This window comes from Pinus tabuliformis, chromosome 3_1 (assembly GCF_031772625.1).
Source record: "Pinus tabuliformis cultivar Carrire ecotype Pingquan chromosome 3_1, CPIR1, whole genome shotgun sequence".
NCBI lineage: Eukaryota > Viridiplantae > Streptophyta > Pinopsida > Pinales > Pinaceae > Pinus > Pinus tabuliformis.
In genome coordinates, this window is record NC_142301.1 from 949,436,335 (window position 1) to 949,508,423 (window position 72,089).

At 37.2% G+C, this 72,089-nt stretch overlaps 1 protein-coding gene across 1 annotated transcript; it reads left to right on the forward strand.

Annotated features, from left to right (window-relative positions):
* The first annotated feature begins 1,405 nt into the window (after positions 1–1,405).
* Positions 1,406–30,042, forward strand: LOC149190928 (organelle RRM domain-containing protein 2, mitochondrial-like). The gene is made up of 4 exons (XM_089412304.1): positions 1,406–1,728; positions 29,174–29,242; positions 29,345–29,451; positions 29,535–30,042. Exons 1-4 carry the CDS (start codon positions 1,581–1,583, stop codon positions 29,658–29,660), a joined length of 450 nt encoding a protein of 149 aa, XP_089268430.1. The 5' UTR covers positions 1,406–1,580; the 3' UTR covers positions 29,661–30,042.
* Positions 30,043–72,089: the final 42,047 nt, after the last annotated feature.

Sequence of the window (72,089 nt, forward strand, 5' to 3'; positions counted from 1 at the left end):
AATAGGGTGAATCACCTCATTGTATCCCAAACCCATTGTGTAATGACCATTGGAACTATTTCATCGGTTGACTAAATAGGGGTTTGTGTAATAATTGGCAAAAATATTGACCCTAAAATTCGAATGCCACAATTCTTGCGTTATGCCCTTAATATATTGATATTCTAATACACCAATACATAGTTATTGCCAAGCAATAAATCTCAGTTCATGACATTCACAAGTTAAAAAATCGAAGAGTTATTGTTCATTAATGTCTTTTCATCCGTCTTCGCCATTGAACTATAGTTATTGACACAATAATGATTTATGATAATATTAGATCTTCTTAGTACAATCCGTACATCATAAAATGAAGGATACCAAAGTTTTAAAAGTAAAATTTAAGTTGGGTTCATTGCTATTTTGTTTTTGCTTTATAATCCTTTGAGTTTTACTTGATCTATATGACCTCTATTTTTTTATATAAAATTGTGATAAACCTATTCTTAGAATCATATTTCAAAGTGAAATATAAACTTTGTTTAGTGAAAATATTATTATCGATGTGTGGCCTTTAAGTTTTAATTAACAATTGAGTTTTAAAGTAACTTCAAAGATAGTTTTTTTCTACGTAAACTGGCAAAAATTCCTTTTCACGTCTTCCAAAATTATCTTTCTTGGCCATGTTACATGTATACTGTTTTTACTTGCTAAGCATTACACTCCCTTAATTTACAATGTCTTTCATTTGAAATAAACTTCCATCTCTATTACATATGACATTGCCCAAAAAAATTATCTTCATGCGATCATAATTTTTCTTTTCATATGATAATTTTTTTGTTTTTGTTTTTGTTTTTTGTTTTCTTCTAATCCAAATTTTCCTACATTATATTTTCCATATTTCTTTTTCCTAAAATTCAAATTCAAGATTTTTATCTCTGGCCAAAAAAAACTATAACAGAACAATTTTTTTGGTTGAGATATGTGATGTTACTCAAAATACCTTAGGTTAACAACATTTTCACATAGTACAAAGTATCTCCTTTCTAATAAACACACACAAAATTGTTTTCAAGTTTGCATAAACTTATTCTCCTTTTGACTTGTTTTGGTTGGGATATATGATGTTACTCAAAATACCTTAGGTTCACAACATTTTCACATAGTACAAGTTTGCATAAACTTATTCTCCTTTCGACTTCTCACACATAAAATGGTTTTCTAAAGTTTACATAAACTTTTATAACTACGTAGTGTTTGTGTGCAACTTCACAAGCAATTGCTAGTTAATGTTGCAAGTAAGTGTGGTTTAATAAGTGTTTTAATTTCTCAAATACAAGTCAACTATAGGATTTAGGGTTTAATGAATTATGAATTCTTGTTTAGGATTCCAAGCTGTCAGATAAAACGCCACGACATTTTATATGGACTCTAAGGTTTAGGGTTTACCATAGAGACCATAAACCTCCACCTTAAACCATAGAAGTATCGCTCGGTCTTTCAACTGACCAAGCTCAGAAGCTGATTCACATCGAGCATTTCTGTGGTCGGAATCTGGTTCGAATCCCATTCGAACCGTAATCCCCACAGCGGAAATGGCACTGTTTTCAGGAATTCGACGTGTGCTCGGAGGGACGTCGACTGGTGGCCTCCTAGTCTCGAAGGGTTCGTTGTTTGTTGCGAGGTCTTCGCCCATTGGCCTGGGTGCAGTGAGGGATTTCACTACCAAGCTCTTCATCAGCGGTACTTCTCTGCTTCGACCCGGTTAATTGGCATTAATCATATTAAGCTCCAAATTTTACTGGCATATTTTTCGTTGGCATTTACAGATTTATGCATGTACGAAGTAGGGTTTTATTTATTGCCGTCAACATCTTCTGGCATTCATGCTCAAGATTTGTTTCTGGCGCCTTTTTTGGCACTCTCAATTTTTTTCATTCTTACAGTGCTTCACATCATGGACAATTTATTTATTTTCAAGGAATTCATATCTTATTTTTTGGGGTTTTTGAGAAAGAGAGAGTATAGCAGTATTGTTTCTGGATCCTCTGTTTCTGTTTTTGGTGTTAGGACCTCTATTATGGGCATCAAATATCCCCTTTGCCTCGTGAGACTCATCTACGGTTTTCTAATGCACACCATAGCTTTCATTTACGAGTATTTTCTTGCCCGAAAATTGTTTGTTAGCTACACTTTTGCAACTTTAACTTATAATGAATAATATACCCTTCTGTGCATCAAAAGAATATAGATCTATCAGAGATGAAGCAGGTCTTGCTGGATATGTTTGATCAGCTCGCATTCACAGGGTTGGACTCAACAGCTGCTTATTCCCCTAGTCATCGGTGACTCACCATATATGGATGTGTACAATTTTTGTTGAAATTGCCAGGGTACATTTGCCTTCCATCAACCGACAATTCAACATTCATGATTTATAATTCTCATTCAACATTGAACAAACATACAGTGATTACAAACACAATGAATATTCATTCTCATTAATAGCTCTGTAGCGCCCTTGTCAGAATTCGTCACTTCTCCACATGTGTCTATGCCCTTTGCCGGCGTTGTCCTCTCCAGATATTTTGACAGTGCATTTGGATGATTTGGAAGATGATTTCAAGAAGAAGACATCTAAAAAGAAAATTTCAACATTGAAAACTGTTCAAGACGTTGAGAAAATGCCCTTACAGTGAAAAATTTGAACACGAAAGGAAGCTCTCCACTTTAGTACTTAAAGTGTCTATTGCTATCCATGAATTTGCTGCAAGAAAAATGCGCTAAAGTCCTCGTCGAATGATATAAATGAAGTGTGTGTTTTTGTGCCATGAGTTCATTAGAGTGTTTGCAAGGCGATAGGTTACGGTTTTGGAGGAGGGTTATCCCGTTTTTGGGTTTTTCAGTGCAAATTTCGCCTAGGAAAACACGAATGAGGGCTTGGCTACCATTGTTGTGGACATTCTCGTCTTTTGGGTAGGAAGAAACCTGAAGAACCAAGTGTTTTGGGGTTCTTCGAGGTGCTTATTAACCTAGTACTGGGTTCAGAGGCCAACACCCAGTGCATGCACCCAATGTGTGTCTTCGTCAAATCCAATAACAAAGCTTTTTATATATGGATATACAACTCATATACAGACATGTCCGTATTCTATTGTTTGGTTGCAGATGCAGAGAATACAAGCAACAAAATGCTGACTGAAATTGTATCATATGGTGCATTTAACTGTATTAAGCATTCTTTCTATGTCGGTCTTCTACCGTTTTTGGCCTTGTTGTATCTTTTTACATATTTTTACATGGATATTGCAACTTCGTTTATTCTCCATACCCTCCCATCTCCTATCATTTTCCTTTATTATCCATTGAAACTTGCCCCTCAGTACCATTTTAATTTATCTGAATTTTCTTAATCCCAACAACTTAGCTTTTCACATATGAATTCACAATCCATATATGGAATATCCCATAGTATTCCATTGTTTGGTTGCATATGCAGAAATTAGAAGCGATGAAATGCTGATTGGACTTGTATCATATGGAATATTGAACTGCATAAAAAAACTCAAATACTTACAATACACTCTTTTTCTAAGCCCTCCACATAGAAGCCACCCCCCCACCCCCAACACACACACACATATATACATATAGATATAATCCATGTTTATGCATATCACATTAAAAAATTATAAAATATGCTGGGAAGCAGGGGTACCCGAACCCAAAGGGTGGGGTTCTCGTACATGAAAAGGGTCAAGACTCAAACCCATCCTTTAAGGGATCCCTGTTGCTGTGAGAACACCACTTAACTCAAACTTCTCAAGATCAAGTGAGATCAATAATTATTAGGGACAAATACCATTAGAGCATCACAGTGGGCCATATCTAGTGCTAAGGGGAGAAGAATACTTCACACAAAACTCACCTTCAAATGTCTAACTAAATTAGGACCTGTAAACAAGTTACCTCACTTATGTTAAGGACAAATAGGTCAACCACTCTGTTAAGTGTTTCTAGCCCCCAAGGGGAGTGACATGTCCCAGGTTAGCCCATCAATCATAGGTGTGTGTGAGAATAATGGTCACGAAGTGGGAAAGACTTCAAGGCACGTGCCATTAGCCATGAGATTGGCTAATTGGGGTCCAACACAAGGTTACTTTGGAACAAGAGCGAAAACGAGGAGTGGAAGCGGGTGCGGGAGTGACATTTTCAGAAGTTCCCGGTTTGGGAATGATTTAGGGAGCGATTTTTTATATAATATATATATATATATATATATATATATATATATATATTTATTTATTTATATTTTGATGCATATATGGCAACAAAAGCATGTAGAATGATGAGTTAGATATAAAAACATAAAAACATAGATTGAACCATATAATATTAGTCATCTAGAAGTTATAACCTTCATCAACCATGTCCACAACTTAGTAACATACAACATATTGAGTCTCATGATTCATCAATATTTCAAAATTCAATATATAACATTTATCATCATTGATCACCAAAGTTGTAATTGTAAGCTAAGTGTAACCATTACAACAAAGAATATCTAACATGAAATGAAATGAAACAACTTTCAACTTTCGCGAAGCATCATATTCATAATTCATTACCAATGAGTTATGATTGCCAACTTCAAACTTTAAACTTAAATTGTCATATATTGTTTACAAAAAATATCATAATAAATATGAAAGAGTCAACAGTTATAAAAACTACTAGAAACTAGAAAAGACAAGTAAATCTATTATCTATAGCTTCCTCTTGCCGCCACGAGAAATGTCTAATTTCTGAGTAGGTGACCGTGGTATTGGTGGTCTTCCAGGAGTCTCCTCACATAATCGCACGACCAGAACCAGAAGGCACATGCCCTCCATGTGAGGATGTAGATGGAGGTGGCGGCAACAAAGGAAAAGATGTTGAAACTTGAGCATTGACACTGCTACTGGATGGTAGAGGTGGCGGCAACAAAGGAAAAGATGTTGGAACTTGAGCATTGACACTGCTACTGGATGGTGGGGGTGGCATGGTTTTTGTTGCTTCATCATCATCTCTCAAAAGTTCTGCTTCCAATTCTTCAAGATGTATAGTGCCATCCTCCAAATTATGGTCCTCTGGGTGGTTGTCCCAAATTTTATATGTTGGATCCTCATAAGCCCGATCACAATAATGACTCAACAACCTCAAGTTGTAGTGCACATAAACCAAGCTTTCTGCTCGATTTTCATTGAGTCTGTTTCTTCTCACATTATGTATGAAGTTGTAGGTGCTCCAACACCTCTCTGCAGAAGAAGTATTTACAACCCGTGAGAGAACTTTTTTTGTCAATTTTGGCAAAACTCCCATGCCACCATATGCTTCCTACCATGTGAGAGCATCAAATCTGTCTCTATCTTTGATTGTATACAAAGAACCAAACAAACCAGTGCAACTAAAGTATCTGTCTAATTCAAGACGCAGATTAGCACACTCCTCCTTGTCAGGTACCAACTTGTCTAATGCTTCCATATATCCTTTAGATACCTTTGGATCTGTATGGGGTTTGATCCTAACCCCACTCCCAGGTGTAGGTTGGCCCAACCAATATGGAGAGTAGTATTTTGGCATAAGGATATATGCCAAGACATGTAGTGGAACATTAAGTTTATTCCACCGTGTACACACACAATTGTGAATCAGTGTATACAAGTTGGGATCATCTTCCTGAACAATATCTTTTATTTGCCCCAACATGGTATCCATCTACTCATACACCTCCCAAATCATTGGTTTATCTATATCTGCAAAGCAAATCATGCTATAATTGGGCTTGGTGAATTGCAATACTTGCCTCACACGTGCCCAAACCAGACCATCAAGAGCAATCTCCTCCACTTGTTCAAAACCTTGCTTGTCGGCTGCATTTGTAGCCCTGTCCTTTAATACCTGCCAGTGTGGACTTGATACCATGCTAGCCAATGAATCTCTTACCTTCAAAAGGTGCCTGAAGGTGAGGTAGTAGCTAGCAAATCTAGTCTTCGCAATCTTCAATAGTTCCAATCTTGAGTGACTATGGAAAAGCGCATGGGTATTGCTATGATTTGTAATAAATTTTATCATTTGTTTGCCTCTCTTGTACAAATCACCAATCCATTTGTATTGTTGGTTTTTGTTCTTAATAATATCATGTATCAAATGGTTCATTGTGTGAACCAAACACCCAGAACAAAATATGTTGGGGTATTTATCCTTAATAATTGCTCTTGCTGCCTTACAATTAGCAGCATTAGCAATGATGACTTGGATGACATTGTATGGCCCAATACGTTCAATTGTTTCAAGTAATGGTTCTGTAATGTTGATGTTAGTTTTGAACTTCTCTGAGTAACATATGCTGAAAGGAAGATGGCACCACTAACAGACATAATAAGAACACTTATCAATGGCTTGCCTTTTACGTTTGTCCATCCATCAGATACAATGGACACCCCATGCTCAATCCAAGAATTTGTCATTCTACTCGAAGAATGTGATATTTTTTCTTTTTTCATGATCAAGTCCAACGGTTCTAACCTTGTCATACCCATGGCTCTTGTATCCGTTGGGGGCATCATTTATGGCAAAAACCATTTCATGCCAATAAGGTGAGCGAAGAACATTGAATGGTATCCCACATGCATAGAGAAACCAGTAAATTTTTGAGTCCACATCATTTCTACACTCTTCGTCAAGGAAATCTGATATGGTTCTATGCCTTAAAGGCGATGTTTGTTCATGTGCCTCCACATCCATTGCCATGGGAGGTTGCTGAAGGAGTTCTTTGTGCATGTGATTGTGAGCTATGTTCAAAGAAACCCTTTGATTTTTTATTTTTGTATTGGGCTTCCTCCTCTTCCTTATGTATTTGGCTCTATCTGTTGCTGACACACTTACACAAGCTTTGATTGCTATTGGGTTATCTCCATCCCATGGCCTTTTCCGACAGAGGTGCCTTCTGGCACGTGTGTATGAACTTATGTAAGTTTTGTTGCAATGGTTGCATGTAAATTTAGGGGTTCCACCCCTTTGTCTGCTTCAGGCCTAGAAACATATTTCCAGAATGGGGTTTGGTCTTGTTTCGTTTTTGGGGTCTCATCATGTCCACTCTCTTCCTCCTCACCAAGGTACTCCTCTCTAGGGTTTTCATCAAATCCACTATAACCCACTTCTTCATCCTCTTCTTCATCATGATCAACCCTCCTTCTACTCTCCAACACCATAATAACCAAAAAAGGAACCAACAAGAAGAAAATGCCAAGCCATATAGCCATGATGTTTGAAGTTTTGAGTCTGCAAAAAAATGGAGGAATGGGAATGGGAAATAGAGAATTTTTTATTTTATTTAGCAATGAACATAAAAAAACAAAAATGCTAGATTAGAGTGTAGATCCTACCTCTTTGGCCTTCAATCCCAAGCTCCAATCTCCCTTGCAAGCTCCTCAAGCTCCTCCAAGCTCCTCTCTCTTGCTCTCTCCAAGCTCCTCTCTCTTGCTCTTTCCAAGCTCCAAACTCTCTCTTGCTCTCTCCAACTTAGACAAATGGGTGAATAATGGGAGGGGAGAGGGTATTAAGCTTTTCCCCCTCCCCTTCCCTCCCTTTCCTCTCCCTCTCCGTCTGCCAACCATTGCCTCCCTCTCTTGGCTTTTCGGTGCTGACGGGAGCACTTTTTTAAGAGGGGGACCGGTCGGGAGTGATTGTTCCCCGACCACTCCCCTTCTTAAAAAATCGTTCTCAGAGCGGTCAAGGAGCGATCGCTCCCCTAATCGCTCCCTCAAAACCAGGGAGCATTTTTTTTTTTAAAGGGAGCATGCTTCCGAAATCGCTCTCCCTTTGGGAGAGATTTCGGGAGCATGCTCATGAGTAGCTCCCTACTAGCTCCCGAGCAGAGTGTGAATTGGGAGCAGATTCATGGGGGTGGGTGTTCCCTCGCAACCCTAGTCTAACATCTTGAGTGTATTGATATAAGGAGGGAGCAATCATAGTGGCATGAGTTATCCCTTTCCTTGGCCTACTTTTTCCACCCCTCTCGTGTGCCTTTTACTTCAATGATTTTTTTTGTTTGGTGCATAGCTTGGGAGCCCAAGCTTACATATATATTTTTATGATACCCCTTTAAGATGTAGCAACTTCTCGCTCATCAGGTTTGGGACTTTTAAGAGTTCCTGTCTTTGAGATGAAGCATTAAATGCTTGGGGAATTGGGTGATGGCTAATGGGGGGTAGAGTTCTTTTCCATGTGTTAACTATTGTCCCAACCATTTGTTGCATTTTACCTTTTCTTTCATTGTGGTTTTATATGCTTTTAACATTATTTCAGCTGCATCAACCTCCATGGCCAAGTTTCTCGGCCGTGACTCAAGGGTGTGGATGAAGAGTGCGAATCCCAATGATCAATGACTATGAACCCAAATAATGGAAATGGATAATCAAGAGAGATGGAAAGTGGTAGGAATGGATTACCTTGGGCATGCTATATCAATCAATGCTTCCTTAGTAGTGCTGTTCCTACACCCTAAGGCTTTAGAGGATGTCCCACTGGACTAGAGTCAAAGACTAACATCCTAGGTGAAGTGTAGGAATAAGAATACAATCAACAATAGTCAATCATACACCCTCCTTAGTAGTGCTGTTCCTACACCCTAAGGCTTTAGAGGATGTCCCACTGGACTAGAGTCAAAGACTAACATCCTAGGTGAAGTGTAGGAATAAGAATACAATCAACAATAGTCAATCATCTAGTTTGCCCCATGATTCATATTAACATGCCCATAACAAAGAATGGTTAGAGCAATATTCAAAAACAAGGGTCGGAAAAATGAAAAAATTATTAAAGTCTGGGAAACATCAGTCAAAAGTGGCAAAACATCAATGAAATTAAAAAACTACAAAAATGTTCATTTTTTTCCAATTTTTTTTTGCATGTAAAGTCCCCAACATCAAATAAATGCATTGCCACATATATATGAAAATAAAACTAACATATAAGATGTATAAGAAGTCTAGTGCTACATCACATATCAACAATGAATCATCTCCTGAATACCAAGTCTTGAATTAGCCCTAAATAGTCAAAATATCATCAAAAAATATAATAAATGTATCTCATCATCATGAGTCATCTACTATCAGAGTATGTACATAAACTAGTATGTAGAAAATCCATAAAATTTTGATCTGCTGCTAAGAAGAATCTAGAAAAACACTTTCTTTTCTTACAAACACATAATTTGTCTACTCGATTTGTTGCAGAATTAGGAACAGAAATAAAAGCACAATCACACAATTGAACAACACAATTTTTACAGGGAACCCAACTGGGAAAACCCTCTGCTTGATTATTGAGAATTTATTGAAGAAAATTGAGCATTATATCTCTTACAATACAACTGTTTCAATTTGAAAACAACCTTGTTTTCCCTGCTTAATCTAAGCTTGAAATCTATGCAAGAATTCTGATCTTTGCTTGCTTACCCAAGGAATCGTCCTTCTCCAATTCCAACAAGCCTTTCTTAGGATTGTTAACCTTCTCTCACAAGCTCCACGCAAAACCTTGTGCTTCCTATTGTTTGGTCTCACCAACTCGTGCTCACCAAAACAATGATTAAACTTGTGCCTTTGTTCCTTCTTTTAAAGGAAATTCAAATGGTTAAAATTAGTGAATTTCTAATTAAGGAATTGAACTGGAGCTTTTCTAGTTAACAAAAGTCAACAGAACTAGTTAACTAGATCCTCCTAAAATTTAGGAGGCTAACTCCACTTAAGGTTTCAGTTCCTAATTTAACTCGCACTAGAAAATCAAGAACTTGACTTTCAATTTCAACACATCAGTTAACTGCCTCATGCACTCCTAATTTTTAGGGAAACTCCTAAATTTTAGGAACTCGACCATGCACAAAAAGGCACAAATCAAGGAATTAATTTTCTCACTAATTTCAACATAGTGAGTCTCTCTGCCCCTTTTACAGGAAAAGGTAATGGCTTTTCCTCTAGAGGAAGAAGACCCTAGGGCTGGAATTGGATTCTAGTGCCCTCTAGAAGAAGAAATAGGAAGTAGCCTTTGATGTCCTCTACTAGTGACCATGATAGGTGTTGTCACCTCTTACGGTTCCAGCTCTTGCTCCTTCTCCTTTGCCTCTCTCCCCAATGGCTGCTACCTCCTCCTTTATCTTGTCAAGGATCGATTCCATGATAGACTTCTCGGTTTCAACCCTCCATGCAATAGTGGTGTCAATATTATGATTTAGTGAGATGGCATCCACATCAGGGGTTTTCTGAAGTTGCCTCACTCACAATTGGAGTTTGTAGTAGGATGAAGACCATTTCATTTAGGTGCTGGGAATCCAACTTGTATGAGGGTCATAAATTATAAATTAATAATTATAAAATTTAAATATTAAAAATAATAAATTATAATTTATAATGAATTTGAAAATTTAATTTGAAATTTTATAACATGTTGCACTTATTGGTGTGTATGTTTTCAAATACACTCCAGTTGCGCTCACATCTGGACGAATTACATGTTTGGCTAAGCACTCGAATAGCAAACTTTTTGGCAATTCCCAACAATGATGCAGGAGCATCCTGCTCAGAAAAACCATTGCATTTTAGTAGGCATAGGGTCTTGTGTTTCAAGGGACTTGATTCCCTAAAGAGTGATTAATTATTTATTTTCCTATGTTTTTATGAGGGTTGTATAATAGTGAGGATATTGTAATGAAATCTTCTTGTTAAGAGAGATTTCAAGAATAGTGTGTGAGTTAGAGGAACTAGGAGTTAGTTTCATGATTTTAGGGATTAGATTAGGATATTTAGGATTCAGGTGAAATTATTCAGGATTTGAACCAAAATTGGTTAACAGAATCCTTTTGTGTATAATTTGTAAGCCTCGAAGGCTTAAAAGAGAGTTAGTGAGAGAGTTAGCAGACAAGAGGGTTGGATTGTGAGCCTACGGGCATTGAAATGAGAAAGGGCCATTGATACAGACCATGTAAAGGCAGATCAGGCCAAAGCTAGATTGTAAACAAGTTTTTATTTGTATCTGTACATTTGTTTAATGAATGAGGAAATTGAATTCATTGTGACTGTGTGTGTCATTCCTTTTATGTGCTGAGTGATCCGTAATTGGGAATTTATGGTTTCTGTGTGATAAACCATGATGAATGAATTCAAGTTGAATTTCTGAAAGTCTTTCTGAGTGACAAAAGACTTACCATTTGGGTAGAATCCATGTGATTCCAGTTTGGATTTAATAGATGTATGTACAGGTCAAGTAAAGAACGAATTATGAAATCTGGAAGAAGGAAAATAACACAGAGAGTATTATGTAATCCAGTTCGAAGTGGTGTTAAAGAAACAGAGGTATAGCTGCAAGGCAGAGTAAAGAAATCAGAGAAGTCTCGACACACTGTTTCTAAGCGGAGAAAGGAGTTGGCAGAGTTGAACTTGGTAACAAGTCGATCTGGAGGTGAGAAGGAAATTTAGTGGAAGCGCCAAGTTTGGTGGAAAAGTGAAACAAGCCAAAGTGAAATGCGTAACTGCGGAGGTTAGGAGTCTACGGGTGTCTTGATTGGGGTTGAAGTGCCGTACTAAATCCTAGCCGTCGATCGCATTTTCAACCGCTTACGTCACAGTCAACTGCGGGGGTTAAGTTGTTTGGTAACCCGTGTGTTAGTTGAAGGGCCGCAGACCGTTGGATCACTGTTGATGTTGACCGTTGGATTAATATCACATCACATCATTCATGAGTGAATGAACCTTGGCCTGAAGAAATTGCGATATGCGATGTGCGATGATCGGGTGGATCAACGACCGTCGGATTGAATGGTAAGATCAACGACGTAGAGTGAAGCGCCTGTGCAAAAAGGGAAAGTCAATGTGGGACCGGTCGCTGTTCAATTGCTGTTCAATTGCTGAGCGGACCCAAGAAATGTATGGACGTGAGTTTATTTTATTTGGAGTCTGGTTTTGTGCATTTAGGTGGGACCGACGTTCGTTGGCGGATTATATGTTAAAGCGCTGTTTGGTGATTGGTCGGGTTTGTGTTTAAACCCACAATGTAAAGGCTTCCGATTTGTATAGGTGGGCCATAACCCACAGGCTCATGTAAGGTTATTATGAAAGTCAGGGAAATTGCCTTTAGGTGGTTTTTCCTGCATCAAAGTGGTATCAGAGTAGGGAAAGGTTTCTTGCGAGTAGAAAGAAGACTTTGCGTGCAAAAGGAACAGGTAAATGTTTTTGAAGAACTCAGAGCAAGAACGAAATAGTGAAAGAAAACTCAGCGAAGGAGTAATTGTTACTGACAGTTAGAGTTTTACCAAGATAAAGCTGGGAGATTGAAAGAAAGAATCAGATTCTAAATCTGATTGACAGTAGCTGAATGTTGAAAATTTGCGCAGTGAAATATGGAGATCTGCTGAAACAGATTTGCAGGAGTGGTGAGATCCTGAAGACAGGTGATGGTATGCAAGTTTGTCTAATGATTAGTAGAAATCGAATGAGTGAGAATTTAGAGCAGGATTACAGTAGTTAAACTGTAAGAGGGACTTTTGCAAGTTCTTGAAGTAGCAGAGTTTGAAGATACAGCTGAAGGCTGAATAAAAGAACAGTCCATTCAAAGTGCAGGTGAATGGGGGAACAAGATCATGCAAAGATCTTGAAGGTGAGATGATATGTTTTTATTTTAATTTGATTTGAAGATTGGAGAGTTTGTGGTCTTTATATTGATGCACAGATAGTAGTATAAGAAGGTGAGAAGCTTAGTGAGGCATATGTAGCAAGAAGGAGACTTGTTACTGCAGGGGTTTTGTTGCAGTTCACAAAGGCAATTCCACAGAGGATGTGGGTAAAATTGCTAGGGAATGAAGGAAGCTGGTAAGAGTTTCTAAGTGAAAGAAGAGGTGGTCAGAACCTAGTATTTCATTGTGAGAGGACAGTTGTGTTCTTAAAGTGTAGATGAGTTGAGGCCTAGAAGGAGTAGAGGAAAATGCTCAAGGAGGTTCCAGACAGAGAACCAAGTACTTGCCAAAAGACCAAGTATAGAGGAGAGCTTGGTGAGGTAAGGGGCAGCAGGGAAGACTTGCTGTTGCAGAGGCTTGCGCAACTCATAGTGAAGTGAGTAAGGAACTCATAGAGATGGAAAGGATGATGACTAGTGACAGTCATAGCAGAGGTTCTGAAAGAGATCATAGCAGAGGACAAAAGAAGAAAGATGTCAAGGCAAATGGCATGAGAATGAGTGACGAAAAATATGATAAAGAAATGGCTGAGATGGCAGTTCAACTTGAAGTATTAATGGAAATGTTACAGAGAAATGAGAAGGACCAGAAATATGGTTATGTCATGAGGAAGAAAGTGAAGTGGCAGAGGCTACAAGAGAAGAGGAATCAGCAAGAAAATATGCAGTTAATAAAGGAGCTGAGGGAACTTGAACAGATTATAGATGTCAAATTGGAGACAGAGAAGCTCGAAAGAGTTGAGCTACAACAAAAGGAAAATGCTGGAGAAGGTGTTGAAGTTTTGGTATGTGAACCAGAACGTGGACCATTACTTTTTGAAAGTAATGAAGGGACAGAGGAGTTGAATCATATGAATGATTCAAAGCAGCCAGAAGACTTGATGACTTGATGGCAGTTCAACTTGAAGTATTAATGGAAATGTTACAGAGAAATGAGAAGGACCAAAATTGTGGTTATGTCATGAGGAAGAAAGTGAAGTGGCAGAGGCTACAAGAGAAGAGGAATCAACAAGAAAATATGCAGTTAATAAAGGAGCTGAGGGAACTTGAACAGATTATAGATGTCAAATTGGAGACAGAGAAGCTCGAAAGAGTTGAGCTACAGCAAAAGGAAAATGCTGGAGAAGGTGTTGAAGTTTTGGTATGTGAACCAGAACATGGACCATTACTTTTTGAAAGTAATGAAGAGACAGAGGAGTTGAATCATATGAATGATTCAAAGCAGCCAGAAGACTTGATGACTGAAGCATCAAATGAGACCATAAGGTCTTGTGTTTTTAAAACTGATAATTTGTGTATGGTTGCAGGTTTGGAAGAAGATAGGCAGTCTTTTAAAGCTGTCAAAAATATGGAAGAATACCTTCCAGAAGATGAAAGTTTTGAAGCAGAGTATGACAATGAGACTGGAGAAGAAACAATTCACTACAATGAACAAGTGCAGAGAGGCATCATTAAAACAGATGGTGTGGAAAAGAGACTTGTTGATAGTCTCAAGGATTCTTTGAGTTTGAATCAGCATACTAATGTGCTGACAGAGGAGTTAAAGGAAAGATCAGAGCAACGTACTGAAAGGTTGCCAGAGGAAGAAGAGGTACAAAGGCCTTATATTTTTTATTTTGATAATTGTCTTATGATTGCAGATTTTGTTGCAGAAACTGGAACATATTTGGCACAGGTGGACAGCCAAATGAAAGAAGAAGAGAAAGAACATCTACTGAAAGATGTTAAGGAAGATTTAGCAGAGGAAGAAGGACCATCTGATGATTGGTCAATAGCAAATGAAGAAATGGGAGATTGTGTAAAATTTCCAAATTTTACTCCAAGTAAAATCATTGAGTTATATAGAGAGTTAGACCTTCAAAGAAGAAAGTTGGAAAAGCAGAGGATAAACGTTCAGGATAAATTACTGAAGAAGGAAGACAAAGAAATTGTCATGAATGACAATCAGGAAGAGGAAGTTATCAGTTGCAATGAACAGAAGCAGAAAATGGTCTTGGAGGACAATGTGGCAGCAACTGAAAAGGTGCGAAATTCTATAAAAGACAACAGTGAACAAGAGAGTAAGGATGTAAGGGTGGTAGTAAAAATGAAAATTCAGCAGTTAAGAGTTGAAGGCAATTAGCAGACAGAGGATATACTAGACAAAGAAATTGAGTTGGTAAGAAGGTTAATGATGAAAGTGTCTCAGAAGAAGACAACAACAAGAAAGGAAAGAAGCAACAACAAGAGGAAGACAACAACAGACTATGAAAGCATGGCAAGTGGAGCATTGCAGCATAAGGTATGGAGACCTGGAGAACAACTGACAAGCAAAGACAGATTACAAAATAAAGTTTGGGATCCAGGAGGAATCAATTATCCAGACTTATGACCAGGAGGTCATAAATTTTCTTACCTAGGGAGTCTGATGCAGGAGCATCCTGCTCAGAAAAACCATTGCATTTTAGTAAGCATAGGGTCTTGTGTTTCAAGGGACCTGATTCCCTAAAGAGTGATTAATTATTTATTTTCCTATGTTTTTATGAGGGTTGTATAATAGTGAGGATATTGTAATGAAATCTTCTCGTTAAGAGATATTTCAAGAATAGTGTGTGAGTTAGAGGAACTAGGAGTTAGTTTCATGATTTTAGGGATTAGATTAGGATATTTAGGATTCAGGTGAAATTATTCAGGATTTGAACCAAAATTGGTTAACAGAATCCTTTTGTGTATAATTTGTAAGCCTCGAAGGCTTAAAAGAGAGTTAGCAGACAGGAGGGTTGGATTGTGAGCCTATGGGTATTGAAATGAGAAAGGGCCATTGATACAGATCATGTAAAGGCAGATCGGGCCAAAGCTAGGTTGTAAACATGTTTTTATTTGTATCTGTACATTTATTTAATGAATGAGGAAATTGAATTCATTGTGACTGTGTGTGTCATTCCTTTTATGTGCTGAGTGATCCGTAATTGGGAATTTATGGTTTCTGTGTGATAAACCATGATGAATGAATTCAAGTTGAATTTTTGAAAGTCTTTTTGAGTGACAAAAGACTTACCGTCTGGGTAGAATCTGTGTGATTCCAATTTGGATTTAATAGATGTATGTACAGGTCAAGTAAAGAACAAATTACGAAATCTGGAAGAAGGAAAATAACACAGAGAGTATTATGTAATCCAGTTTGAAGTGGTGTTAAAGAAACAGAGGTATAGTTGCAAGGTAGAGTAAAGAAATCAGAGAAGTCTTGGCACACTGTTTCTAAGCGGAGAAAGGAGTTGGCAGAGTTGAACTTGGTAACAAGTCGATCTGGAGGTGAGAAGGAAATTTAGTGGAAGCGCCAAGTTTGGTGGAAAAGTGAAACAAGCCAAAGTGAAATGCGTAACTGCGGAGGTTAGGAGTTTATGGGTGTCTTGATCGGGGTTGAAGTGCCGTACTAAATCCTAGCCGTCGATCGCATTTTCAACTGCTTACGTCACAGTCAATTGCGGGGGTTAAGTTGTTTGGTAACCAGTGTGTTAGTTGAAGGGCCGCAGACCATTGGATCACTGCTGATGCTGACCGTTGGATTAATATCACATCGCATCATTCATGAGTGAATGAACCCTGGCTTGGAGAAATTGCGATATGTGATGTGCGATGATCGGGTGGATCAACAACCGTCAGATTGAATGGTAAAATCAATGGCATAGAGTGAAGCGCTTGTGAAAAAAGGGAAAGTCAACGTGGGATTGGTCGCTGTTCAATTGTTGTTCAATTGCTGAGCGGACCCGAGAAGTGTATGGACACGAGTTTATTTTATTTGGAGTCCGGTTTTGTGCATTCAGGTGGGACTGATGTTCGTTGGCGGATTATATGTTAAAGCATTGTTTGGTGATTGGTCGGGTTTGTGTTTAAACCCACAATGTAAAGGCTTCCGATTTGTATAGGTGGGCCATAACCCACAGACTCATGTAAGGTTATTATGAAAGTCAGGGAAATTGCCTTTAGGCGGTTTTTCCTGCGTCAAACAATAACCATGATTTTTTTTCCGTTAACTTGGGAAAAATCGTGACTTTTACAATAAAATCAAGGGTTTTTCAAATAAAAAATAATGCTGATAAAATCCGTTGATAAAGTCAGTGTTCTGAAAAACTCGTGAGTTGTAATGTCCTCTTCTAATTAAATTACCCAAGATAGCCTATCTAACCTCGTAGGCTATAGTCATTTGTAAAGGGGGAAACCCATTATTTGATGTTATTGGGGTAGCATTAAATAATTTGGGGTAAACGGAGGAAAACTTGTAATAGTAGTCAAATTTGGGGCAAATGGAGGGAAACTTGTGGGCCATTAAAAAATTAAAGTAGGAGGGAAAAACCCCAAAGGAAATCTATAAAAAGAGGGAGGAGATTCATTTTGATCATCATGTGATTTGTGAGCTGAGGCTCGTGAGGGTTTTAATAACCCTTTTTTCTGGTTGGTTTTGGTGGTGAAAGATTCCACCCTAGCCAATCCATCTCTCTCTTTACTCTGTTTAGCATAATTTCTGAGGCAACATTCATCTATTTTGTGGCAAGAAGGGTTTTTGAGACAGTATTTGAGGCAGCGACCTACCTTCAAGGCATTTTCTGTGGCAGTGTGGGCTTAGGAGGCATAATTATGTGGCAGTGTGATTTCCTGAGGCACTGTTCTGGGCAACGAGGGTCTCTGTGGCCACTCCAAGCTAGGAAATCTCCTGTTCTGGGCAGCGAGGGCTTGAGTGAACCATCCTGTGACTAAGGATTGCTCCTGATATCTTATATGTGGCAGTGGACTCCTCTCTAAAGCAATATCTGGGCAACGGAGGACTATACTAGGATAGTGTTGACCTGTACAAGGCCTAAGTCTGTGGCAGCGAAGAGTTCTAAGGCATTTCTGGGCAGCAAATCACCCCTGTGCCATTATCTAAGGCAATCTGTGGCAGCGCATCAATTCTAGGGCATGATCTGGGCAGCGGCTTACCCCTGTGACATTCTCTAAGGCAATCTGTGGCAGCGCATTAAGTCTAGGGCATGATTCGGGCAGCGGATCACCCCTGTGACATTAACTAAGGCCATCTGTGGCAACATATTAACTCTGAGGCACTAACTGGGCAGCAAAATATCCCTGAAACCCTACCTGAGGCAGCGGCCCATCTTGGAGGTGTTTCCTTGTGGCAGCGCATTAGTTCTGAGGCACTATTTGGGCAGTGAAATACCCCTGAGGCCCTGTTGATGACCGTGGACCCTACATGAGCAATTCTTTGGCAGTTGATTATCTCTGTGATAGCGGGATCATTCCTGAATCCTAACGCAGGTCCGTGGCAGCAGGGTGTCCCTGAGGTTTGTTTGCAGCATCAAAACATCTCTGTGGCAAATGAAGCTTGAGTGATTTGACTATGGCAGTAGAGTCTGGCTGATTGCTGAGGCTGGCTGTAAGGTCAGACCAATAGTTTCGGACAATAGGGTTTGCTGATGCCATAAAAATTGTTGTGAATCTAAACTTTAGTGTGATATTGGAAGGATTGTGGGTTTATAACCCATTATGTACTGTTGGATTGGCTTCATGTGTATGAGTTGTTGGTGAAAACAACTACTAGTTTATTCTGGCTGAGCATTCAATATTATCTCTGCTTGCAAAATTGAAAAAAAATACTGGGACACTAGTTTAGAATACAATTTTGTCATGTGGTTTTTTCAACCCCAAGGGTAATTTTCCCCAAAGGGATATGACATGAGTCACTGATTTTATTGGGACTTCTGCAACATTAGGTTAGAGTACCTTCCTATAGATGACCCACCTTCCTTCAAGAAGAAATTCTAGATGGGAGAGAGATCTGACTGGAGCGCTAGGTGAACCCTGGCTTGGTGATATGTGCTAACTATCATTGGGTTGCTAGCTAGCTGGCTGGCTGGCTGATGAGGATAATTCTTTTTCCTCGGTGTTACCCACTTTTGGTTAGTAACAGTACCCAAGGTAAATCCTAGATTCCTCAGGGCACAAAGTCAATCAACAACAAGGCTCGAAGCCATTATAATAATGTAGTCATAATGAGTTCAACATGTCACTTGTGGGCTATGTCACAGGGTTCGGCGAACCTGAAGCTTCAGGTTCGAAATTTGGCGAACCTGAAAAAAAATTTGAAGTTCGTTCAGGTTCGCCGAACCTGAAATTCGAACCTCAAGTCGAACCCGAACCTCATCAAACTTTATCGAACCTAATCGAACCTCAACGAACCTCAACGCGAACTTAAACGAATTTTTTGAGGTTCGACGGTTTTCTGGCTCCTGCCTTAAGCTCCGCAGGTCCTTTAATACAACGAATTTTTTTCTACCTGTAATAGGCATTCCTATCCTACATACTTCCATTATGCAGAGTTGATGGTTGCAATTATCTTTGATGTTGTTAGCTTATTGGTAGTGAGCTTTGGAAAATAAATGGTTGAATTGCCTTTGGACTATTTAGGATTTGGACTTAACATGATAATATATTATTTCATAAAAGCCAAGGTGAACTCTTAGCTCAAAAGCAATTCCACATGTTGGGAAGTTAGATTGTATTGGGTAGAGAGGAGTCCACGACTCCATTAGCACTCTGGCCTCAAATCATTTACGAAGATATCCTGTTGTATGTTTCATTTTTATTGCATGATATATAACGGTTTAATGTGAATGACTATTCTTTTACTTTTTGGTGAGGGCTTCATATTGTTAATGAATGGAATGTTTTCACATTATTGTTATTCATATATGCAATTTATGCATGCATATTGTTACATCTAGGGAGCATAACACTCTTGTTATTGTTTGGTGTAGTGTGGCGCTGCTTTTTTTTGTTTAATCGTAGGATTCATATCTGAGGTGCATGTTGATTGTTGTGGACAAGGCAATCTATCGATAGGGTTGTTATAGGATTGTATAAAATGAGGGTTGTAATAGGATGTATAAAAACACATCAAAGTTTTGGTTGATTGAGAGTGGAGAGGTTTTGGATAAACATCGGTGGATATACTTGGCAAGTAAAGATCTAGTGGCACTTAACAGCCGCTGCAATTATGCAAATAATAATAATGGTGATTTTAGGTTAGGCTAGTTTTCTAAATAGCTCGGCTTCAATAGTTCAATCTATGTTCCTCACATAGTGAACTTGGAGGAGCTTTGAAAGTCGTTGAAACATCCAATAAAAGCTCAACTTCTGCTTTCATTGCTGCTCTTTTGTATGACTTAAGGTGACAAAGCCTAGCATCTGTGGACAGTGGACAATAATTTTGTGTGTAGTTTTGATTTTTTGAGTTATTATTGTGCTTTTTCTGAGCCCTTTTTAGTCATTCTCACAGCTTTAGTCATAGCTTTATTGCATTTTCCCTTGACATGTAGCAGTCTGTACAGTTGTTCTCACTTCTTGAGTAATAAAAATATTGTGTATTACTTGTTTTGATGTGCACCATTTTTGTGGGCTGTAGCTGAATATTTTTGTACTGCAATAGATATATTATTGAGCTTTTATCTGTTTTCTGCTTCTCTTTGTCAGCTTTGGAATTGGTTTTTTTTTTTTTTAATTGTTGAATTTTTTAACAGTCACTCTCAACTTATTGAATCACCGATGCACTATGTATTTGCTATACACTGACAAATCCTTACACAACAAATCATGCTTGCACTGTTACTATCATATTACTAGTATTTGACATTCATTTAAATTTTGAACACTGAAAATTATGTCATTTCTTTTTGCAAACTACTATTGTGTATGTTTACATTTAACTATTCATGTATGTTTACTAATAAGAATTTGTATTCATGTGTTTATGGATCGATTTTGAATTTTCTATTATTTTGTCATATATATATATATATTGAAAAATATGCATAGTCGAACCTAATGCCGAACCTCATTCGAACCTGATCGGAAAATTCGAATTCGAATCGAACTTAATCGTTGTCGAACTCGAATTCGAACTCGAACCATGTGAGAATTGAACTTGGGTGGGGAGAATAACAATCATCCCTCCCAACTAGCTGAGATGAACCTAATTGACAAATAAAATATTTTATAGTTTCATCAAATATTAAATTAAAACAATTTCTGAATACCTTAAATAAAGCTGTCAAGTACATTTCAAGAAAATTGTGAAATGTGGAGAGTTTAGTGATATTTACTTTTACTCATTCCACATAAATCTGATTTGAAATTCAAGATTACTTTTTTTTTAATGTGAAAAAACCATTATATTCAACATTTCAGAGCTGAAATTAGAATATTCATTATCTTGTTTTAATTCTTACCAACACTTTCCAAGTGTAAAAGGACTCTCTGCTGTACTCAGGAAAAAGAAAAATACCCAAATCAGTTTTTTTCCAAAACTAATCCTACGGCTACATATTACAGTCTTCCTGAGCCATTATAGGCTTGTTTCTGTGCTTCAAAGCACCCCAGAAAAGATTACATTTACTAGGAAAAAAAGAGTAAAACTAGGAAATGGTTCTAGATCTGGTCTATGCATCCTGAAGGATTGCAATCCACCTCTTTCATTCCAAAATGCGAGTCTTCCTGAGCCATTATAGGCCACTTTCTGTGCTTCAAAGCACCCCAGAAAATATTACATTTACTAGGAAAAAAAGAGTAAAACTAGGAAATAGTTCTAGATCTGGTCTTATGCATCCTGAAGGATCACAATCTACCTCTTTCATTCCAAAATATGAAAAGCAACACACCTCTTTAACTTGTGTGCTTTCAACCTGTACAGAAGTGCTGATTCAAACTGGTATGCCGAGCTGTTACACAGATGCTGTACTGGATTTGAATATGATCATGGGACACTGGATTCTTAGAGAGCTTGATGCGTCTCTGATTATCACGGTAAACAATTTCGACTTCAACATCTGGCCTGTCAACTTTGCTAACAGTTTGTGTAGATAGCCTCACAACTAGCAGCACTCTCTGCCATATATTCTGCTTCTGCTGAATTTAATGCCACTGAACACTCCTTCCTGCTGAATCAGCATATGACTCTTAAATCACAATTGAAATAACACCTTGAGGTGGTCCTATCACTTGCATCACTTGCCCAATCAGAACCAGTAAAACCATGCAACACCATCTCTATTATGGCAGACTGTGGTGAATTATTCTTGTCAAGTATTTGAGTGCATGTTTTACAGCCCTTCAATGAATTTGTTGGGGCTGAATATTGCACTGGCTCAATGCATTCACTGGCAGTTTATTTTTGCACCATGCGATGAGTTTTTATTTGAACTAGCTATCAGGACCAAGTCATCTACATATCCTGGTCACAATACTATCTCCTGGACATCATTTTAATTTGGATGGGTACCATGGCATTCCTGTGCATAATTTCTATTTAATGAAAGAGAATCCTCTCGTTACAAACCTGACAGTATACATTTCAACACTGCCATCGGCTACATGTTTCACCTTATAGAACCACTTGGAATCAGTCGTTGCCTTCCCTATTGGTCACGATACTATCTCCTGGACATCATTTTAATTTGAATTTTACCATGACATTGCTTTGCATAAATTCTATTTGATTTAGCTCATATTGGCCTCAATTCTAGACTTAACGTGACTTAACTTACCCTTTAAAAATTAGATATGCTTAAAAAATTAAAATATTTGTAATGTTGTGAGTGTCACTTTTTTATCGTCTTTTCTGAACATTGAAAAGAGACCCTTAAAAATGGTATTTTAAATTTACCCATTGAAAGTTGAATATAGTCAAATCAAAATTCTAATTTGAATGGCTTTTTTCTTTCCATGTTGTCATTCTCCAACCTCTAGCCAGTAGGTGAGAATGATATAGCTGTTATGTTGCCACTCCCCCAAAGCCTTCTGGTGTACTCTTTTTCCTGAACACCACACCATCCCGCCTAACCTCAATCCCCAGTGCCTATTCTCCCACACAACCCCCCCTATGACATTTCTAGACAATCTATTATCTGCATCACCCCCATCCTTATACCACCTCTTTTCTGAGAGGGGCATTAGGAGGGTAGCCATAGCTATGAGTACTAATAGAGAAGCTGACGAGGAATTAGGAGGGTAGCCATAGCTATGAGTACGAATAGAGCAGCTGACGAGGAAAGGCTTCAAGCTGAATTCCTTAAACATAGCATCTCGTCTCTTGAGTCCAATATTGCAGATTTATTTAACCATGTGGTGTGTTTAGGGTCCCTCTGTGGAAAAAGTCCCTATAAAATCCATGATAACATCCGGACCTCACGATTTAAAAAAAATGAAAAACTCCGAGTTTAATCGTAAAACTCGCGATAAAATCGGTTGTTTATCCAAAAACTTGTGAGGTGTTGGGCCACATTTAAATTAGAAAAAGGCCAATTTTTCCATTCATTTTGCACTCTAACCTTTGCGATTCATGCCTGTGGAGAAAGGAGGTGTTTGTCACTGCCAAGAAGAGGAGATTTATTTAATTGTGGGTGAGACAACTTTAAAAAACTCCTGATGTGGAAGCCATCTCATTGGACCATAATGAGTCTTGACACCACTGCTGCATGGAGGGTTGAGATTAAGAGGCCTATCATGGACTTGGTCCTTGATTGGTTAGAGGTGGATCCAGAGGCACTGGAGCTGGAGGAGGTATTAGTTGCAGGGGAGGGAGAGGTAGAGGAGGAGGAGGAGGTGACACCATTTAGGATGGGTAGCAGTAGAGGATAGAGGCGACCTCCTATTTTTGGTTCTAGAGAACGATTCCATTTGTAGCCCTATGGGTAGGGCCTTCTTCATCTAAAGGAAAAGGCAAAGCCATTCCCTATTCCCCTAAAAGGGTAGAGGAATTCAGTGACTGATTAGTTTATTACATGTAGATGACTCATGATATACATTTATTATATTTTTTGTTGATATTTTGACTCTTAAGACTGAGTCAGGGCTCAGGATTCAGGACTTGATTCACTATTGATATGTGATGTAGCATAGGACTTCTTATATATTAGATTTCTTTTCATACTTATGTGGTAATGCATTTCTCTGATGTTGTGGATACTTTAGATGTTAAAAAGATTTAAAAAATATGAATATTTTGGTACTTTTTAAATTTTGCCGAGTTTTTGCCAATTTTTTCAAAAACCTCTAGACTTTAACAACGTTTTCAATTTCCAGAGCCTTGCCGATTTATTACCGAGGTCAAATTTTCGCACTTTGGTTCAGGCTTTCCCTCCTTCTGGACAAGACACATTATTCACTCCATACACAAATCATGGAGTAGTTTTGATCCAAAGAAGTACCAAACTATCATGGTGGGTCATACATTCTCCAAGATTTAGCCATAGTCTTACACCAGTGGCTCTTTGAGGAATTGGAGATTCGTCATCTTAGGGCTCAAGGACAAGCAGGTTTTCGACCAAACTACTAGATGATTGAACAAATCTTCACTCTTTGAGCTGTTATTGAGGAGGCTCATCATTGCTCTTGGAAGGTCTATAGTTGCTTTGTAGACTTCTAGAAAGCATTTGACACTATTTTGAGGGAGGCCTTGTTCCAAAGGCTCCACGACATTAGCATATTTGACACCCTTGTGGCAGCCATTATGAGATTGTCTGAGTCAATTTGGGGATGGCTCAAGATGGCAAATGGCCTTTCCGATTTCATCCAGAGTACCATTAGAGTCATACAAGGTTTGCCCCCTCTTGTCGAACCTTTTTAGGATTTATATTGATGAGCTAGAGTCTTTCCTACATGAGCATACCTAGTAGGGGGGTGGTTGTCTTCTACACCAGGCGCCAATTTCGCTCATTTTCGCCGATGACTTGGTCTTGTTGGCTTCTTCTCCCAGGGGATTACCGAGATAGATCGATGCACTATCTAGCTTTTGTGATCTTTGATAGTTGACGATCAGCTTGGGTAAAACCAAGTTTCTAGCCTTTAATGCATCAAAGAACTCTCTTATAGACTTACATTTCTACTATTGGGGCATTGAGATTGAGATCACCACTCTTACACCTACTTGAGGGTACAGACACAAGTCACATGACCTCTTTTTGGTATGCAACAGACACTCTAGCCTCAACTCAGTAAAGGATATTGTTCCCTACCCCTCATTGAGAGACAATGATTTTAGAGCCAGTTTCAAGACATCTTGTCCAAACTTTACCTCCTGGAGGCAATTATTAGACCCACAATTCTTTATGGCTCCAAAGTCTGGGGATTGAGCTTGTTGTAGACAAATTGGGCCATTCTGCAGAGAGTGCAGACCCTGCTTCGCAAATGCACCATCCATTGTAAGCGAAAAGTTCCACAACCCATTATTTAGGCAGAGTTTGGTGTCCACCCATTGTGCCTCGAGATCATCATCCGTTTAATTTCTTTTCTTCATAGAGTCTAGTCTTTTAGAGACTTGGAGATTGGGAGAGAGAGGTGCCCTTATCTTGCTGTTTGCTCATCGAAGGCTCTTGCCTTAAATCCCCCCTCGTCAAGACAAGCTCGAGGTTGGTTCTCAAAGGCTTCTCGACTTCTCCAGTCATTAACTATCTAGCCAGAGCGCCTTTCCCTATTCAGTTTCTCCCTTGATGCGTCGAGCCATCTCTTGCCAACTCAACAGGTACTGAACTAGGCCATTAGAGAGGATATCTATAGATTGTACATTTGAGTCACTTGGACTTGGACCTCACCTCCAACGAGCTTGGGCTCGAAGATGTCCTTCTACCTAGAGCACTTTTGGAGCTGCAGGTTGGCATCATAGTCCGCCCCCGTTGCACACGTTGATATTAGATGCATTTGCTTAGGATCACATTGGGACAATTCTGTGTTGGTTCTCATAGACTCCGAATAGAGGTGAACCACCATATACCACACTAGGATAGAATCTACCAATTGTGTTACCTATAAGAGCCAGAGACAAAGACAAACCTCATTTATAGGTTCCTCCTATACTATGAGATCAGAGGATGATATCACTAGCTATATCGAGATTCGGGAGGATACCTCTCTACCTTCTTCAGGTACTAGGACCAACGATGCTTAGCACTCTTCATCAGGGAGATTTTTAGCCACAAATCTTAGCACCTACACACCCATGCCCTGCCTTGGGATGGTGAGGACAATCACCTCACACTTTCATGTGGATTCACCAAGCCAAGGCCACAAGCGACATGCAAAGGTTCATAATGCTCCAAAAAATAGATGGGCGAGATCTCGAGTCCCTTCTCAGCCTCCCCTCCAGGAAGATTGATAGATACCATTGAGACTAGTTCGATGACGCTGAACCATACATCAGTTCGTAGGTTCTCGAAGCACCAGAAGGACCAACCCTAGAATCTAAATACTCCCTGAGCAAGGCACTCTTGACACGTTCAAGTGTAACTACCTCCCAATCCCATAGGAGCGGCCATAGACCTATTCAAAATTTCTTCCTTTTGATCTTGGATGCTAGGAATATTCCTCGCTCATACATCCCAGGATCATACGATCTGATCCACTGCCAGCCCTAGGAGACTTTGACGTCGAACTTGTATCTAGTTCACCTCCCTCGCCATCAATCATTAGAATCAGGAGCCCCTGACATCTCTAGCTACATTGCCAAACCTTGCCATCTCACTCTCTCATTCCTTTTTATCAGGCCATTACTTTTTTGTATTTTGCCGCAGCTATTGAGTATTTTGTATTATACAACAGTCTCTTATATACGTGTCGTGGCAGCACTACCACTGGTTTCTTTCTCTCTATATGTTATTTTTAGCATTTTTTTAGGAGATGCACTTGCACTCCCACATTGTAGTCATACTGATTGTACTCTTCTTCAGTCCCATTGACCTACTTTTGTGGTCATCAGTTGGACATTAATAAATTTACATATTAAAAATGAACATGTCACAAGGGAGATTTAAACCTGGACGGATAACAATTTCTCCCTCTTTATCATTAGTGCTAGACTCTATCAATATCTCAAATGGCAACCAAGACATTGCTGTGCAAAATTTCTATTTGATTCAGCTCATATTTGGCTTCAATTCTCCTGGCCGTTTCTTGCTCTTGTAAAAACAAGGAAATTTTGATGTGCTACAAGAAACACTTATTGATTGTGGGTGATTCCAATTTCTGTCTTATATGGATTGTTGCACTATGATTCTTTTGTGCCAACAGTGGCTGTTGCAGTTGAATTTGTTTGTGGTACTGGTGATGGTGGATTGTTGTCTTGGGGTTCCTTTATATTCATCTGTAATTAACTTCCAACCACAATCAATGGTGAGGGATTTTTCCTGTTGTCTCTCTCTTATAAATGGCTCAGGGATTTATATTTTAGAAGAAAATTAAATAAGGCAGCAAAATGATTCCTACAATAGCAGCAACGTCTTCACTTGGTATCTGGGTTAGTCTCTCCAGAATTTTGAATTATTAAAAACTCATAGACTTGTGAGTTATTGGAGATGCAACAAGTTTTGGCCATATTGACCTATAACTCAGCAGGTTTTGCTGGAAGTATTTACTTGGCCTTCCAAGCCAAGGAGTTGGGATGGCTTGTTAAATACTCTACTCACAGAAATTGGTGAGTTCTGTCACACTTAATATCTTTTCATTTTCCACTTTTTTGCTCTTATCTCCCAGCTTGTTTAACTTGTGTTTTGGTGGTCAACACTTTGAGAAACAGAACTCAAATAAAGTTCGTATATTTTTTCCTGGAAATGTCTTGGATGATGAATAGTTTTTATTCAGAGTTTTCTTTTTTCTCTTTTTTTTACTGTTTTTCCTTTTTAATTTTTTTCTTCCTTTCTGTGTAATACTTTTCATGGGAAACCCACTGGGCAATTCCTCTCATTCCGAGGATGGTACCCAGGGTAAATAGGGTTCTTCAGGGCTCAAGGTTAGGTCAACATTTAACAGTTGGCTCACAAAGGAGCAAGGATTTCGCAAAGTGGCATTTGAACCAGGATGGGGGAGGATAACAACTCTCCTCTCATCCACTCGAGCTAAACCCAGTTGATGGAGTTGTGTATTTCGTCTTGCTATTAGTATTTTTAGCTATTATTTTGTTTTGGTACTTTCCTAGGGTTTTAATGGTGGATAGCAATTCTAAAATAAGATGCGGATGACAATTTAGTATCCAGGGTTTATCCCATTACAAGAAGTGGAAGCTGGATAAAGCGTTGTGTGTAATCACCCTTATCTTTCGACTATATGTTGTATAATTTGTATGAAAACTTTATGATTCAAAACAGTTGAAATGTTAGAAGGTTTTCAGATTATCTGTATACTCTTGAGCCCTTCAAGCCAATATAATTGGGTCACAAAGACACTGAAAGAGGTGTTTAGCTAAACTTCAAACTAAAACATGATAAGTTCAAGTTCACTCATTCTCTATGTCTATTATTTTCCAATATTGGATTACATGCTGTGGTGCAGATGAGAAGGGTGCATCCCTGCTTGTTTGTTTAAGCGAACTTTCAAATAATGGGAAGGGTCTGCTGAATGTTCAGAATTGAGCAAATAAAAATTCAATGCTTAACTATATGCTGCTAACTTTCTACTTGGAATTTGCTGATTGATTCCTGTCGTTTGTCTTTCCTGTTCCTGGCTAAGTGCAAGGTGCTCTCATTTTTCTCTCCCTCCATCTCCCTCTCTCTGGTCAAGGTCTTTAGTAAATGATTTAGAGCTTTAATACTTAAATCCATACTGTTAACCTCAATGCTCTCTTCGTTGATGCTCAGCTCTCTTCTGATTTTCAGCCCGTAATATCTATATATGTTCAGATCCATTGTCCATGTTTACATGCTGCTTTCTTATAGTTTATGCATCACTGAAATAAAATAGCTTTCATGAAGTTTTGAAGCTATATTTTGATATTCTATTGAGATACTAAGTGAGTTTACTGTAATATTCAATTCTTATGTATTTCTCCAATAGAAAGCTTCAACTCCCTCAGTTCACAATTTTGTTGGATGTCTATTCTTTCTGGATCCTATAAACAGTTATTTGTTTCATTGATCCATTTCTGCACCCATGTGAACTACTTGGCTACCCAACAGTGCCCTACCCTGTTAGCTTTCAATTTACTTCATTCCAAAGCCAATTTTTTCCTTTGTGTGGCAGGAAGCATGTGGAGAACTATTGCAGCTGCTCCTCAAGGATGAAGAGACCTTTAGTTTTAAGGACTGGAGTTTTTGCTTATTTATAATGTTTAGTGAAAGATATTTTTGGCTTTAAAATTGACGTGTCAGCGACCCTTAGCTCTAAAGTTTTGTTTTTGTTTTTGTTTTTTATTTTTATTTTTGGGGGTCGGGGTGGTGGAGAGGGGGGTGGTTGTGAAATTAACACATTTTTACTTTGTAGTATTTACTCAAATTTTCTCTTTCATTGCATCAACAATTTTGAGCTTGTTTAATTGATAGCTCAAATACTATTTCTCTCGCAACTTGTCTTCGCACAGCATATGTTAAAATAAGAGAATGTTTTGACTATTTCGTATGAATAACAGGTCTCTCTAGACAAACCACTAATGAAGGTTTGAGAGCTAAATTTTCAGAGTTTGGGCAACTCCTCGAAGGTAAAGTACATGCATCCCTTTTTGTTGTAAGTCCCTCTGTTTTTACAGTCTGCTTCAGAAATATCTTTTATCCAGTCCCTTGATTACTTTATATATTTGCAGCTAGAGTTGTCACTGATAAGTTGTCTGGAAGATCAAGAGGCTTTGGCTTTGTGAGATATGCCACAGAAGAAGAAGCTGCTAAAGCTAAAGAAGGAATGGACGGTAAAGTAAGTATCTATGAATTTATTTAATGCTCAGAGATAATTTTTTATCAATACTAATAATTAGTTAACTTTGAATATTTGTACAGTTTCTGGATGGATGGGTTATTTTTGCGGACTATGCAAAACCTAGAGAGCCAAAGCCACCTCCCCCACCTGAAGAACCAAACCCTCATGGTCTAAACATACAAAAAACAATTGGTTGGTGTGGGTGATGTAGCATAACTATATGATTTCGATCGGGATATTCATATGCATGTGACGAGGATTGTGTTGTTTACATACTCACGGTTGGAATTTTGCTTCTGCTCAAGAAGAATGAGTCTAACTGAGCAGCTTTTTATGTGGTATGTACTATGGACACTATAAATGTGCAGTTGTTACACATAATTCTGGTTATGTATAACGCATGCTTTAAGAAAAACAATGCCCAACAATGTTTTTGGGAAAATGGTGGTTATGATGGTATTTATAGGAATATGGATGTACTTTACTTTTATCACTCTAAATGACAATTGCAAGATAATGGCATTTGCCTAGTTGTAACTTGTAAAGAGGTTCCCGAGAATAATATAATAGTTCTTAGGTTCTAGGTGATGAGTGCTTCCGAGGATAAATATGATAGTTCGTATGGTCTAGGTGAGTGTACATACACACAAAATCTAATAGTCTAGTGAAAAGTAGGTCATGGATTTTAATTTTTTCCTCATATAGTTGCATTGGAAGGTGAAATGAGATACCAATAACCAAGAACAACTAACACGTGATATTTGCGCACGTCTCATCTTTAAAGAACAAGGAATATGCCGAGTTTCAACATTATTTATGCTATTTTGGTGTTGTATGTAGCTTCCTTTGATAATAGTCAGTATTCTGCGGTATGCTTATTTTGGAAGTCTAGTTTTTATAGCAACAAAAACATTTTTTTCTTTCAGGAGTTACAGAGTTACAGTTTGAGCAGTCCCTTGGCCGTACTTTTGGGCTGGATTATTACATGATAGACCCAGATTTCAAGAGATTTTTCTGTGCTCAGAATTCTTTTAAATAGACCATTTCCTTTTTTATTTGACCTGATCTGACTATTAGTACTAAAAAACTGGTCAAAAGTATGTTGAACGTCATTTGCAGGCACCACAATATGGCAGATCGTTCTAAAATTATGGCTATGTCTACCTCTCTGACTGATACTGGTACGAGTTAGTGCCATTCAGATTAGGAAATTTGGAAAAGGATTTCAATAACAACAATAGAGCCTTAACATGCAATCATCAGATGTGATTCTTGCAAGGACAACATATTGCTTTGTCTGAAATTTGAAAGTGAAGTCAAGTAAGAGTGTTTGCAAGGGTTTATCCTTGAGCTGATATATTTGTCATCTTCTTTTGGGGTTTTGACTAAAGATTTTATGCGGTCAGTGCTCAGCTAAGTCCTCTGACACTGGACAGGTTTTACACACACATATATATTAAAAAATAACAAATTAGTGAGAATGGGAGAAGGCCCAGGATTTGGAAGGCGTTGATGATGATGGCCAATGGGGCTTGAGAAATAATTTCAATGATTTGGAAGGCTTTGATGATGATGGTCGATGGGGCTTGACAAATAATTTCAATGGCTTGGAAGGCTCTGGTGATGACCTTTCACTTGGCGGGTAAATGGTTGGCATGTAACATAGGGAAAGGAAACAAAGTTGGGATTGGAGAAGTCTCTTGGATGGGTAGTTTAGATAACAACAAATTATCAGTTTCATTTTCTAAAGAAGGTGGTGGATGGGGCTTGACAAATTTTTACCTTTCACCTTTTTGGTCAAGCGTTGGTAGCTAACAGCCTTTGGAAGATGATAAATCATCAAGGCTTGACAAAGTCTGAAGAGAATTGTGGATGGAGCTTGACAAAGTCTGAAGAGGATTGTGGATGGAGCTTGACAAATATTTATCTGTAGTATTCACCTTTTTGGTAATAGCTCCACAACCATTGAGAATTAGATAACAATGGAAGCAAAAGGAAATAGTGGAACTGAAATGATTTGGAAGTCTTCGGTGATAAGAAAGGAAGTAAAAAGTCACAGTGGAATTTAGTGATTTGGAAGGCTTTGGTGATGACCTTTCCCTTGGCGGGTAAATGGTTGGCATGGAACACAGGGAAAGGCAGCAAAGTGAGGATTGGAGAAGACCCTTGGATGGTAAGCTTAGCTACAAATTATCGGTTTCATTAAAAAAAAAGGATATCTATTAGATAGCATATGTCATTGATCAAAATTCTAGACTCTGATTCTATATGGAATCAAGATTGGAGATTTGTTTTATAGATGGGACACATGTTTGAGCCATGGGACATGTTGAGGACTCGTGTCGAACATGCATTTGGCATGTATCTGGTGGATAGGATACATGTTGGAAATACTGAGGAAGGGGGCCGTGGGGGGTGGGGTGAATCAGTTTTTCGTTACTTTTAACAATTTTTAGCTTCGAAACATTAGATGCACATAAATCAAATACACATCTTTTATAAGAAATACTTGTACCATTTTCTTTATAAATGTTTTGTAGATTTCTTGTACAAAGTAATCACCAACTTACAACTTTTGTAGGCACCAACCTACTGGAGACTCCATCCCCTAAGCTGAGCACCAACTCAACAAATTTGTAGGCACCAACCTACAGGAAACTCTAATCTCCTCAGCCAAGCACCAACTCAGGAAAACAATCTGTAGGCACCAGCCTACGTCTTTAAAATTAATCCTCTGTTCCTTGTTTAGCTCTCCTTCCTTGGTCCTGCTTCCTTATGCCTTTGCCCTGCACCTAGTTTGTTCCTTGAGCACTTTGACCAACCTCCTTGATGCTGCCCTGTTCTCTGGTCTGCTCCAATGCACCTTAATTTTTGTGATCCGCTACTCTTTCCTCAGATGCTCTATCCTCCTGGCTGAGAGTGAGGGCCACCTTGCTACCTCTGATTCATCTGACAATTAAACTGCTTTGAAGACCTTTTATGCCTATCTTGCTGGTACTTTTAGGGGCTCTCGTAGGCCACTAAAACATGACCAGCCTTGAACACTTGCAACTTGTCACTTCAGGCCCTGCAGCCTTACCCTATCACTCTTGGCTGCTCCTGCAACTTGTAAACATAAGGGCTAGATCTTGGCCTGCCACCTGAAACTGCCTACACAAACTCTGCCTTTGCCCTGCGGATGCTTCAACACAGTCCTCTATCTATTCTGCTCTTGATCTGCTATAATATGGTCTATTGTTGTGACTTGGCTTTGCTCCTGTACTTGTGTGGCCTGTTCTTCAATAGATATGTTCCACAAAAGGTAAAAACAGCACCAAAACATCCACAGAAATTCGGCCCTGCTGCCTAGACAAACCAGGGCTTGGCCTTCAAAACTGTCACAATTATGTGAAAATCAGTGATCTAGGACTTGACCTACTTAATAGGTCAGATGTCTGCTTTGACAAAGGTAACCAGTCAGCCTTTTACGGAGGCTCAGCCTTCTTCAAAATGAGTGTAAAAACTGCCCAGAATTTGGTCGCTCAAGCTAAAGAAACTTGCCTTGTCAGTGTGATATTCCCCACAAGGAATAAAATTAATTGAGAATTCTATTTTTATCACAAAGAGTTGCAACAAAAAGTTACTTTTGCTGTGATATGTGATGTTTGATTGAATCTTAATTTGAATGGTGCCATGTTTGATTAAATTTTATTGAGATGTATAAGAAAACATATTACAATTTATATTACAATTTAAGAAATAAATAGTTCATTGGTTCTTGTTTTAAGTAACATCATTTTTAGATTAGATTTTAATTGAATTGTGCCGTTAAAAAATGTTACAATTTCAATAATGAATAATATGACATTTCTAGTTCTAATAATAAAGAATAGGATTTTATATCGATAGCTGTAATTGCTCATTTTGATATGCAATGATGTGCATTGTTGCTTTCACTAAACATGGTAATGGGAGGATTGATTTAATTCTGAATAATGGGAAAGAGAGGTTAATTACTTATTCAGTTGTTTATTTGCTAATGTTGGACAATAATTGATACGAGTTGTTTATTTGCTAATGTTGGACAATAATTGATATTTGTTTTCCAAGTTTGTATTATCAATGAAAAAATTTAGAAACACATTCACTCTTTTGTGCGTTTTGATATTATATTTGTTACCCTTATAAACTGAGGGCTAGGGCTTAATATTCCTCTCACATAAACTTAGGGCTAGGGTTTGATATTCCTCTCATATAGACTTGGGGCTAGGACTTTATATTCCTTTACTTTGACGAAGGTCAAATTTTGTGTTGTTTGAAGGGAACCTCTTGAAATTCTTGATTGGGATTTTGTAATTTGAAAGATTGCCCTTTTTGTCCCGTTTCCCTTATATTTATGTCTATCTTGTTGATGAGTGTGATGTTGGTGGAGTCGAGCAACTTTTCCTTTTTAGTGAATAAAACTACAAATTTATATTATTACACAACAAACGAATCTTTAATTTTAAAAGTGGGTAACCGTCAATATGGTATGAGGATCTTGCAAGAAAGTATGAGAACCACAACAAACAAGGTTTATGAATTCTAATATTTCACTTCTCTATTATTTGAAGCAAAGTTTTTGTGAACAAACATTTTGAAGATTTTTTTTGTTAGAGTACGATTGTGATCCACATTCACCATATAACCAACTTCTTTATTCTACCTAAATTCTCTATATTTGTCATAACAAAAGTATATAAACAAATTAGGGCTGGCCACTTGTTTAGTTGAAAGGGGACTGGATGTTTTGCCTATGTGCTCTTCTTCATGACTTTGGGCTTTGCCTTTATTGTTATCATTACTAGTCCTTGGGATGGTTCTTGCTTCTTTAATCTTGGTCACTTTACACTTCACATTCTCTATGGTAGTTCTTGTTCACTCACTCAAGTTGATATGTTTTCTTGCAACATTCTCAACTTAGCCGTCTTACCCAAGGTTTTGTCCACACACTAAATTCAATGTAATCATTGAAGTTTTGATCACTTGACCTCATCCATTTTAAGATGGACTCTTCTACTTGTCAATCATTATCTATCTTGGTCATATTCTCCCTTTGATATTGGCTTCCTTTTAACTTCTTTGGTGTTTTAACTTTGCGAAAGCATGTGAATATTTTTGCATATTCAAAGATGATTTTATCTTTGTATGCACTCATTTTGGTACTCTTTTCTATTCATATTTGGATCCTCTTCTCAAGTGCATGGTTTGAGAATCTTTACATGATGTTGAGAAATGAACTTTGTCCAATTCCCGTCCACTCCTGGGTTTGCCAAGATATCAATTGCCCAATTACCAACCCATTTAACTTGATAGAAATTAAGGTCTTTAAACACTCTCAAGGATCTTTCAATCTTCGAAGTGCTTGGTTTTAACCTCAAGTGAATTTCTTATTTTAAACATGGGAAGCCATACTGAATATTTTGAAAAGATTGATAATAATTTATAAGTTTCCTTCCACTTCCAAAAGTGTTATCCCTTTTTAATGAGTTAGCTTTAATCTACCATTAACTCTTGAGCATTAGTTGAATTTTAGTGCCCACCTCAATGATGATAACAATTATTGGCACCACTTTGCCTTGGGGATTTCTTGATTATACCTTTTGAGGTTATGTGAAAGTTTAACATTAAACATGGGGAATTTGGAGTGTTAATTTTTCATAGGGCTATATTGTTCTTTGCTTGGATAATTGCATTTCTTCATTAACACATTATGTTCACCCCATATCATCATTACATTATTAAGATCTACATCATAATTCATTAGCATATGCAACTATGTAGAAAGAACAACATCATCATCATCATCAATGCAACGGAACATAAAGAAACAATAGAAGAAAATCATGCATTCATAGAGACATAAGGATTGGTCAGAGACCAGGGCAAAACCCACTACGGGTAAAACCCTTGGAAACTCTTCTTCTTCTTAGATCGTCATCAAATGATTCATCAAAAGAGAGTACAATGATCCATATCTTCATCAATGCAACAAAACAACTGCAACATCCATGACATGACTTTAAACATACTTATACTCAAAGATCCCGGAACTGAGGACTATAATGCACTATCACTAACTGTAGTTAACTGCTGGATACTGTTGTCACTGTGTTGAACATTGCTGCATACATATAACTCATCCTTTGGTCCCAGACGCATGCAAAGATGCTATGTGCGAGCGTCTAAGGCAAATTTGAATGCTCTCTAGAGAACGGGATGAGTGTGTTTGGGACAGATCTGGACGCTCCCAGGAGAACTACATGTGGGCGTTCGGGGTCCAAATGCACTGTAGAAACCTTAGCCTCTTGGACGCTCCCTTAGACAACTTGTGCGAGCGTTCGAGACGGATCAGGACGCTCTCTGAAGAAGTGGATTCGGGCATCTAAGCTAGATTTGGACTGCGGAAGCCCTAGCCTCCTGGATGCTCCCTTAGACACTATATGTGGGTGTCCGAGACAAACTAGATGCTCTTAGGACCATACTGTGCCAGCATCCAAGGACAAAAATCCTTAGTTACGAGCGTGCGTATAAGGCCCAAAAACCCTAGACACGTGTGAGCTTCGAACATGTAGTTTTGTATCCTTTGCGCGAACTTTCCTCTGTCAGACCTGTGCGAACCAAACAATAGGAGAGAGAAGAGAGAGCTTGATTATTGTATCCAAATGAGCTCGAGGTCTCTTCTATATAAAGGCTTTCATGGGGGTCCACTTGATGTTGAGGCCGACCTGTCCAATTGTACGTGTGCTTTGGGTTGACTTAACCCAATATACATGAGTAAATAAATAAATTCAAAAACCAACTTCTGCGTGTCCAAATAAGGTGATCTTTAGGTCTATTTTGGTCTTCTAGAAAAGAGGAATCTATTGCCATTATTATCTTCATCATATGAGCTGTCCAAAGTGGAATTTGACCGTAGTTGCATAATTTTAACACTCCCTCTCAACTAGGGAGAATTCCACCTGCCAATATCTGTCCATCGATCAATATGCCATTATGGTATTTTCAAGTGTCATCACGTATCATCATTGATCATCTTTGTCATGTAGTCATCATGCCATGATCATCTTAAATATCTCATCATCAATGTACATCTCGATCTATCCCTTGCTTATTCATGCTTATATCTTGATTGTTTATGCTCGTACGCTAAACATTCTTGAATCTAGAAGAAGAAGAATTTGTTACCGAAGGGGAGCTTAAGCTACCACCCTCTATCCATCAGGGTATTATTTAGAATCTTTGCCAGCGGTTTACTACCCAGAATATCATCATTGGGGAGCACATCTTGACCCAGAATCTCATGGGGAAGCTATACATCTACAACCCCATATCGAGCAATAAGATATCCAAACACATAGGGGAGCACATCTTGACCCTGGGATCACATCAGGGAGTTCAATCTCAACCTAGAACTGCATAGGGTTATCTCAACCCATCCCATTGCCCACTGATCTTCCCATTGATGACCTTGAATTGTCATGTGGTAGAACACTTGCATCATAATCAACTTGGGTTGTGCACCCTAAGTACGCTCTCAACTCGTTGGCCAAACAAGGAGTGGTATTCCTGAAAAGCTCTGCTTGTGGGTATGATGCCAACTGGGGTATACTCTGCAAAGACCAGCCAATGGAGCAACATTCTCTAACCCTATGAAGATAGGGGAGCAACATCTGAAACCCTATGGGTAACAGATAGGGGTCATACCCTATTGTCCAGAGTTCCCTCAACCCTAGGAGCCCTCTATCTCAATTCCTTACCCTAAGAGCTCAGACAGGGTGGAAGAGTTGGCTTAATTTCCTCGATCAATGCTGCTCTCATCATATTAAAATATGGTATTTGCTTGTCTCAATAGCAGTTGTTTCTTGTTCATACAACACATCAAATCAAATATCATGTTAGATAATAAATAATCATATAAATCATAAAATGATACCACAATCATCCTCCCTCTCAAGGAGGTGTCAGTCACAAGCCTAAGCTTGTCTCGAACAACTTCACTGTCTCAATATATGGAAGTATCTCAGTCCCAACTATATATATGGGATTCTCTGTCATCGCAATGTATCCATGTCATATTCAGATCCTGATTAGATGGATCTCTAAGGAACTTCTACATCCTGCCTCGTAGCTAGCCATGCTAGCAACTTCATACTCAATCTCAGTTGAGTGTAAAACTATGGACCTGTCAATAATATCATGGCATATCTCACATTAAGGCAACACTCATATGTGCTCATCAACAATAATCTCTATTAACAACAATACATCCATGCAGTCACATATCATAGGAGAAATATCTTAGCCTCAAAAATAGAACATTTCATGCAAACATTTCAAAGTATGTTCGGTGGCAACTCTATGTGAATGAAGCGGCTCAATCATAAATTTGTTTAGGTTCTATGCACATCAAGTATATATACAGATGAATGTTCAAAGCAGAACATCAATGCTTCAACCAACTACCAGATGCCATGTCAATTTCAACTTCTTGAACTTCAAATCAGAGTATCCAAGGATTTGTTTTTTCATTATTCAAAAGCATTTTTGAACAACCTTGCTATATAGAATTTCATTTCCAAATTCCAGAAATCGATTCATCAAGCCATGATACATCATTTCAGGCTTCAAAAGCCATCTCCCTCTTACTTAGATCATCAAAGGCTCATCACCTGTCAAGATTACAACATTAGTATGTAAAACCAAAACCATAATCAAAATCAAGGCCATACCTTGGAACTCATCATCCTGACTTCATGAGAGAATTGTCAATTATGGACATATATGGATCGGGGACCTTCCTTCATGCAATGCTCTTTGCAAGCATAATGCTTTACTAAGCCAACATAATCAAACTTACATAAGTTAATGTTGTATCAAGAAAGTTAACTCATTAGAGTTTAGAAGTTAGATCGAAACTATTATCAAATTCTTCAATACCACTGTATGAATTCTTTCAACCAGGTGACAGGTAGAGCTCATATCAAGACTTGACATCATTTAATTATTGTGCCAACACGTTGTCATTTATCATGCAATACCAATCCAGTGTCATCAACCTGTCTCTACTAGTGTCATACAACAATAGATTTGTTATATCATAAACATATATCTATCTTGGTCATCAACATCTTGACATCAATCTTTCATCAAAGGTTAGACTTGAAAGATTAGGGTAGCAGACATATGTGACATCATATTTTCAAAGATTATGAACACAAGTCACTTCATCAAGTTAGGGCATTCATATTTACCATATGGCATCAAGACATGACCACAGGTAGTAAGAGATCTAGAATATCAATCTCATAGTTATACCTCTAAGATCAAGGTTACCATGCTTATCATTATCAATAGGATCAAGTTAGGTAATAAAACTTTACCAAAACAACAAGAGTGTCATTCTCTCTTTCCATTAGCTTTTTCATCATGCTTATCACAAGCACTATCATGTATAAGAATTAATGAGCTATCCTTCTATGTGAAATCCATTATGTCTTATGCACGACAAGTATCAAGAGTATCATCTACTAGAGTCAAGGTGCTAGCTTTCTTTATATGATCAAGATATCCAACAAATAGATGTTATCCGAACATCAAGTATATCAATGTATCAACTTCAGATAGCCTCATAAAATTCAAGATGATCAAAAAATGTTCAACACCACATGCATTAGTTCATCATAGGAAGCATAGATCCAAGTCACTTTCATATGCATGTATGAGCCATTAAAGAAAGAGACATTCTCATCATTCCTTAGGGCTTACCTAGCCATCAATCTTATTGCTGAAATACAACATACCATGCATACCTTGTGGTATTCAAATACCTTTGCATTTTCTCATTAGACATAGGCAACTTGTAGCACTTTGTCATCTTTTCATATAGTGCTTCTTAACCTTTTCCAACTCTAGCCATCCTTACTGCATTTCAAATGATCCTCAAGAAGGATTCACTCATCACATCTCATCGAGGAGGTTAGAAACGTCCATACATTCAAATACATATGTAAGAAGTGCAAACAATAAACATAATAATCAGATCCATAAGTCTAAACAAAAGTAAGAGGCATCGTAAGTCTAGAAATACTTATCTTCAATGAGGGGTGATCCTCTCCCTCTTGAACCAACCATCACCATCCATAGTCCACATGCCAATGTTACTTGTAATCAACCAACCAGGCCTACTAGGGATCATTCCATCTAAGGCATCATCAAACCATGCGATGTCTCATGTCTTTTCCATAAATTAAGGTTTTCTTTCCAACCCTAACCTCATAGAATCCATCAAACCCTAGTAATAAAGTTGCTTAGGGTTTTCTTCAAACCCTAGATAAGTCTCCACCATCCTCTTCTTGCTTCCATCAATGGTGTCATCATCAAGGTGATCTCCATGGCTTTTCTTCAGACCAATTCTGATACCATGTTAATTTTTCAGAGGGCTATATTGTTCTTTGCTTAGATAATTGCATTTCTTCACTAACACATTAAGTTCACCCCATATCATCATTACATTATTCAGATCTACATCATAATTCATCAACATATGCAACTATGTAGAAAGAACAACATCATCATCATCAATGTAGTGGAACATAAAGAAACAATAGAAGAAAAACATGCACACGTAGAGACATCAAGATTGGTTGGAGATCAAGGAAAAACCTATTACGGGGAGAACTTTTGAAAACTCTTCTTCTTATTAGATCGTCATCAAATGATTCAACAAAAGAGAGTACAATGGGCCATATCTTCATCAATGCAACAAAACAACTAGAACATCTATAACATGAACTTAAACATAGTTATACTCAAAGATCTTGATTCCGAGGACTCTAATGAACTGTCACTGACTATAAATAACTGCTGGATACTGCTGCCATTGTGTTGAACACTACTGAACACTGCTGCATACAAATAACTCATCCTTTGGTCCCGGACACATGCATAGATACTGTGTGCGAACGTCTAAGGTAGATTTAAATGCTCTCTAGGGAATTGGATGAGTGCGTTTGGGATAGAGCTGGACGCTCCAAGGAGAACTACATGCGGGCGTTAGGGGTCCAACTGCATTGCAGAAACCTTAGCCTCCTGGTCGCTCCCTTAGACACCTTATCCGAGCGTTTGAGATTGATCAGGATGCTCTTTGGAAAATTGGATGCGAGCGTCTAAGCCAAATATGGACAGCAGAAGCCCAGCTTCTTGGACACTCCCTTAAACACTGTGTGTGGGCGTTCGAGACTTCCCGGACGCTCTGAGGACCATACTGTGCTAGCATCCAAGGACAAAAATCCTTAGTTACGAGCATGCATTCGAGGCTCAGAAACTTTAGACACGTGCAATCTTTGACCCTGTAGTTTCAGCCCCTTTGCGCGAGCTTTCCTCCGTTAGACCTGTGTGAACCAAACAATAGAAGAGAGAAGAGAGAAGAGAGAGCTTGATTATTGTATCCAAATGATATTGAGGTCTCTTATATATATAGGCTTTCATGAGGGTCCACTTGATGTTGAGGATGACTTGTCCAATTGTACATGTGCTTTGGGCCGACCTAATCCAATATGCATGAGTAAATAAATAAATTAAAACCAAATTTTGCGTGTCTAAATAAGGTGATCTTTAGGTCGATTTTTGTCCTCTCGAAAAAATGAATCTATTGCAACTATTATCTTCATCATATGAGCTGTCCAAAGTGGAATTTGACTGCAGTTGCATAATTTTAACATGGAGATTGTTTATAATTTGAGATTTTGGTCAAGAAGTTTTGAGGCAAAGTAAAAGGTTTGATTTTGATGGTGACAATGTTTTGAGCTCTAATAATATTTATCTCCTTCATAATAATCTTATCCTCTTTCTTCCATGGTTTTGTAAGTGTTCTCTCTTATGTTCACCTCAAGACCTTTGAGGTTTTTCATGCCTCCTTTTTATACATTTTAGATGTTAATCCCCCCAAAAGTTCCTAAAGGTAAATGATAAAGCTATTTTGGAATCTCCCTTGGGCCATCCTTTAACTAGAGCACCACTTTGCAAAGACTTCCTCCATTCTTCCTTAACTTTGCATGATCTTGTATTGTTCTTGCCAATTGCAAGAGGGATAAATGATCAATAGACTCCTCTTAGTGATGACAAGCATGTCATAATGGCCCTTAAAAGCCTCATATCTCCATTTTCTTTCAAGTTAGCTCCATTTTTCTGTTTACATTACTACAATAATATTCTCTCCTTTGGGCATGTAACCCACCTCCATACCTTGCCTTTGTAACTTATATTCTCTTGGTTCAAAAGGTAGCTAACAATAACCTTATTTGATAGTAAACTCCCCAACCCTAGAATAGCCCCTCTTCTCCAATTGCTTCGACAACTTGGCTTTGTTTCCTTTGAGATCCCAACATGCCATGTGATTGGCAATGTTGATATTGGAAAATTATTGAGTTTGTATATTAATGTTGATTTTCCTTGATAACTACTTGTGATATTAGTTGGCATTTTATTATTTTGTTTCACTTCATCAAGCAATTATAAAAAACATGAAGATCACGAAACACAAAGAACACAAGGTATAGACTTCACGCCAGGGAAAAACCCCACAACTTGGGGAAACCCAAACATCTTCTTTTTATAGAATCAAATCCAAATGACACCTTTAAGACCCAAAGACCAAAGTCAAAGCTCCTCCAAGCACCAAGGCAACCCTCCAAATGATCTCCTTAATGACAAAACAAGGTCTTCCAGAGTCAACGAGAGTCAACTCCAAACAAGATTTTGGCCCTCATTTTAGATTTGCAACTTTGGCCTGTAATTCTCGGCCTTGGAACAACTGCAGAAACCCTAGGATCTTTGCACATGTGGATAGAAATAGGTAGAAATCAGATCTCCTTCCTTTGCTTGATCTTCCTTCTTGTCTTCTAGTATTTCACTCTTCTTGACTTCCTTTTCTTGCTTGAGATTGAATCGCAGAAGTATTTCCAAATGAATCAAAATTTCTTCCTTTATATAGCCTTCTCATGAGGTTGAATAACCCTTCTCTTAGGTCGACTTTTCATAGGTAGGGTCGACTTGGTCTTGGAGGTCTGTTTTGACTTTCTAGACTCAAAAATAAATTATTTTACATGTTACAACTTGCCCAAATGGATCTTATACAATTAATATTGACTCTCTTGGCTCATGACAATTATTCTTATGACATGAAAAACCCTAAAATAATAAAGAACATGCTTAACCTAGTTGACCAATCAAAAGAAGCATGAAACCCATGCTTGAAAATACTATTTTTTCTTTCTTCTTTTGCTTGTTACATAAGATATACATAATGGCATGAGTACAAAGACAATTATGAAGACCAAACCTAGTTACTTTTCCAACAATTCATGCTCCGAACAACTCTTGATGATCTGAATATATGCCATGAACTAGTATTGAGATACAAATTTCAATCTGATTCTTCAAAATTCCCCTTTAATGCTTCTTAAAAAGTTCATTTATCAGTGGTTCACATTGCCCCATGAATCCTCTCAAAACAAAAGTTAAATGATCCTCCTTCACAAAAATCAAAAGGAAGAAATTTTGGACCATCAAAGCTCCTTTCTTGACACTATTCCAAATAAATGATCCTTAAACATAGATTTATGTTTATTTCTAACTTCGCACAAAACCTCTTCCTACAATAGATTCCTAATCTTTTTTTCTTCTTTCAAAGGAACCCCTATGTAGTTGGATGGGAGTGAACTTATTTTTTTTGAATTCAACATACTCTTTGCTAAATGTCTATCCAAGTGTTAAATATAAGAATCTTCAACTTATTGCCATTAATGAGCCCTTTTAGGCCAATAGGAAGAGGTTCATAGCCACTTTAAATGTCTTAGCTTCTAATTGATGTTTCCCTTACTAGCATTGTAGGTTCATAGTCATTTTAAACGTCTTAGCTTCTCATTGATGTTTCCCTTACTAGCATTGTATTGTCTACAAATTGTAGATGAGAGATGGAATCCATGTTCGAGGAAACAATGATGCCTCTTAAAGCATGAACTCCCTTAGCTCCATTCAAATATCTACCTAAGTCTTTTTCCTTGAGAAAACAAAGTAAGATGAAATTGGATCTTCTTGGTTGCTAATATTTACTACATGATTAGTCAACAAGTTTTTCACTCTAAAATCTACCTTGATATAATTATTTGATGCGTTGAAAATACCCATCTCAAACTTGTTAAAGTCATGGTTAAAATCTAGGATAGGACATGGACTATTTTATTCAATTATTCTTATGGTATTTAGTGAGCTAAATGACTACCACATTTTGTTGTTGAATCTCTTGAACTTAAATTATTGACTAAGTAGCTTTTTATCTATGAGTGGTATGGATTGTTATTGCAACTAACCACTAAAAGGTAAATCACACACTTTTAGAAAATAAACCTAACATAATAAAAGCAAGTAAATTGGGTTTTTGACTAACCACATAATTGTGGCATGTTGGGAGAGGAATCACACACCACTCAACAAGAAATCTACTTTACAATGCATTATCCCAACCAATACATTGATTCATCGACCCATCACAAGGCCATGGCATGTTTGAAGATAAATCCATGAGTAGTTGTAACCACATAATGAATGCAAAACACATAACAATGAACTCTTTAGCTTTGAACAAATAATTGCTTGGCCAGTTGGAGAGTCCATCAATCCATAAATAAATGCAGCTGTAGAATATAATAACAATCACTGAAAAATACATAGCGAAATGTTGAAAGAAAGATACAACCATCAAGAAAATAAATAATGGGAAATAAATGAAGGGATTCAACCACTTATTATAGCTTTTAAGCAAGCCCTTACTTCAAAGAAAGCCCTTACTTCAAAGCAAGCAATGAGATTGAATCTCTCTCCAACATTATTTACACACACAACAAAACCCTAACTCAAAAGTCATAGATCAATCTTTGCGGCTGAACCAACCTTAATTGATCAATCTTCATGTAACAATATCAACCAAGTTGTGCTTCACACAACTCCCTAAAGTAATAATTTATCATATGGGTCTTCATAGCATGGTCATGATCATCCATTTGCTAGCTCAATCAATGTTATCAGATCTGGCCCAAAACCAGTATGAACCGTAATAGGCCGGCTTGGTATTGAACCGACCCCTATTTCACTGAACCGACTAGTTTAGGACTAGTTCCGCGCAGTTTATCCTATGTAGACCAACGTAAAAAATTTGCCCTTTTATTTTTTGATTTTTTAGTTAGTTGGCCCACTTTTAATTATCCCCTAGGCTAGCTTAATATTCAAGCCTATGGCCCTCAATGTAATAATGAAGCATATGGCCCTAGTATTTCCATGCAATTCATGGTAATGTTAAATTCTTAAAGTAAAAGTGACATTCTCCTTTATTTTTCATTTTCATATTTTTACTTAAATTATTAACATTACCATGAAATGACTTAGAATGTTTCAGAGTGGTTCCAACCTCAATGGATTTCATATGGAGAAAGTAGAATTTTAGATTTCAGTCAAAATCCAGTAGACTTAACAGTTTTTCAGGATTTCAAGATTGAGGGGATTACAATGTTTCCATTGGATTTTGTCATGTACGAGGGTATGGAACTAATATTTAATAAATATCACTAAGCCCTTTATGTACTTTGATGTTAGTGGCATTTGTTGTCAAACTCCTCTATCATGACTCTACTAAAAATGTACCCATCACTCGAACAAAATCTTGACATGGCATGTTGCGTTTTTTCTATCTTATTTTAATGCCTAAATGGTTATATTGACGACGAAGACCCCAATATAGGCAATGATTTTGATGATATGTAGGCATTTGTTGTAGCATGAACTTTTTTTGGATGCTAGAGGCCATCTAGAGCCTATTTATTGATGTATTTTCAGTTTAGAGATGGATTGCACTCGATGCTATTTTGGTTATGTGCACCCTTGCAAGCTATGTAAATGAGAACTTTTGCATATTTGCGTATAAATAGTTTCGATTCATATGGATGCACATGAATATATATGCTTTCCTTTAAAATATGAATAGTTTATGTGTTTTTGGTGGTTTTTTTTAATCAGTTTTTTACCAGTTCTGGTCTGGTTTTGGCCGGTTCTCTGTTTGCAAGGTTTTTCAATTTGATCACCGGTTCAGTTCTGATAACATTGAACTCAATATATTCTAGTCACTACATCAAATAAAATTTTAATATGAGCTATTACAAACTTTTTTCTTGCTTGTGCTTAAAATCCACGACCTTCAATGTTTTGATCAGTGGGTGCACTTGTATCCCCAAGCTACCCATCACATGTTTTCAACTTGATGCTTCATTGGATCACTAATTTTTGTTTTCAATTAATTAGATTCTTTTTCATTTTTTCCCTCTGTTTCTCTCATCATTGCAAATCTTGCATAAATTTCCTACATCTGAATGGACCATTTTTCCCATTTTATAGTAACACTTGAGATAAATTCCAAAAACAATGTTGTAGAGTGTCGAAAACAGCGTGGAAAATAGTGTAGTACAATTTTTACAATACATTGCATAATGTTGAAAACTATATATATATATATATATATATATATATATATATATATAGATATATATATATATATATTATTGTAAAACAATGTTGTTGAATTTAGCATCTAAGGTTCCACTAAAAAATGACACTTTTGAAGAAGAAGATAAAAGCATTGTGTATACATGGGTGGGATTGCTGCAAATCGATTCCAAACACCAAAACTCCAGAGGCCGGAGATGGTGATGGGACTTGCATTTATTTGGTTTGTTTCCTCATACACAATGTTATTAAAACACGGTTATTTACAAAATGTGTTATAAAAAAATGTTTTGTAGCAAAAACTATTACAATAAATGTTTTATCACTATGTTTCACAACAATGATGTGAAGTATCACATTACATTCCCACTCCTATTAAATATCTTGGCTAACCTTAAACAACATCAGATATAGTTGTAGGTATAACAAGTGGAAAAGATGTAGGAAAAAATACAATCAAGAGACAAATTGTGATAAAGGGAGGGACCAAAGGATTTACAACCCATATGGGCATAATGAAAGTGAACAAAAATCTAGGAGAAAGTGAATGCCAATACTTGAGTTGCATGTTGAAGGGTAGTTCTCGAGTGTAAATAAGTCATTTTATTTAAATATATAGGTTACAAAGTCAGGGGAAAACCTCTAAGTACTTCCTCTCATTTCGAGGATGGTATGCAAGGTAAACCCTAGAATCTTCAAGGCATAAGACCAGTCAACAACATTACTCGAAGCCATTACAACAAAATACTTGAGATGAGCTCAACATGTCACTTGCGAGTATTGAACCTAGGTAGGGAGGATAACAATCATTCCTCCCAACCACTCGAGATAAATCTAATTGATAAGTCATATGCTTGTATATAGTGTTGACAACATGTAACACCCTCATCCCATGAGATGCCACTATAACCAGCCAACCGGGGTAAATATGCGACGAGATGCCACTATAATGGTATTCAACCTCACCTTAAGGAAGTAGAATCAACGGAAACACACCACACTTACCTTCCATATTAGCAACATAACTCTTAGGAGCCATCCTAACCACTCAGATAACTAGCCCTAAGACCAACTGAAGTTTTATACCATTAAACCCCCAGATGCTCCCTTGATATGGGTAAGGGTGTGCCTAGGAGGCTCCAGATGATCCCGCAACATGGGTATGCATGCATCTGGGGAATTTTCTCCTAAGACCTGTGCATGCGATTCCGAGATTTGTGCCACTTTTTCAGGCCTAAGGCCAGGTCACTTCCTAGAACTCAATGGCAGGTTCATTTACAAATCAAAACCACTTGCATAATACATGCTTATAACCAACATAATAACAACATAAATATCAAGGATACATCAACCATAGAATTCACATATAAGCCAATACATTTACACATAAGATACCAAGGAAAGAACCTCTAATTAATGAATGCAAAAGCCATCCTGGCATGGGACTACCACGTTCCATCAGACTATAGATTGGATGATCCAAATCTCTCTTCAGCCAATCACCCCCATGCCATATTCTAAGCATGAATGTGGGACTCAAACCAAAAGAACCAACCAGGGCATCCCAAGGCTAAACCACCTCACCCTCATCAATCAAAGCCGGGCTTTACCACAATCCACACTGGATCACTAGGCCAAAACAATAAATATGTAATAACAAGATTTACCATGATATCCACTACGTCACTAAATCAAAACAAGCATGGATTCCACCACATTTCTCCACCTACACTATGAGGAATTTTCCTGTCTCCTAGTCTCTTAGGCTTTACCACAATCCACATCGGATCACTAGGCCCTAAAATGAGACTTCATCATCTAGGATTTACCGTATATCCCACCATTCACCTGTAAGGATTCCTAGGCCTAGTTAAGGGAAACCACCTCTAGGCTTTACCGTATATCTCGACATTAACCGGTTGAGGATTCCTAGGCCCACCAAGGCACACAATACTTGGCTTTACTGCAACCCACAATCTGGTTCAAGGGTCACTAGGCCAATGGCTTTACCACAATCCACAGTCTGGTTTAGGGATCACTAGGCCATGTGTTCTTTCTTTCAGAGATCCACCTCACTCAAATTTGAATCCATTCGACAATCCTGCTCAACCAAAACATGAGAACCCCATCACACCATGGCTATCCAGAAATGGAAAGGCTAGGTTGAAAACACTGTGACACTTGGAAAAACCCATGCCATGACAACAAAGAACCACATGCAATACCATGCATGCCAAATATAACAAGGAAACAACACATGCAAATCGATACCTGCAAGGAATCTTGCTGTAGCTGATTGATCCTGCTCTTCCTTGCTTGATCTCTGCGTCCTCTTTGCCTCCTTTTCTTTTCTTGATCCAATGCTAAAATGATCCAAGAAAACTCAAGTGTCCAAGAGTGAGAGAGAGAGAGAGAGAGAATAATGAGAGAGCTCCAAAACTGAACTAACAAAATATAACACTAACAAAGCTCGAGCAAAAAGCTTGCCAACTAACCTCAAAAGCCTTTTTATTAACGAAACCTCTATTTTCTTCATTTTCCATTATTTTTCTTCATTTTCCTCCTCACATGCAACCTGCGACCTTTCATCTTCTCTTTCTCCTAATTTCCATTATTTTCATAAATAAGTGCCAAATAATGCCATTTTGCCTTTCTAAATCCTTTTCCATTTCCTTTGCCAATTTCCTTTAGCCATAATAACCGAAATGAACACCCACTAAGATGTTTTTCCCACCATCCATCATGGAATATGTGTCCCATGACTGTGGTCTTATATATTTTTACATGAATTTTTAACCAGGACTAGTACAGAACCCTTCCCCTTGGGGGAACACCGTCCTTGGTGTCAATGACACCTATAACCAACAAGAATGTTGAAAGCAAAACATACTACCCATGGGGATTTATAACATAACTTGTTGCGGTATTTATAATGACCAATGCTGAAACATGAAAAACATATTGTTTACTGGAGCTTTATAACACATCTCATTACAATATTTACAATAATAACCACATATACACATATGCACATTTGCTAAACCAACAAATAAAGGGATACGATGTTTGCATCAGCAATAAGCGAATCCAGAGGCTTACACCTCCACCCTCAAAGTAGCGTCAAGATTCACTTCCTTCCCAGGAAGTCTAGAATCCACTGCCAAAGTCAAAGCTGCATCTAATGTCCAGCGCTACAATCCTGCGCCACTTGTCCTCTCAATGAACAATTACTGATTCATTGTTCCAGGGGGCACTCCAATGTGCATATGATTCCATCTGACAATGCTAATGACCACAACAAATCCATCCCCGACCTTCCTTTCTCTTCTACACAGTCCCTTGGGTAATCCAGTCACCCCTTTAGTGCAGTGACTCACCTTCCAAGTTCCTCGACATCCCCTATCCTGGGTGATCCATCCCTTGGCAAGGCTTCCTCGCATCAAAATGTCAAACAACCAAGAAATATACATGTCTCAAAACCATCATACCGGTCATACCATGGTCATGGAAATCAATGGACACTATTGGGTACCAATGTCTCACAATGGCCTTGCTCCTAAAGTGCTTTACCAACATACTATTGCATTTTCCAATTCCTTTTGCTCTTGCTAATTCTTGCAGTCAATTTCAACCACCCAATTAGGCATGTTCATGCATTCCTGTACCAAGCACATAATTTCCATTAGAATTAAAAATAATTGAAATAAATTCACATCATACCTCATTAGTAGCTCACCAATAAGGTACATTTGCAATCCTGTTTACTTCCTGTCACAACAAGTCAAATTAGTATCTTTGACCAAATCATCATGTATAAACATATCACATCAGGTTAGCTCAAAACACAACCATCATAGATTAAAATCATAAATCACATGTAACCATCATAAACCATAATCATAGATCACATTTAATCATCATAAACCAGAATCATAAATCACATGCATAATAAAATTGAAATAAAATACTAATACTTATCTTTTAATCTATCCTTAGCTTCTATCTTTTTCCTTATTTCGTATGCAATCCGAATTAGTTTCCACACTTGACAAACACCAAGTGTCTTCTCCTCAACCATGTGCACATACACAGTGTGCATCACACACATACAACCACACACAACATACAACACCATGCAATACATGCACCTACCCCTGACATACAACACATACACCTACACCCAGTGTACAACACAACACAATACATATGCCTACATCCAGTGTACACCACCACATAATGCATACACCTACACCCAATGTACAACAATACATAGACGTACACAAAGTAAAACACAACAAATACATGTCTTGATACCACTACTACACAATGCACATATGTAGTACTATACATACACAACACAACATGTATGACATGAACATAATACCACATGTACACCAGTACCACATGTACACAGTACCACCTATACATAACACCACCTGCACAACGTGTACACAACATCACATGTACACGACACCACCTGCACAATGTGTACACACCGCCATATGTATACAACACCACATGCACGACATGTACACGACACGACATGTACACAACACCACACACGACATGTACACAACACCACATTTACAACATGTACACAACACCACCTGCACATAACACCACATTTAAAACATGTACACAATACCACATGTACAATCATGCACACAATACCATATGTACAACATGCACACAACGCCATATGTACATAGAACTACATATACAACATGTAAATAACATCATATGTACACAACACCGCATATTCAACATGCGCACAACACCATATGCACACACCATCGCATATCCATCATACACACAATACAATATGTACACAACAACACATATCCAACATGTACATAACACCATCTATACCCAACATTGCATATGCAATATTCACACAACACTATCTGTACCACCTTGTACATAACATTGCATAAACAACATGTAAACACACTATATATACACAACACCACATGCGTACAACATCACAGATGCAACATGTATGACATATACAACATATGCACAACAATAGTACCACACATCGAAAACTACACTATCTCTACCAAGAAACCTTGCTTCCAGTGTCTTATCCACGCTTGTCCCTGCATGTCGTAGACCACATTGCTTTCATTTTGCTAATGTATCCCTCGTTATAGCATGTCCATAACATAGACATAATATAATCACATAATATCACTCATAACCGCGTGATACTGACCTCGTAGATTTGTCAGGGATACTCTCCCACTTGATTCGTCATAAACTAGGAACCTCTTCCTGTTATTCACCCGTGTAAGAAATCATTCCTCCACAATAATGATTCCTAAAGACCCTGTTAGATAGCAGCATACATATATACATATAAATATCGAGATTAAATAATCATGATCCTGTCAGACAACGACGTACATACATACATATATAAATATATAGACATCAACATAATCATGATCACAACATAATTACCAGATATCATAAGGTCAAAGTTAAGAAAACTCCCTTTATTCGTGCACAACATGCACAACATTGAAAACACCAATTCCTAACATAGCCAAGGCATTTGATAGCTGAGATCCATTTACTTCATCTCTCCTAATTTCCTTTTTCATGATTGTCCTACCACTGTCCATTTACACCAATGGACCCAACCAGTCCAACTAGTTGTCATACTCTTGCCTTCAATTTCCCTTATACATGCACCGAGCTTCATCTGAATCTTACCTTCCCTGTCGGGTACCACACAACTCTCCACGAGCTCCATTAAAGTCCTATTTCCCAATCAATTCCCAAGACCCTCAAAACACAAAAGGAAAGAACAAGAAACAAACAAGGAGAGAAACCATGAAAACCAATAGCAATACGACACCACAAACAAAGTGGCATGATCATGCACTAGAAGCAATCAAGACCGCAAATCAAGCGTAAACAAATCACAAAAAACCAAAAGCATAAGACTAACAATAAACACCATGACTCAATCTGATGGTTCCCAAGGAAAACTCAACCCATGCCTTCTTCAAGTTTTCATGGCAACCTCCCTTGCCATGCAACTCCCTGCATCACACTATCATAAACACATAATTGTTAGTGTATAAATAAACATAACAATAAACTAATTACCTTATCTTGTTGTGCCAAGCACATTGCCTTGTAGATGAACACATCTGTGCCATTTATTAAGGGACCAATTCCCTTGATAGATCTAGCTATAACTAGACACCAACTGTTATACTTAAATACATGTCCTTGAATATAGCACATATCCACATAATTTCAGACAAATTAGGGTTAAGAAGACTTCTTGTATGCAAAACACTCATTCGTTTGGAATTGCGGTTTCCAAACATAGCCAAAGGAATTCTCATCCAATTCCTTTCTTTTACCTTTACCTTGCTGCAACTGAGTCTTACTATGTACTGTCACATCACCCCACTGTTAGTTATATAAACACACCGACTATTACTTTGTCATGATAATACCAAACATTGTTTCCTGCAACTGTTCACACATGTCAATCACATGTTCCACATATCAAGACAATCATATCTATCAATTTGAAATCAAGTTTTACCAAGACTAACTATTATGTCATAATCCATAGTCAATTCATAGTCATTAGACATAATGCTACAACTGTCACCTACTTACACTCAACTACATATCAACTATATCAACACATATGTGTGAGTAGATCATTTCTTGATGCAATCTTATAGACACATACTCATATCATGCAATCCATCAAACATTCAACCAACTTTAAAACATACCATGTTAAATAAATCAACTAGACGACATAATCGACACTAAACACTTAAACACCAAATAGGCAACGTAAGCCAACTCATATCTTAATGTATCTAAGGGGAGGCTATCTTGTCAGCACAATCAATCCAGATTAGCATGATATAACTTCACAACATATCATCTCAAACATAAATAAGGTCATGATATCCATAACAGTAACTAGCTAACTTGTTCACATCATAAACCCATAAACAATTATCATTCATAAATAATAATCACATCTGCATAGTCAGTCTAGATTAGTATGACATAATATCAAAACATATTAAATCATACCTGAATGTCGTAACCCTAACCATTTGCATAGACCAATCCATCAAGATATTAATGTAATAACCCTAATCATCAAGTTACTAGCATATAACAACAAGTTATATATCATGCTCATCAACAACATATAACATAATCATCAAGTTAACTATCATAAAACAACAATAATAATGTATACAACCACATGTCATGTTACTATCATTCATGACTATCTGACATAGGTGCATATGACTACACTAATCAACTAACATTTATCATACATGTAACCAAAATAATATTAGAATGACAAGCATATCAATAACCCTAATGCTTATAACAAATATTGACCAACATTCTTGCATGCCCACCATACAACCCTATATGATGATCTACTCTTACCTTGAAGTCTAGTGCCGCAACCTCACTATGATGATCTGCATCTCCTTCTTCACCTCAGTCAACACATCAACATCATAACATACCGACAACATCATGATGACATGAAATTCCTACAATGACCTCACAATGCATATTTAACCTATTATGCATGCATAACCATAACAATGCATGCATAACAACATATAGATAATGTCATGTATAGAAAATGCATATACAACTGACATGCATCCATGAAAAACACATCACGACAATAACACCATCAACCTTCACATGGCGACACCACTACAACTATGATCAACACCATGCAAATGCAACAAACACATAGACCACAAGCATAAAGAACACATATGCAACTGACATGCATGCATGACAAACACATTCTGCCCATCCAGTCCAAGGTTGAACCATGCTCTGATACCACTCTATGGTATCAAATATCACCCAAAAAAATGGAAACCAAACACCACCCAAAGAGAACGAAACCCGCTCTGATTCCACTCTATGGTATCTTATATGACCTAAAGAGAGCGCAACCCGCTTTGATATCACTTTGTAGTATCAGATATGACCCAAAGAGAGCACAACCCACTCTGATATCACTATGTAGTATCAGATATGACCCAAAGAGAGTGCAACCCACACCTTCACCCCACATCTACCCAAGTAACCAACCAACCAGTGTAAATATGTGACAAGATACCACTATAATGAGATTCAACCTCCTAAGTCACCTTAAGGAAGTGGAATCGACGGAAACACACCACACAAACCTTCCACATCAGCAACAGAACTTTGAGGAGTCATCCCAACCACTCAGGTAACCAACCCCTAAGACAAACTGAAGTTTTAGACCATTAAACCCTTAGACACTCCCTTGATATGGGAAAGGGTACGTCTAGGAGGCTCCAGATGCTCCCACAACATGGGTATGCATGTGTATGGAGATTTTTCTCCTCAGACTTGTGCCTGCGACTCTGGGATTTGTGCCACTTTTTTAGGCTCAGAGCCCAGGTCACTTCCCAGAACTCAATCACAGGTTCATAAATGAATTTCATTAGGGGAATTTTGAGGTCTAAAATGGGCCTCCTAAGAAAAATTTACAACCAAAATAAACTTTATAAGAACCAATAGGATTCAAGAAGATGATGTCAACCATAGGGGATGATTCACCATTTTTGGAGTAAAAAAGTAAAATTATTAAAAAATAATAAAATAATAAAACTATTTTTTCAACTCGTATCTTCAATTTATATCCCTAATTTTTTATTCAAATTTCGAGTGGGAACACTCGTTGGATGAAAAATTTGATTTCTCTTCCAAGGAGTACCCATGTTGCATACTTTTGATGGACCCTACTACACGAAAAATGAGAAATACATGAAAAACGTGATTGTAATCACGCTTTTTCATGTATTTCTCATTTTTTGTGTAGTAGGGTCCATCGAAAGTATGCAACATGGATACTCCTTGGATGAGGAATCAAATTCTGCATCCAACGAGTGTTGCCGCTCGAAATTTGAGTAAACCTATAGGGAGATAAGTTGAAAATACGAGTTGAAAAAATAGTTTTTTCCTTTTTCCCTCTAAAATTTGATGATGTAATCTAAGCTTATTTTATTATTTCTACTATTATTTTATAATTTTCTTAGGAGGCCCATTTTAGACCTCAAAATTCCCCTAATGACACAACAGAACAATGATACATCTGCAAGAACATTGACAAGGTCTAGACTAGACACCTACTAGCCATGACAAGAATTTCGTCAAACATGTCACAAATATGTAATCTACAGGTTTAAACAACAAATCTAAGTATAGGGGTTTCATACTTATCTGAGAATCGCTAAGAAGCATTGTGCCCTTATATCATTAGTTGCATTATCATCTATTAGGTCATAGATACATTGTTCATTCATTTACAAATCAAAACATGAGGAGAGCCATACATCATCATTATCACAACACATGCTTATAACCAACATAATAACACCGTAAATACCATGGATACATCAGCCATAGAACCCACATATAAACCAATTAATTTACATAAGATACCAAGGAAATAATCTCTTATTAATGAATGCAAAATCTAACCCGGAATGAGGCTACCACCTTCCACCCGACCATAAATTGGCTTAGCCAAATCTCTCTTCAACCACTCACCCACGTGCCATATTCCAAGCATGAATGTGGTTCTAAAACCAAAATAACCAACCAGGGCATCCCGAGACTAAACCACCTCACCCTCATCAATAGAAACCATGTTTTACCGCAATCCACACCAGATTAGTAGGCCAAAACAATACACATGTAGTAATAGGATTTATCATGATCTCCACTAGATCACTAAGCCAAAACAAGCATGGATGGAACCGGATTTATCCACCTACATCGTGAGGAATTTTATTCTCCTACTCTCTCAGGATTTACCACAATCCACACCAGATCATTAGGCCCTAAACTGAGACTCCACCCTCTAGCATTTACCGTATATCTCGCCATTCACCGACAATGATTCCGAGGCCTAATCAAGGGAAACCACCTCTAGGATTTACCGTATATCCCTCCATTAACCAGTCGAGGATTCCTAAGCCCACCAAGGCACAAAATACATGGCTTTATCGCAACCCATACTCAGGTTCAGGGGTCACTAGGCTAGTGAATTTATCACAATCCACCGTCTAGTTCAGGGATCACTAGGCCATGTGTTCTTTCTTTTGGAGATACACCTCACTCATCTTCGAATCCATTTGAAAATACCGCTCAACCAAAACATGAGTACCCCATCACACCATGGCTATCTGGAAATGGAAAAGATAGCATGAAAACACAGTCACACCTGGAAAAACTCATGCCATGATAATAAAGGACCACATGAAATACCATGCATGCCAAATATAGCAAGGAAACCACACATGCAAATTGATACCTGCAAGGAATCCTGCTGTAGTTGCTTGATCCTGCTCTTCCTTTCTTGATCTCTTCTTCCTCTTTGCCTCTTTTGCCTTTCTTAATCTAATGCTGAAATGCTCCAAGAAAAATCTGTGTCCAAGAGAGAGAGAGAAGAGAGAATAACGAGAGAGCTCCAAATCTGAACTGACAAAAGGTAACACTGACCAAGTTTAAGAAAAATCTTTCCAACTGATTCTCAGAAGCTTTTTTATTAATGAAGCCTCCATTGTCTTCATTTTCCATTATTTTCCTCTTCTTGTGACTTTTCACCTTCATTTTCTCTTAATTTGCATTATTTTCATAAATAAGTGCAAAATATGTCATTTTTCATTTCCAAAGCCTTTTCCAATTTCCTTTTGCCATAATAACCGAAATGAGCACCCACTAGGATGTTTTGCCCACCATTCAACTTGGAATGCATGTCCTTTGTCTTATATATTTTTACATAAATTTTTAACTAGGGCTATTACACAACGTTATTATGAAGCATTCTACAATAGGTGGGAAGCCTTCTATACACTGAAATTTATTAATAACTTATTTTAAATTCAACATTAGCAAGCTTTTGCAAACTAACATTTTGGGACATCATGGATTTTTGTAATGGGTCATCAAGGCTTTAATTGTTCCTACTTTGTTTTCCTTTTCATTTTTTTCTTTAATCAAAGAAAGTTTAACATCAAGTTGATTTACGAATATACTCTATCCTTTGGTTCCCAAGAGTTATTTATTTTTGTTTTATTTTGTTATGTTTTCTATATATATTTTTAAATTCTTTATAATCAATATTTCAAAGTTGAAGTCCAGGGGGTCTTGGATAGATGGTGATCGGGTGCTCTGTTAAGACACTCCTTGATGTGAAGTCATCGGTTCAATTCCCTGCCTCAATCGGGGTGATATAATGGACATGATGAAGATGCAGTCCTGCCACGCTTATAAAAAAATATATATATTTCAAAGTTAAAATGAGAACATACATGGACTTATCTTTTTGATGTTGTTCAAGAGCCAAAATGTCTCTTTTATCTTCTATACAAAGAGGACTAAACAAAAGATCCTTGATGAGCCTCGGTATTGCAACAAGAATGTTGCAACTCCCAAGGCTACCGACTTTAATTATTATCTCGGGGTTTGTACAAACTTAAGAGGTATTGACACTATATGTGCGGCATACAATGTTTCATTCCTTTGCTGTCATGATGTAATGGAGTGCATGTACTGAAGTCAAATCCTAAACTAATTACAAAAAATGAAATGTTCGAAAAAGAACCTTAACCTATTGCAAGAAAGAAAGTACAAGGAAAGAGACTGAAATCAAATGCTAAAACATACCATTTTTTAACTAACTGCTAAGAGGCTTTGTTTCAAAAGAATGATAAGTTAACATGTATGCAATCCTATTGTCCTAAGCATGTAGATTCAAACCATCAAACCTTCTACTGCTGTTCATGAAAATGAATAAAATAAATTTGTTTTTCTTTTTGTCTTTTTTTTTCATGTGAGAGTATGAAAGCTAATCTATTTTGGTGATGTGGCATGTGGTTTGGAGATGATGGTGGATGGTTGGAAGGCTTGAGAGACCCTTAGATGACCTTGTGTGGCTTCCTGGAGGTTTTCCCTCTATTCGGCCTCAAAACGGGCCACTACAAGAAAACCTACAGGATGTACTAAAACCTACAAGATCCCTTGAAAACCTACAGGATACAACTGAGAGCAAAATGATGGATTTTGAAGGTGATGGAAAGCTTAGGGAAGGTGGTTTTTGGATGGAATGAGGCAAGGGAGTGCCTAGGACCACTTCAAAACTCAAAACCAAAGTTGGGAGATGGATGGATTTGCTCAAAAAGCTTGGAGAAGTTTCCTTGTGAAATGATGAAATTGGTGAGGGTTTAATGACCAAGAAAATCAAAAACAAATTGTATGGGAAAACTTTTGTTATTAACTAGGATGTATTAGGTCCCTATTCCAAGTGGAATCACTCAAAAAGACCTATGCTAACCCATGCAAAAAAAAATAAAAAACATTACTAGTCAAAAATCTAGAAATTCGAGAACTAGTGAGATAGTAAATCTAAAAAATGGCTAACCAAATCAAGTGAAAATTGAATGGGGTAATTTTTGTTATGAACTATAATGTTTTTGTGATCTAATGCAAGTGAAACCAACTCGATTGAAGCTTGTTAGCATGCTCTAAAAAATAGCGGAAATTTACTGTTCTTTGTTAAAAAGGAGGTCCAAAAATCTGGATTTGGGAATAAGAAGACTAATCCAAGCAGTTCAATGATTACTATGAACTTTAAAAGATTTTACAAGGATGAAATAGTACTTGTGATCTTGCAAAAGAACTTACATCAACCATTTAACTCAATCCTATAACAAGAAATCATTAATACTAAATGCAAAATAGAAAGAAATAAAAACTAGAGATGCATGTGAATAAGAAGTGAAAAGAAGGAAATAAAATGATACAAAAGGGTTATGAGGCTCCTAGGATTGACCAAGCCCAAGGAAACTCAGATACCTATGGAGGAAAACAAGATTTAGAAGCTGGACATGACACCAATTTTCATTATTTTCATCAATAGAATTACATCCTTGCAAGAACATACAATGGAGCTGCAAAAATACAAGCTCTCTTCACAATAACACTAATGAAAATCTATCCTTAGAGGCAAATTCGACTTGGTACTTATACAAAATGATTAGGAATCATTCCCCATGAATGGAGGAAGCTTTCCCCACCAAAATCCCTTGATTAGTGGAACACATTCCTAGATTTTCTCAATCATTGGAGTTCCACAATCTATGCCATAATTCCATAATATCTTGTTGATTTATTATTTATTATTGATCCTCCTGTAGTAGGGAAAAAATCCCTAAATTATATCCTCCTCCAAATCTTCATAATCTGCTCAATATTCTCATAATATTCCACAAAAATAAATAATATTAGGCATAAATATCCAATTATTTATAAACCTTCATAATGAATATATTAAAGTTAAAAATAAATTATCTAATTCAGAAATAGAGGTTTAATGTGTTGAAGGATGGTCATAGGCCTTAAATTCTTGTTTAATTTATAGGTAAGAGCCTTAATTCATGTCTAATCTAGAGGCCCATCATACCCCCTGCTAAAAGTGTTGCTCATCCTCTGAGCAACTTAGTGACCTCATTGTGCCTCATCCATGGCCCTGGTGGCCTCTCTCTTGTGCATTAAGAATGTTGGTTGCAAGTTCTGCAAGGATAAGCCCAAAAACATATTTGTGCAAAGAAAACTCACTGTTTCTTGAGACCATTATCTTGCCTTCTTCCCTTTATTCAAGATGGGTTCTTGAATATTTTTCAGTTTGGCAAGGTCTTCCACACCCTTATCAACCTTCTGCTACCTTGTTCTGCCATTTGGACACCTCTAACACCTTCAAAATGTATTTAGATGAGAACTAGGACATCGTGTAGTAATTCCTGTCAAAACTACAGGCAACCTACAAGAAACCCTGTTAAAACTACAACAATTTTGAGCATAAATGATAGTCTGAGGGTAGGGTAGGCCCTCAACTTGACTCCCATGCCTTTTTCCCATTTTTAGGCCTTGGACAAAAGCTAAAAAGAGATTGGAGTCCTCTTGGAAAACATCTTTTCATCACTACAGTTTTAGTTTCTTTTTGATGATGAATGCCTCATTTCCTTTTGTTGCCTTCTCCTTCTGTCTTATGGCTTAGATGGCTAATGGCCTTGGAGTTCTCTGTTTTTATTAGATCTTTCTTAAGCTCTGCCATATTTTTTCATTTCTTCCTTCTTGTAGCGACATTATTCCTTCTTGTAGTAGTCATTCCTCCTCTTTCAGGGTCTTCTGACTGCATGGGAGTGATGAGAAATGATGAAGAGAGATTGGATGATGATGTTAGGGTTCAAAGGGAGTAGTGTAGGTTTGTGAGAATGGAGAGGATGCTCTGTTTGATTTTTCTTTTCAATAATAAAATGGGATGGATGAATGATGAATAGATAGTGAATATGAAGTGGATGAAGGGTTTGGAGTGTTGTGGTGACTTGGCCTTTGTAAAAATTTCTTCTTTTAACTGCTGTCCTCATTCATTGAAATCATCACCCTTTAAAATTTGACTTTTCAACATTGCATGAGTGAAGGAGTGAGTTGCAATTAACTAGTTGAAGGCGGCTGAGACTTTTGGCCCATCCTTAGCTTATAAAATCTCATCTCTCATGCATTGACAACAAATTTCTAATTATAATATGCTCAAGAGAAGAGGTCAAGAATATTGCATACCTGTACCTACCTGATGGTTGTTGGAGAGACCTGCATGTTGCTGCTGAGTTGATGTTGATGTGTAGGTGTTGGATGATGATGCTGATGATCCTGATGCTACTGCTAAGCTCTGGAGGAGCTTCTTTGACCTCTAGATCTCCATGCTGAAGCTGACTCCAAATCTTTGGCCACTTCATCATCATATCCCCTCATTTTTTAAAGAAACCCATCCAATTGTGCCTTTGAATATCTCTAGTATAAGAGGGTGCTGATGAATCCTCCCTGTGTTGATGGGTTCCCCCTCCTTATCACTGCTTGATGAAGCCAACCTCTGTTTTTCCCTTTTAAAATTTCTCACTGCCAATCCTGTAGGTTTTCAGGGAATCTTGTAGGTTTACAGGACAACCTTTTGTTTTGTCCATGTCTCCAAAATGGTAGAATATATTGATATGAAACTTTTTGAGCATGTTTCCATCATCATTATGCACCTTCCCATATTTTTTTTTTTTGTCAATGGATGCACGTATATCGAGAAAAACTAAACATGGCTGGAGGTGATGGAGGCCGATTTCTTGGAAACTGTGCACTGGAATTTTCTGAAATTTCTTGGGAATATTACCATCATCAATATATATCTCCCCATGGAACAACTTTTTAAATGAATGCACGAATATCGAGAAAATGCAAAAATGGCTCTAGGTGATGGAGGCTAGTTTCTCGAGAACTGCGCACTGGAATTTGCTAAATTTGCTTGAGCATGTAACCATCATCCATATGCATCTCCCCCTGAAACAACTTGGCAAATCGATGCATGGTTTTCAAGTTATGACAAAAACAAATTTCTGCTCTATGTATTTTTGTATCTTGTAGCAAAATAGAGCATCCTGTAGTTTTTTAAGACAATAGGCAAATCGAATGGTAGAAGCTTGAGAATGATGGTGGATGGTGGAAATAGACACGGGTGATGGATTGACATGGCCTTATCTTTTTTGGAGCATTTGAGCAAAGGAGGAGAAAGTCAAAATTTGACTTCTTTTGACTAGGATTGACCAATTTTACCTTTGGTACCAACTTGTTCTTGTTGCTTGCATATGTTGGAGAGTACATGCATTCATCAAAGAGATGCATGGAGCAAGGATTTCTTTTATTTTTTCTCGTCTTTTTCTCTCTCTTTTTTTTTTTTTTTTTAGGCCTACTAGCCGCCTCAAGGAGGTTTTCAATTGGTAGGTCTGCCTATGCGCTTCAAAGGAGGTTTTCACCTAGGGTCTTTTCTTTTTTCCTCTTTTTTTTTTCCAACCCTTTGACTGCCTCATGGAGCTTTTGAATCAATGAGCCAATCTGAGGCGCCTCAAAGGAGGTTTTCACCTGAGATTTTTATTTTTTTTTCTCTTATTTTGCATTTTTTTCTTTTACCCTACCGTACTTGAAAAACAAAATCACTTTCAAGTATAAGAATACTTCCAATGGATCCATGTGCACATCAAGATGATAGATAAAATGATGTGGAGGATTGAAATGTATGCTTTGACATGTACCTGGATTTGAAAGATCAAATGATTTGACTTTGATGATATCAAGCACATTTGAAGAAGAGGGTATTGTTGCAACTTAATGATTGTCTAGAACCATATTTCAATATAGTTGTGATGCCCCTGGTCTACTTACTGATTTGGATCATCTTGGATGTCTTCTTCTTCCATGACCTTCAAATCTTCCTCTTTTTGCTGATTGTTCTCTTGAACACATGGAGGACTTGATGATAACCATGAGGGAGCTTTCTCAATCTATGATTTTATTGTTTTCTCTTCATCAAGTGCAGCCCATGATTCTTTGATCTTCTCTTTCAAATCTTCTTTCTCTGCATGTTGTCCCTCAATGGCATCAAGAGAATCACTTTTTTGTAATAATCTTCCTGAGCTATGGTGAATACCATTGAGCTCAAGAGGAGATGTTTGGAAGTGTTGTACCTCAACATTGTAAGTGGGCTGAGCTACTTCAATGTGTGGGTTTGGAAATGGTGGTATAGGTAGTTGAGTGGGAGTGTATATTTGAGATGGATGTGGATGGGGTTGTGGTTGTGGTGGAGGTGAATGGTAGGGATAACATGGAGTTTGGTATGGAGGATATTGAGGATATTGTGGATGGCTCCCATAAGTTCCTTGCCAACCTTGTTGCCAAGATTGGTTTTGGGGTTGAGATGGCCAATGTTGCCAAGAAAAGGGTGTGTTCCAATTACTTTGAGGTGGATATGCATAACCTTGAAATTGTGAATTAGACTCTTGCATCATACTAGGTTGAATAGGTTGCCATGGTCCTCTTGGAGCTACATAACATAACTTCATTGGTGATTGACTTTCTCCATTGTCCTCTTGGTAAACTTCCTTCAACCTTGGTAATGATGGACAATGTTTAACATCATGTGATTATGCAACACAAATATCAACATTTTCTTTTCCTTCATCTTATATTCTTAACATTTCTACTTGTTTTGTTAGATTGCTAAGAATTTCTGTTTTAAAATCATCAAACAAATTTCCAAGTTTAGCTTGACTTACTGATCTTGATGTTGATTTACCTACTCTTGCTTTTCCTCTTGATATGTGTTTGCATGTTTCACAAATTTCCTCAAATGATAATTGATATACATCACCTCTACTCATGAGATTAAGGAGATCAATCCATTCATCCCTAATTGTTCTAAGTAAGAGGGTTTTTAGTGTGTCAGATCCTAAATGATGTAGTTTTCCCCTCTTAACATTATACATGAACCTCTCTATTAGATCCTCTAGACTCTCATCTTCTCTTTGATTCATTCTAAATATTTCTTCCTTAAGATCATGATCTTTATATTTTTCTAGAAATATCTTTTGCATATCATTCCATGATCTTATTGAATTAGTCCCTAAACTCATGAACCATTTAAGAGCTCTATCCTTCAATGTTGCCAAAAACAATCTCAGTTTTTGAGTTTTTAATAAGTAACCATAAGATCTACAAACAATTTCAAATTCAAAGAGAAAGGTTTTTGGATCCTCTGACCTTAGACCATGAAATTTTGGAAGAAAAGATGGAGGGATGTTCTTCATGTGCACACTACCATCAGTATATTGAATGGGAAATCCGAGAGGATCTTCCTCATTGTCATCATCTCCATCCATTTCTTCTACATTATTTTCCATCTTCTTCTTCTACCTGCAAAAGTGAATGGTGATGTGACTCTTACTACACCACGTGATCAAATGGGGGGGGGTTGGTGTTGGAGATTTTTTGTTTTGTTTTTATTATTGAATGAAAACACTAATGCAATGCACTTTTGAAATGAAATATGCCTAATGAAAGTAATTTTTTGTTTTTCCAAAAAGTGAAAAGAAATGAATCAACTAGGGAAGAAAACAATACATACTTTGACACCTCCTCGGCAATGATGCCAAAAAGTGATGAGCCTCAGTATTGCAACAAGAATGCTGCAACTCCTAAGGCTAACGACTTTAATTATCAACTCGGGGTTCGTACAAATTTAAAATGTATCGACACTATATGTATGACATACAATGTTTCCTTCCTTTTCTGTCATGATGTAATAGAGTGCATGTATTGAATTCAAATCCTAAACTAATTGTAGAAAATGAAATGTTCGAAATGGAACCTTAACCTATTGCAAGAAAGAAAGTATAAGGAAAGAGACTGAAATCAAATGCTAAAACACACCATTTTCTAACTAACTGCTAAGAAGCTTTACTTCAAAAGAATTCTAAGTTAACATATATGAAATCCTACTGTCCTAAGCATGTAGATTCAAACCATCAAACCTTCTACTGCAGTGCATGAAAATGAATAAAATAAATCTGTTTTTCTTTTTGTCTTTTTTTCATGTGAGAGTGTGAAATCTAATCTCTTTTGGTGATGTGGTAGGTGGCTTGGATATGATGGTGGATGTTTGGAAGGCTTGGGATACCCTTAGGTGACCTTGTGTGGCTTCCTGGATGTTTTCCCTCAATTCGGCCTCAAAAAAGGCCACTACAGGAAAACCTACAGGGTGTACTAAAACCTACGGGATCCCTTGAAAACCTACAGGATACAGCTGAGAGAAAAAGGATGGATGTTGAAAGTGATGGAAATATTATGGAAGGTGGTTGGTGGATGGAATGAAGTAAGGGAGTGCCTAGGACCACTTCAGAACTCAAAACCAAAGTTGGGAGATGGATGGATTTGCTCAAAAAGCTTGGAGAAATTTCCTTATGAAATGATGAAATTGGTGAGCGTTTAATGACCAAGTAAATCAAATATAAATTGGATGGGAAAAATTTTGTTATTAATTAGGATGGCTTAGGTCCCTATTCCAAGTGGAATCACTCAAAAATACTTCTGTTAGCCCATGCCAAAAAAACAAAAAAACATTACTAGTCGAAAATCTAGAAATTTGAGAACTAGTGAGCTAGTAAATTGAAAAAATGCCTAACCAAATCAAGTGCAAATGCAATGGGGTAATTTTTGTTATGAACTAGAATGTTTTTGTGATATAATGCAAGTGGAAACAACTCCATTGAATCTTGTTAGTATGCTCTAAAAAATAGCATAACTTTACTGTTCTTTGCCAAAAAGGAGGTCCAACAATCTAGATTTGGGAATAAGAAGATTAATCCAAGCAACTCAATGATTACTATGAACTTCCAAATCTTTTAGAAGGATGAAATAGTGCTTGTGATCCTGCAAAAGAACTTACATAAACCATTTAACTCAATCCTAAAACAAGAAATCATTAATACTAAATGCAGAAATAGAAAGAAATAAAAATTGAATAAGAAGTGACAAGAAGGAAAGAAAATGATAAAAAAGGGCTCTGAGGCTATTGGGATGGACAGGCCCAAGGAAAATCAGAGACCTATGGAGGAAAACAAGATTTAGAAGCCGAACATGACACCAATCTTCATTATTTTCATCAATAGAATTACATTGCTGCAAGAAAATACAATGGAGCTACAAAAATACAAGCTCTCTCCACAATAACACTAATGAAAATCTATCCCTAGAGGCAAATTCGACTTGGTACTTATACAAAATGATTAGGAACAATTCCCCATTAATGAAGGAAGCTTTATCCACCAAAATCCCTTGATTATTGGATATGGTCCCTTGATTAGTAGAACACATTCCTAGATTTTCTCAATCATTGGAGTTCCACAATCTGTGCCATAATTCCATAATATATTGTTGATTTATTATTTATTATTGATCCTCCTGTAGTAGGGAACAAATCCTTAAATTATCTCCTCCTCCAAATCTTCATAATCTGCCCAATATTCTCATAATATTCCACAAAAATAAATAATATTAGGCACAAATATCCAATTATTTATAAACCTTCCTAATGAATATATTCAAGTTAAAAATAAATTATCTAATGCAGAAAGAGAGGTTGAATGTGCTGAAATATGGTCATAGGCCTTAAATTATTGTTTAATTTAGAGGTATGAGCCTTAATTTATGTCTAATTTAGAGGCCCATCAATCCTAATAAACTATTTTTAGCAATGATTCTCTTGGCTTTTAAAGCCATTGCGTGTGCTTATAAAACACTTAATAATTACATATCATACTTTTCTTTTTAGGGTTTTTAATTATTGACATATAAAACCAAAGATAGAACATGACTAGCATCAAATACTAGATCTATTTTACATTAGTAAGGAGAGTAAACAACTTTTGGAAGGGAAGAGAAATATTCTTCTTCTTTTTCTTTAGAGAACCTTTCCATTGAGTTGATTTTCAACAACTCCTTTGTTTTTGATGCCATAGGTGGGTTTTATCACAATTTTTTTCAATATTTTGTTGTTTCTTTTGCCTTTTTTTTTTAAAATCAACATTTAGCCAATGATGTACTCAATCACATTCAATTGGGATGTGCTTCAGAATGCCTTGAGGCTCTTCATTATTGTTGGATAGTAGTCGATCTTGTTTTTCTTGGAAGTATTCATGAATGATGATTCTTAAGAAAATAAAAGGTAATGACAATCGTTCAATACATGACAAAAGAATTCATGGCTGTCCAAACTCTTGGTTTTCCTTCTCAACATCTTAAACAAAGTAAATTGCATTTTTTTAAAATGTAACTTCTCACTCCAACCTCCAACACATAAGCAAGAGCTAGATGTCTCTGATGGATGATGAAGAACCTTAATTAAGAATTGGCTTACAAAGAGTGAACATGTCACTAGTGGGATTTGAACCCAAGTGGCGAGGATACAACTTCCTTCTCTCAATGACCAAGGCTATATTTAATTGATATTCTATTTTATTGATTATTTTGTTTGATTTGAGTAAGAAAATGCATAGCTATCATTGAAATCAAATAGGCATAACTTCCCCCAAGGAGGGTGTCCAGGAGCGGGCATTTCCCCTCGTCACCTTGATATGATGCTAGCTTAGACGAAAGGGGGTTGAGACTACCACTATACATTGTACATTGCACACACTTTCGTAACTTCATCAATCATGGCACAAAGCTGAAACAAGGTCAAACATCATTTGAATATTGTAGGTCACATAGGGAGGTACATGAGGACTCAACAAGAGAATTCTATCAGATTTGTAAAGCTGGAGGAAAAAATTGACAATATAGACCACAAGATGACCATTCGAGCCAGGAGATCAACCAAAATTTCCTTCTCGTCTGATGAGGGTAATGACTAGCCAATGAAGATCTAGGAGACTCTGCCCAATAGTTGTTATGACTCACTGGTTTTTTTCTTGCAACACTAGTAGTCTTTTTTGTCTTCTCATGTCGATGTATGTCAAGGTTTGACACAACCAACCTATTTTTATAAGTTTCTGTTTACAAGATGCTCTAGTTAGATGAGGTCTTAACAACCTCAAGACTCAAAACTTATGTTACTGGTTTGGTTTCCCTTTAAGCAGACTAGTAGTAGAAAGTTTTTGGTCTATGTAATCCTCATTTGTAATAATGAAAAGTGCCTAACTTAAAAAAAAAGGCATATCATTTTTTGTTGTTGTAGCAATGGACACTAAATCTTGGGTGGGGAGGACAACAATTTATCCTGCCAACTACTCGATATAGACCCAATTTATAGTTGCATTGCCTTCATAGATATATACATTCTCTTCTATTGTTTATTCTATTTGAGTTGAGGAGTCAAAATATGCATAGATGTTTTCATAATCAAATTGGCACACAATGGACACTAAATCCTTGTGAAGTTTGTTTTATGTAACAATGTCTTCATCATAGGGCCCATAGTGAATACTTCACTTCCATGGCATGGTGTGCTTTACCTCCATAGAAATATTTCTTTACTTTCTTACTAGTACCAACTCTTTACATCTCAAGATTGTGCCATTTACTATCCATTTACAAATTCTTACTTTTCAAGGATGATGGAACCTTCATTCTTGCATAAACAATCACTTGATAGAAATATTCATCCATTGATTCAATACCTCATCCAATTTTGCAACAAGTTCTCGAGAAATTGCATTATAGAATCAAACATTGTTCTTTTTAAGATTTAGCATTGCTATGGCAATTTAAGAGTTCCACAAAAACTCATGGAACTCTTTCAATAAACAAACCAAATTTAGACGCAACTATGTTAAATTTGTTCATCTACAAAACTAATAGCACTTGTTCAACAACATAAGATGATATTATGGAAGAAGAAACATGTGGGAGCTCTACTCTTCCAGTACATTTAAAAAATGATTGCAAATAACATATATGAAACAAATTTAAAATTAGTTTTCTTTTTGAACATATTGTGGAACACTACTAGCTTAGACCTACAATAATGTCTTATATATATTTTTTGTACAAATATTGAATTGAATTGATCCAAAAAGCATGATGAAATATATTCACCCATTAGGTTTTGAAAGTGCATTGGATTGATATGTAAATTATCTTAGAAAACACCTTGAAGTATAGTTTCGTTCAATTTTTTTAGCTTGAACGCATAATTATTATTTTAGACATATCTTTCATATATTATATTGAAATAAAATAATTTCAATGGGAGATGAAACTATACTTAGATATATGTATCCCATAGACACATAATTGAAACCTTATTGAAGATTTATGTGATATATTCTACAGGACGACTTACATTACAAGTCTGTTTACAATTTCCAATGTGAACCAATCACAATAGGCACAACTCTCCCATACAATTTAAGAATAAGATTATTATAATGGGATTTGAAGCTAGATCTCTAGAGACACCCATTCCCCCCCCACCCCTACCCCCACCGCGCCCCCCCCCCCGCCATTGAGACCCCCCCTCCCCCCCATAAAAACAAGTTTTTAAATCACTTTGAATTGTTATGTTAAATTTGTTAAGAACTAATCTATAATGTTGATTTATTTATAGTGAAATTTTGGGACAAGCAATGATTGTTTCAAGCATAACTTTTTTAAGATAATATCAAAACAATGTGATTCAAATTGGTTTGAAAACCATATTCCAAGGGATGTTGTTCCTAGAAACATGGTTTAAAAATGTATCCATGTGGTCCCTAAAAGCACAATTGTTTTGACCATTTTTCCAGTAGTTTCATTGTTAGTTTATGTAGCATCAGAGATGTTCTAGTCTGGAAAATTTGTGGAGAGGCTAAAACACACGATTTCTCCATAACCCATAAATCGTTTTTGGAAATTCCACCTAGAAATGTCTCAATTAGATTATTAACCTAATTTTTAATATTTCTTAAGTCTAAACTTAGGAAATTTGGTTAATTAATCAGAATTAATTGAGATAAGGTGTGAATCATTTATAAACTCACACATATTAACAAGGAATTAATCTGGGCCCTTGAGTAAGTTTTAATCTTGGATGTTGGAGGTCCAATAAAAGATTATAGGAAGTCGATGTGTAGATTGAGAACACATTTGTGGAGTTCGATTTTTCCAGAGATATAGTATTTGCTGAAAGAGTTCGTGATTCAGAAGGAAGTAGAGACAGAGAGGGGAAGGAACAGTGAGGTCAGAGGAAGATTTTCCAGTTCAGATGAGTACATTGCAAAGAGGCAAAGATAGCCGCAAAGGGGTTGTGCAAGGGTTACGTAAAATCCTCTAAGAGGTAATTCAATTATGCTAGGGAGAAGAAAATTTTTAGTTCTAGAGGCCGGAAAGACTTTCGAGAGGCTAGGAGAGACGTTTTCCTAGTCAACAACAAACTACATGGCTTGAGGAGAAATTGATTCAAACTGGGCATGGAAGGGATTGCGCTAGGGTGCTACAGGCCTGCATAGAAGTAGTTTGGACAACTCACTTGGAGTTGGCAGTTAGAGCCCATATTGCTTATGGGGTGGGGAAAATTCCTCGCTAGATTTTTGCTAGTATTTCTCTCTGTAGGATTTCCATATTTCAAAATCCAGTTATACTCAAACTTTCTCATTGCTGCATAATAATAAAAACCCTCCACTGCTGCACCAATTTTCCTGCATTGGGTTTTTCCAGGGACATCTGTCAAAAAATAACTGTGTCAAATTTTGTGTGTGTGTGTGTGCTAGAATATTTCTTAGTTTTCGGTGCTATTATTTTCTGTAGTTTTATTTGTGAAGGTTGCAGTGTGATTTATTCAGTATTTTCTATAGAAAAAAAATTGTTAAATTAATTAAAAATTAGAAGAATGATTTCCAATTGCTGCAATAGGATTTCAGACTTGAAATTCTCACATTCATCAACTCAAAACATTGCAGAAAAATTTGGGTTCAATTGTATACAAAAACACAAAGTTTGTGGTTTTTAGAACAATCAATAAGTGTCAAGGTGATTTTAATATCCTCTTCAAGGGCATTATGTATAATGGCCTCAAGCATTCCATGCTAGGTTTTATCTAACAATGTTTTAATAATGCAACCTAATATGACTTAAAGATTATACATGAATATCAATGCAATGCATAACCTCGTATAAAGAATCTATTGCAACCTTCATAATCTATTTTCAACATCATTTGAACATAAAGTTTCTACAGCTCTAATTATTGGTCTTAATGCGTAAAAGGATTTTTTTTTTTTACTTTGCTCAAAAATCATTTTTGATGTAGGTTGGAGTTGTGACAACCATATAACTCAATCAATTCACCATCTTATTATGGTATGCCTAGCTTAGCTAGTTTATTATTGGAGTTGGTGATGGATAGGTAGGAAATTGTTATGAAAAGGAGATAGTAAAGGGGTTTTTTGTTTTGGGGAGAGAGGGGTGATTTATTGATTATAAAAAAAGAGTTAAAATATTGAGTATCTTCAGAGGAAATACTTGAAGGTAATTGATTTGAAGGGGAGTGATATTTAGGGAATTGAAGTGGTTGTAAAACTTTTTATCACTCATTTTCTTTTTGTAGATGGTATTTTGATTTTTTGTCATGGATCGAGACAAGATTTGTAAGCTATTAAGGATGCTCTTGAACTGTTTTAGAAAGCTACAGGCATGATCATCATTGTTCATAAGTCTACCCTATCATATGACGAGTTGTCTCGTGGAGAGGTGCGAAGAGCATATACCTACCTTCCATTTGCTATTAAGCCTCTTTGGGACAACTTTAAATATATGGGCTTTCATTTAAAATACAACTCATATAGGAACCATGACTAGATGTGGTTATTGGCCAAGAGGGTGAAAAGACTTAAGTGCTAGTGTTATAAATAGCTCTCGAGAGCAGGAAGATTAGTATTGATCAAATCCATTCTTAAAGCCATTCCAGTTTATTGAATGTTTCTCACATGGGTTCTAAAAGGAATCTTAGAATCCATTAGTGTGGGATTCCTTTGGCCTAGGTCCAGAGATGAAGTGGTCCATCCATGGGTAAACTGGGATAAGGTCTCCTTACCTTCCCATATTTGCAAAATATCTCTCAGCTAAGGTTAGGTGGAGGATCCTCTCAAAATAGAGCCTATGGACAACAGTGGTGTCTAGGAAATACATTTTTCCTCTCTCTCTCTTGATGAGTGAATTAGAAGTCCAAATAAAAATATGTTGAATTCCTAAGTTACCTGGAAATTTGTTGTTGCTTCTTTCAATGCTATTGGTTGTCGCCTTGCTTGGAATGTTGGTAAGTGGGAAAAAATTAGAGTCGGTTGAGATCCATGGGCTGCTTGCCTTGAAAATTTTAGACTTCCTCTAAATCTGGTGACTATTCTAAACAAGTAGGGGATCATATTTATTAATTAGATTGTTGAAGGGAAGACAACATTTTGGTCACAGGGCTGGAAGAGTGCTAATCAACTGGATTTACATGGATATTTCACTAACATATGGAGTAATTATATAATATATATTAAAATTCTTCACATAAGAATAAAAGAAATAGAGGAATCCCTTAGGTGAGTACATTCCACTTTAGGGAACTACACCTGAAATTTGGGCACGGTTTCCCGATT

What these genes read in the sequence shown, in the direction of transcription:
- LOC149190928 (XM_089412304.1), top strand. Translation starts at nt 1,581, where the DNA reads ATGGCACTGTTTTCAGGAATTCGACGTGTGCTCGGAGGGACGTCGACT. An exon ending in TACCAAGCTCTTCATCAGCG is followed by an intron (nt 1,729 to 29,173) that starts GTACTTCTCTGC and finishes TATGAATAACAG; the next exon opens with GTCTCTCTAGACAAACCACT. An exon ending in AAGAAGGAATGGACGGTAAA is followed by an intron (nt 29,452 to 29,534) that starts GTAAGTATCTAT and finishes ATATTTGTACAG; the next exon opens with TTTCTGGATGGATGGGTTAT.